This window comes from Anolis sagrei, chromosome X (assembly GCF_037176765.1).
Source record: "Anolis sagrei isolate rAnoSag1 chromosome X, rAnoSag1.mat, whole genome shotgun sequence".
Taxonomy (NCBI): Eukaryota; Metazoa; Chordata; class Lepidosauria; order Squamata; family Dactyloidae; genus Anolis; species Anolis sagrei.
In genome coordinates this window covers 99,491,545-99,563,633 of record NC_090034.1, presented here as the reverse complement: position 1 = coordinate 99,563,633, position 72,089 = coordinate 99,491,545, and the positions used below count along the sequence as shown (strand labels likewise).

Here is a 72,089-nt window from a genome sequence, read left to right as displayed (position 1 = left end):
CCATTTACCATTACCACTGGGGTAATGTATTCAGCAGACCACACAGTTGGAGTCAATGACAAAGCTCTTCTGTCATTGACTCTTCTTTGTGTTTGTTATCCTATTTGGAGCCAGATATTGCCAGTGTGGGAAGGAGCCATATTGTGGATTTCTGTTTCCATGATCTCTTATACCCATAACACCATGGAAAGGAAACAGCAACTGCCTCCAAATCTCAGAACAGGGTTGAGGATTGAGAACATAGACAGGAAAAAAAATTCTAATGCTGCTTCCTCTTAGCATGCTAATGTCTAGGCCTTGAATGGCATTTGGTGGCAAAATGCTATTGAAATACTTAATTAGTAGTTCTCAGAATTTGGTCCAGAGCCATTAATGACATTAATGGGAGGCCTGACAATGATACAGTGTACGGGTGGGTCTCCATTGCGGCCTTAGTGTCTTCTCCATTTTTGCTCCCCTTTATGATGGTCACATTCAGTTTTGTAAAAAAATGCTGTTTGGTGAAAGTGAGATGGGACAGTGGGGAAAATAGCATTTGAATGGGCAATGATAACCCTAAGAGGTCTTTGTAGATATGAGTCTTAATTTTTGATCATTTTGATTCCAGTTGATGAGGACAGGGACTTCTGAGCTGACAGTTTGACATCAGATTTTCCATACATGTTCCGTATATTCCGGGGTATTACACGACTGGGGTTATAAGACGAGCCCCCAACTTTAAGACACAAAATAGAAGAACGGCCTGCCTCAGGGGAGCGTGCTTGCTCCATCCATGTTCAACATCTACACAAATGACCAGCCACTGCCAGAGGGACAGAGAGTTTCATTTATGCTGACGATTGTGCCATTACCGCTCAAGCAGGGAGCTTTGAGATGGTAGAACGGAAGCTTTCCGAAGCTCTAGGTGCTCTTACTGCCTCTTACAGGGAAAACCAGCTGATCCCCAACCCATCTAAAACACAGACATGTGCCTTTCATCTCAAGAACAGACAAGCATCCCGAGCTCTGAGGATGACATGGGAAGGAACCCCACTGGAGCATTGCAGCACACCCAAATACCTGGGAGTCACTCTGGACCGTGATTTTACCTACAAGAAGCACTGCCTGAACATCAAGTAAAAAGTGAGTGCTAGAAACATCATCATACGAAAGCTGACTGGCACAACCTGGGGATCACAGCCAGACTCAGTGAAGACATCCGCTACTCTGCTGGAACATATCTCACCACACACACCACACATCTCACCACACTAAAACAGTGGATGTGGCTCTTAATGAGACATGCCGCATTATCACAAGGTGTCTGCGCCCTACACCACTGGAGAAATTACACTGCTTAACCAGTATTGCACCACCTGACATCCGCCAGGAAGTAGCAGCCAATAGTGAAAGGACCAAGGCAGAGACATCTCCAGCTCATCCCCTGTTTGGGTATCAGCCAGCACGCCAACGACTTAAATCTAGAAATAGTTTTCTAAGATCTACAGAGACACTCTCTTGAACACCTCAGCAAGCGGGAGTCCAAATCCCAGAACCTCAACCAATGGCTGATACCAAATGAGAGACTCTCCCCTGGACACACAGAGGACTGGGCGACTTGGACGGCACTGAACAGACTGCGCTCTGGCAACACAAGATGCAGAGCCAACCTCAAGAAATGGGGCCACAAAGTGGAATCCACGACATGCGAGTGTGGAGAGAAGCAAACCACAGAGCACCTGCTGCAATGCACCCTGAGCCCTGCCACATGCACAATGGAGGACCTTCTTGCAGCAACACCAGAGGCACTCCAAGTGACCAGCTACTGGTCAAAAGACATTTAATCAACTACCAAACTCGCAAATTTTTGTATTTTGTCTCTGTTTGTTTTGTTCTGTTGCCCTGACACGACAAATAAATAAATAAATTTCTAGATAGTTTATAACTGGCATATAATCCAACAGTGCCTGTCCCCACAACTAAAAGCCTTGTATGATTTTTACTTAGAAGAATATATTGTTCAGAAAATGTCTCCTATAAGCTCACTTTTTGTGTATACTTCCTGTTTAGTACAGTAGCATTGCTACAGAAGTGATCCCCCATTACTCCTTAGATAAATCTGCGTCCTAAAGGCTATGGTTTTCAATTGTTTGTTAACACTGAGGGAGACAGTAATTAATCCCCCCCCCCCCCCACATGGGAAAAGGAACTGAATGAAGAGAAGTTAAAAGGTGATTCATCAGTTATGCTGCTGCAGTTCTAAGCAAAAAGTAACTAAAGATGCAGGAGTAGCGACAAAGTCGCAAATTAATGGTAGAAAGAGGCCTTTTACCAGTCTATAACTGGAAGCAAATATCTAAAAGCCGGATCTGAAAAAAGAGAGACAGCAAAGGAAGTAGTACAATGTAATAGGCTGACATGTAGGTCATCTGTATTTGATGAAAAGTTTACAGCCTGCTAAAGCAAATGCATTCTTTAGCTGTATGGGTTGATTTTACATTGTTTTACTGTTTGAATTGGATTATTTGTATCGTGAGCACCTTTGGATATAGATAGACCATATTTTAAAATAAAATTTTGCAAAGCAGGTTTCAGGACGGACAGGGCAAGCTGAAGGTAACAAATAGGATAATTTATAAGACCATTCACTACTAGTAATTGCTGCTATTATAGAATAGTTGTTACAGCATATGAGTCGCCAATTGACTGAGAAAGGCAGTATACAAATACAGTAAATAAATAAATAGCTAAACAAACTTCTAGAACATTGCCATATAGCCCAAAAGAAAACAACCCACTGTTACAGCGTTTTTATGGCAAAGCTACAGAACAATGGTTTATACTCAGTTCAGCTGCATTAGATGGTAAAATACTATCTAAGCCAGGGGTCCTCAAACTAAGGCCCGGGGGCCGGATGCGACCCCCCAAGGTCATTTACCCGGCCCTCGCTCTGAAACTACTTAAAAGCACACAACAACAACAATCCTATCTCATCAACCAAAAACAGGCCCACATTTCCCATTGAAATTCTAATAAGTTTATATTTATTAACATTGTTCCTCATTTTAATTATTGTATTGTAGTGTTTTTTGCACTACAAATAAGATATGTGCAGCGTGCATAGGAATTCATTCATGTTTTTTTTTCAAATTATAATCCGGCCCTCCAACAGTTTGAGGGACTGTGACCTGGCCCTCTGTTTAAAAAGTTTGTGGACCCCTGATCTAAGCTCTAGTCATCTTGTTGGCCAGCCTAAATAAAGACTAAACTGTTGTCTAGTATGCATGTGGAAGCAGTTGTTTTGGACAAACCTGTGATTATTGATAAAATCAGTTGGCAACCACATTTCCAAGACCTTGATGATCTATAACTAAGGACTCTATTGTGAATGTAATAGCAATACACCAATAGCATCCTCATTCTATCACAAGCTTTTAAAAGTTGAATCAAAGTTCCCTGAATTTAACTTAGTGAAGTTTGGAAGTTCTCTGAATACTTGATGTTAGATCACTGTTTTGTAGCATTTTATACAATATGTGATTGCATGATTTTAATATTCGGCAATGAGAGCTTGCACCTGTTAGTTTACAGATAAACTATTTCATATTTGTTGTTTCCCAGAATCAATGAACGCCAACACATTTACACGTTTGAGATGTTGAAGTAACAAAATAATTGGAAGCTTATAGTCAACATTAGAAATATTTATTTAATTTCAAATAGTTCTGAATATTTATTTCCCTAGATAAACATACATTACAAATAGATGTCTTTTATTTGCCAAATAACACATGGCCTCAAATGTTTTTGTTTTTTGTAACTCCCCCCCCCCTTTTTTTCCTGTATGTTATCATAGTTCAGCCATGCAGGTCTTTAGCCGATGTTTCAACAGTGTTACAGATTTGACTAAGCTCAGCCTCAATCTCCTCAATCACCTCTATATTCTCACGAAATTCTTGGAGTTTGTCCTGAACGAGCTTCAGATTGTGATCATAACTGTCAAGCAGCTGTTCTTCCAAATACTCTGCCAAGCTTGTAACCTTTCAGAAGAAAGAGAAAAATTAATGAGAGCTAAATATTTTTTTTAAAAGTCCTTTATGAAGGGCTTGTCCTTTTAAAAATAATATTTTTATTATTTTATCATAATGATTACATTTATTATACATTTGTTTATAGCAGTTACATATTATTCAACACCCTCTTTAACATATATCTTATTCTTCTGCTTAAGCATTCCCCCCCCCCTTTTTCCCACCACTGTGCTCCCCTCCCCCCCATTTCAAGCCACAACTTGGCTCCAGTCCTTCCTGGAGGGACGAACTCAGATGCTGAAGCTGGGAGATGCCTGCTCGGATCCCTGGCCTTTGACCTGTGGGGTCCCGCAAGGCTCTATTCTTTCTCCCATGCTCTTTAACACCTACATGAAATCGCTGGGAGAGGTCATCCGGAGTTTTGGAGTTGGGTGCCATCTCTACGCAGATGACACACAACTCTACTACTCTTTTCCACCCAATTCCAAGGAGGCCTCTCGGGTGCTAGACGAGTGCCTGGCCGCTGTGTCTATCTGGATGAGGACGAACAAGCTGAAGATTAATCCCGACAAGACAGAGGTCCTCCTGGTCGATCGTAAACCAGATCGGGGTATAGGGTGGCAACCTGTGTTGGACGGGGTTACACTCCCCCTGAAGCCACAGGTCCGTAGCTTGGGAGTCCTCCTGGATTCATCGCTCACGCTTGAGGCTCAGGCTTCGGCGGTGACCGGGAGGGCTTTTGCACAACTGAGACTTGTGCGCCAGCTACGTCCGTACCTCGCTAAGGCTGATCTGGCCGGGGTGGTCCATGCCTTAGTCACCTCTAGACTGGATTACTGCAATGCGCTCTACGTGTGGCTGCCCTTGAAAATGGCTCGGAAATTCCAATTGGTCCAACGGGCAGCAGCCAGGATGTTAACTGGGGCCCATTACAGAGAGATGTCAACCCTCCTGTTCAAGGAGCTCCACTGGCTGCCGTTTATTTTCCGAGCCCAATTTAAGGTGCAGGTGCTTACCTACAAAGCCCTGAACGGTTTGGGACCACCCTACCTGCGTGACCGCATCGCTGTCTACGAACCCACACGCTCACTCCGGTCATACGGAGAGGCCCTACTTGTGATCCCACCCGTGTCACAAGCGCGATTAGTGGGGACGCGGGACAGGGCCTTCTCCGTGGTAGCCCCCCACCTCTGGAACGCCCTCCCGAAAGACCTCAGACAAGCCCCTACACTGGCAGTCTTCAGAAAGAATTTGAAAACCTGGCTGTTCCAATGTGCCTTTTCAGACTAGGAATCCCCCAGTACCAAATCCCAGAAGCACTTTAGTACCGAAATCACCGCACACTGCACTCCGCACTTATATTATAATCCCACACCCCTCCGATACACCAGCACTTTTAACCCTGTACCCTTACTCTGGCCGACTCAGTTTTTAATAATGTCTTGTCGTATTGCTACTGTTTTATTTTTCTGCTTAACTGTTTATTTGCTAGATATTGTATTGTTGTATTGTGTTAGGCTTCGGCCTGTTGTAAGCCGCATCGAATCCTTCGGGAGATGCTAATAATAATAACTTTTTCATATCATCTGTCCAAATCTCATTTCTTCTTGTGGCGGTAACCTTCCTTCTTTGTTTTTTAAACCATTTACCACAAATTTAACCCATACAACATCAAAATCACTTTGTTTCCATATACCTTTTTAAACTTTTAATATACATGTAAGCTTGTCATTTATTGCCAGTTTCCATGCTTCCTTGTACCACTCCTCTATTTGTATATTGATTTCTTTTTTCCAGTTCCTTGCTATGAGCAGTCTTGCTATTGTTAATAAGTTTGTTATCGCTTCTTTATCCTCCTTTTTCAATTGTTTATTGTTATATAGTGATAATAAGGCTATACTAGGACTTTTCTCAATTTTCATATTCATTATATCTTCTATTTCTCTAAATACTTTCTCCCAAAAATTATTTACATTTTTACATTGCCACCACATATGTATATATGTTCCTGGTTCTTGACACCCTCTCCAACAATTTCTTTGAATTATTTTTATTTAGATATGCTATTCTTACTGGTGTCAGATACCACTTCCATATTAGCTTATAATAATTTTCTTTAACCCATATTGATAAGTTTTTTTAAATGTCTTTGTTCCCATAATTGTTTCATTTATTTTTATCCCTAAATCTTCTTCCCAAACCTCTTTAAGGATGTTATTTTTTGTATTTCCTTCCTTTATTTCAATTATTATCTTATATATTTTACTAGTTATTCCTCTCAAATTTTCATTCTCTTCTACAACCCTTCCCTTCTGTATTATTTGTTCAAATTGGTTAAGTTTGCTTCCATTTTTATTATTTTCCCCCCAATTTTTGAGCCATTGTTCTAATTGTATACAATGGAACCGTGTCAATTTTATTTCTTTAAACTCTTCCATAATCATTTCCTTTTTCATTCCCACCTTTATCCAATCCCATATGTTATCTAGATTTTTTTTCCCTTAACATTTTATCCATTACTTTTTTTAGATTTTTTGGAAACTTCTTTTCCATTACAATTGGGGTTATAATTGACCGCTCCGTTATTAACTTTCTCCTATATTTGTTCCATACTTCTAATGTATTGCTCAGCATTGGGTTTCTGATTTCCCTAATTTCTTTTCTCGTGAACTGTTTAAAAAATATATTCCAAATTTCCTCTTCCACTTCTTCTGAGTCATTACTAAGCCAATCTGTTACCTCTTTTTTAACCATTCCTTCTATAGCCAGTCTTAATCTACTTGCTTCATAATATTTTTTAATATTAGGTAGTGCTAGTCCACCCTCTTTTTGAGATCTATACCATGTTTATTTAATCTATTTCTTTTACTACCATTGCAGTACTTGTTTATCATCTCTTGCCATCTATTTAGTTCTTCTTCTGTGATTTGAAGTGGCAGCATCCTAAATATAAAATTTATCTTTGGAAGTATTTTCATTTTTACTAATGCTATTCTTCCAAACCAAGATAAGCGTATATCTTCATATTCTATTAACTTTTTCTGAACCACTTTCCTCAGTGTTACTACATTTACCTCTTCCATTTCTTTTAAATACTTTGTTATTATTACTCCCAGGTATTTTAATTTATTTATTTACTTTGCTTATATACCGCTGTTTTCAGCCCGGGGGCGACTTTTAATTAATTATTATTAATTATTCTTAATTCTTATTCCCATTTTACTCTGTTCTATAAAATCATCTTCTTCTTCCTTTGTATAGTTGAGTAGCATCATTTCTGAATTATCCCAATTAACTTGTAAGCCTGTTGTTTTCCCAAATATCTCCAAATGATCTTTTATTTTATCCATTTTCTTTACTATATTTTCTATAAATAGCAGTGTGTTGTCAGCAAATAAACTCATCTTATGTTTCTCCTTTTTTCCTAACCCTTTATGAAGGGCTTGTCCTAAGTTAAAAGACTTTGACAAATTTTACTTCTCAACACTTGCAAACATATCCACGTATAAGCATATGAGAATTTAGTAATGGCTACATTGAGTAAATATCATAAAATGACATGAGACAGTGTGAGTTGTTCGAAAAGATGATGGTGCAATATTAGGAAATGAGGGAGACCGCATTACAGGGTGTTTGACACAATCAAGTAATTTACAGCCATGATTTTTCATCGTCATGCACTATGGTTCTTGGAGATGTCACATACATAACTTGAGGTCCACTTTTGGACAAATAACAACAATGAATAGTTACGACCATACATCAGTGGAATGACTGGAAATTTAAGGAGCAGCTGTGCAGTTAGAATCCAACCACCAATCATGTCCTTTGAAACAGTGCAAAGGTTGATATTTATAGACTTAGCAGCTCCTGTGGTGTAACTTTCAAGTCACCAGAAGGGAAAAAAGGAAATTGAGCAGAGAGCAAGGGGAGCAGTAATACTATGAAAATAAATTTGAAAAATTCCATTCCTGGTTTGAAAATATTCTTTCCTTTTTAATTGTATGGTGCTTACTTTGAAATAAGTTGTTATACTCCAGAAACTTCATTTTTGTGGCTGCCACAAACTATGTTGAATTGGTTGGGACTCTGCAAGATAGTCACTGGAAAACTATAGCAAAATGTGCAGCAGGATGTCCCGCAAAAACAAAGTTTGTGCAGTTTAATAAACTTTTCCATATTTTTATGTTAGAACCAATTAGGAAATTACATTTATAACCCAGGAACAAAAATTGTGTTACATAGTGTAATACAAATGCCAGAAAGAACATTTGAACATTTCTTTACATGAAAAAAGTCAAATTATATTAAAGAACATACTGAAAAGAGGAAATAGGATGGATGCTGAAAAGATTTTCAGTGTGGAAAATGGGAAAGATGCAACCATATCTGAATTTTTGGGAAAAAGATTTTATGAGCAAGTAAAACATTCTGGTGACTAATTTCTTCTACAATACTTGGCGTTATTGAATTTTCAGTATTGCTTAAGTACAAGAAGCCAACTCAGAACACTAGGAAATAGGAAGAAAATACAATAATTTAGGGGACTTGTAGTTATTCTTCCCAATTAATAAGAATGCAACTTGTGCATTATAACTATATCACTTTACCTTTATCCAAAGATCTTCTCTGAACTTAATCATGAACTCATGATCTTTCTTCCGATCCTCAATTATTTTGTCTATTAATTGTTGAGCTTCTTGCTCCAGTTGTTCAACCTCTTCACGCAGATTCGATGACATCTCAGCCTCTAAAAGGAGAGAGAAAACTTTTAGGGCATGGCAATACAATCCAGTTCTTTTTTTTAATCTTTGTTAGTTTTTGTTTGAGTAACTGGTTTATGCAAAATCCAGGAATAATCCCAGTGAAACATGCACCAGTTGTGGACAAATTAAAACAGGTTATATAGCTTGGTCTTAAGCACAATGGCCCCTGTTTAAAAGCTTCTACAGAAGGTGCCTCCACCACACGCTAGGGCAGAGTTGCACTGATGAATGGCTCTCACAGTCAGGAAGTTTTTTCTAATGTTTGGATGTAATCTCTTGATGTTGTTGTTTTTAATTATTATTATTATTTTGTAGGAGGCTTGTCCCATGTCTCTGCATGAGGAGCTAACGCTGATAGAGGGAGCTCATCAGCGCTTTCTTTAAATTTGTACCTTCAAACTGTCGGTCTTTAATCCTGCCGGCACAGGGGTTTAAACTGCTGTGCCACCGGGGGCTTTAATCCAAACGTTAAAGTGTAATAATTGGATTTGAGCTTGCATCTCTTAAGATCCAAAAACCCCCGTCGATTTCACCCACCGTTTTGTCTTTTCGCCCATCTATGGATGTATCCATATATTAGGCAACCGGGGGGGGGGGGGGGGGGTCAGTTATGAGGCAAGAAAATTGGAGTTTTGGTATCCATATTGATCAAACTCTCCCGTATTTGTTTATATTATTGTTATTATAATAATATTATTGTAATTATAATATCGCATTGGCCGATTGGTTATGGGTTGTGAAACATGGTGAAGCTTTATTTTGACAAATATATCTTAAAATTTAAACTCCAGGCCTAGGCCTCAGCCTTTATGACTTATTTGTATCAGTTGTTGTTTAACATTATATATCTATATCAACAAAATTGTAATGATTGTTTGAGTATATAAAGTTTATATACTTTACAAAACTCTGGGCCAATTGACACTACATTCAGAACAGAAAACTCAACTATCAGAGATAATAAGAAATGGGGGGGGGGGGGGGGAGGCGGCTATCCGGTCTATATAACACATTGGCAGCTGGTCCCGAGACAAAATGGCTGCCGACCATGTCGTCAAAATGGCTGCTGACCATGTCGTCAAAATGGCTGCCGACCATGCCATCAAAATGGCTGCTGACCATGTCGTCAAAATGGCTGCCGACCATGCTGTCAAAATGGCTGCCAACCATGCCGTCAAAATAGCAGCCAACCATGTGGCTAAGATGGCCGCCAGCCAGGTAGCAGAGGTGGCCACCAAACAGGCAGGCAAACCGGTCATGGCTCAACGCAGCCATCTGGCTGCGGGCACACACCGGTCGCGCTCCCAGGCCTCCATTTTGTCGCAACACCCCAAGTGGGACAGCCTGGCCTGCAGGCCACAAAAGCATTCCTCTGTGGAGGAAAGGCCGAGGCCCAGCAAGCCCTCACTAGAAAGGAATGAGGAGGGATAATGGAGAAAGGCCACCTTGAGGAGGAGAAAGCGACGGGGACCGGGAGCCAAGCCACCTCCCACCCAGGCAGCGGATCCAAGCTGGGCCAGAGAGGGCAACCGGGGGGAGCCACCAAGCCCCCTCCCACGAGCCCCGGGACAGACCTCTGCGCGCCCTCCTCCCTCGAAGTTGTGTTTCAGAATGAGGAATGGGGCAGGCCAGTGCCTGGAGCCGGGCACCGCCCCCTTCCAAGTCAGACTTAGGTTGACCCTGAGTGAGGGCCGGGTAAATGACCTTGGAGAGTCGCATCTGGCCCCCGGGCCTTAGTTTGAGGACCCCTGATATAGATGTTTGGAGGTCACCACAACATGAGGAACTGTATTAAGGGGTCGCGGCATTTGGAAGGATGAGGACCACTGGTGTAGATTCAAAATCACAGTTATGAAGTAGGAATGAAAATAATGTGATGGTTGGGGGTCACTGTATTAAGGGCTCGTGGAATGAGGAAGGATGAGGACCACTGGTGTAGATGCAAAATCACAGTTATGAAGTTATGGTTATAATAATAACAACAACAACAATAACAACACTTTATTTATACCCCGCTACCATCTCCCCAAGGGACTCGGTGCGGCTTACATGAGGCCGAGTCCACAGTACAACAATACAAGCAATAACAACAACACAAGCAATTTTAAACAAAATTTTAAACAAAATTTTAAATTAAATTTGGGTAGGCCAAATGTAATTAAAATGTAATTACATCAATTTAATGTAATTAATATTAAAAATAAAAATGATGCTGGCCACCACAGAGAAGGCCCTGTCCCTCGTCCCCACCAACCTGGCTTTCATCTTTATTCAGCCAGCTTCCCGACATCACACCAACATGCCACCCACGGCATGGAATTATAGTTGACCGGAACATCGGATGGGGATTCGCCCCTGGCTGCAACAATAAAGGGATACAACCGTCCTAACATCAGCCTCTTGCATCTCTTCATTCACTTGTGACCATTAATAGGCCCTAAATGGTCATCTAGGGGACTCCAGTGAGCTTGATACTTGTCCCTGTGGGCATAGCAAAAGCACTATACCAAAAGGTGAGGTGACCTCCATACGTGACCAAAGCCCCTGTTCATGAAACCAGTTGGTTGTTAGAAGAAAATGATATGAATGGGTTTCACTTGTGACTCTCTCGGGGTTGAATCGTATTCCCGCCTGATCGTTTAACATTTGGGCGGCCCCGATGGATATAAATATATCTCAAGTTGTGTATCTCAAGCCCATAAAGAAGGGCCTTAATGACCATTGTCAAACATTATTTTTGTCAGCCAGCAAATATCATGGTAAGAAAAGCAGCTGTCACAAAATAAAAACCATTTGAATAGATAGCGAGTAGGTGCTCGTGTCGCATCCGTCACTGGATGGTGGAGCCCTTTGTCTTTTGCATGTTTTATGGGTTCTGACCAAGATCTGTAATGTTTAGAGCTTTCAACTTAATAGTGACCGTGACCAAGCTCATAGTAAGCAATCGGTCTTTGGTAGAGCCACCCAATTGAATATTTAAAGTATAACACAAAGGGGGATACCATCCCCAGCTATTTCCCAGCCTATTGGCCAGGCATATAAGGCATCAAGGTTCGAGGCTCTTTTCTCCTATATTATCTGTTTTAGAAGCTGACCGATGCCCAACAACTCCTAGGGAGGATGAGCCCAGGCACCTGCAGCCACTTAATCATCACACACTCAACCAGCAGGTGCACTCAGCCCAGCTGAGCTGATCCCAGCTCCCAGAGCTCACGGTCTGTCGACAAGACATTGTCGTCCAGTGAGACAACCACATCCACAGGTACCTCATTCTTAGACATACAGCTTTGGGACCAAAGCCCGATCCAGCAAGGCATGGCCAGACAACCTCTAGTGGCTAGGTTAATGACAACTGATAGCCGCCCTTCATAGGCACACTGAAACATAACACTGCCAGTTTTAACAGATAACATTCCAGAGACTATCAGAGAGGCCACTCCCCTAGGGAACATGGCCAGTGTGTTTTGGTTCAAATCATAATGTATTGTGCCTTGATAACTTATCAAAATACAGGGTTCTCTCTAAACAAATGTTATTCCGTTCAGCGGGCGGCCCCACTCATGTTCAGAGCTTGTTTAAACAGCTTGGGTGCTTTAACAACTATTGCTTGATTAACAAAATGCAAAAAAGACATATGATAGGCACTATATACAAATTATTACTGCGATGACACTCCTTGCCTTGCGATAATTGCTTTCCCACTACAGCCCTAGTGCCAAAAGCAACAGGTTGCAAATACTCAGATTAGTGAGACTTCGCAACTAGAAATCGTGATTTCTCAGTCATTAGCCCTTGTTCTGGGGCTTACTCCTCAACCCAGGAGACACTATATAACTGAGAGAGAGCCCTGATCCTTCTTCCCTTTGTGAAGGCCCCCAGCCATGGGACCGATACAATTGAAAAATGATTTAAGGCTACATAATATGGCCACAGCTCGCTAATTGTTAATGGTTTTTCGTTTGGTTTCCATTTCAGATAAAGGCTGATCTGCAAAATTTAAAATTAATTAACGTTTTCCCTTTTCCAGGACGTACGGGATACTTATTATATATATATATATACACACACATATTTATAAGCTCTGAAGTAGACACTTCAAAACATGTCAGCCATAAAGCCCTATAATACTATCTGGTGATTTCCATGCTATAGTTAACTGAGATCAGACCTATATATGTCTAGTTGAATTCTGTTAACAACTTTCAGTTGCCTAAGACTACCATGGGCTAATGACAATAATTAATGAGAATGGGGGGCCTCAAACATTTTCGGATATAAAGAATGGCCCATTGCATCGTCATCTCACGTTGCCTCCTTCACTTTGACAAACCCGTCGGCAGGGTTTATATATTTAGTTTGTTTAACCACACCCTCAGTGACTTTTATAGATTAATTAATCAGAAAGGAAAATTGTTCTAAAGTTGTAGTGTCAGGCCAAGCCTTTTTTATTTTGTGATGTCATCTCACACACACACACACGGTTGCCCCATTTGGTCAGAGTGATATATTTGACCAGAGCTGACCTTTGGCTGGTTAAAATAAATTTAAAACTCAACAGCGTCTCATCCTGGAGACAGGGCTAGAGACAACATGCTAGTGATGGCCTTTGAGGCTCCAGGGTCACCAGTGGTGATTTATTTCAATGGACGTAGGTGGACTGAATGTTTTCCAAAATAAAATGTACTTTTACTTTGCTGTTTGGGTTATCCTGGAGCTCGGTGCAATGGCTGCTGCCAATCAATACAGCATATGGAATGGCTTCAGTGACCAGGAGTAACTTTATTTATTTTATAATATTGTGTATGCTTATTATTTATTTATTTACAGTATTTACATCCCGCCCTTCTCACTCCGCAGGGGACTAAGGGCAGATTATAATGTACACATATATGGCAAACATTCAATGCCAATTTGACATACAATGTATACAGACATACACAGAGGCTATTTAATTTTTCTTGGCTGCCAGGGGAGCTGTCGCTTTCATCGTCCATCTGCGACACTGATGAAGTACTTCCGCATTCCCCTCATGGTTTTGCTGAAGTGCTTGGCTGGAGTCTTTTTTATGGCCTCATTAATTTAGCCTCCCCACACAAGGTGGTACCTAATTTTCCTACTTGACAGATGCAACTGTCTTTTGGGTTGCAAAGGTCAACAACAGGCTACACAATTGGTTGGAAGCCCACTCCAACCCGGGCTGGCTTCGAACTCATGACCTTTTGGTCAGAGTGATCTGAATGCAGCTGACACTCAGCCAGCTGCGCCACAATCCAATATAATGACAACAGTCATTATTGTTGACATTGTGTTGTAAAAATGGTTAAAAATAAACAAATAAATAAATAAAATTAGAAATAAACCCTTAGTTAGCCACAGAAGGAATTGGCCGTCTGCAAGGACGTTGACCAGGGGAGGCACAGATGGTTTGATGTTTGTTATCCTTGTGGGAGGCTTTTTCCATGTCCCCGCATGAGGAGCTGGAGCTGATAGAGGGAGCTCATCAGCCTCTCCCCAGATCCGACCCTGCGACCTGTCGGTCTTCAGTCCTCACAGCACAAGGGTTTATAAATGTGTTTTTAAATAAAACCAACATGCATTTGTGACGAATGATAGTAACATGCGTTGTGGCTAATTTATTCATAACTTAAAACAGTAAAAACCTGGTGAGTAATTGGTGTGATTCACCTTCATCTATGTGCTGTCCAAAACAGCCTAGGTCGTGCAGCCACTGTGTAATTCACAGTGTAATTACACAGCCACTGTGTAATTCACAATCCACCATAAAATGGCTGCCAGCCATCGGGCTATAGATGGCTTCAGTATATAAAATGGCTGCTGGGGCCAAGATGGCCGACTGCCACGTGTACAGTGATGTCCTGTCCACAAGCAACCGGCATCGTCAGGCAACCAGGAGGCCAGCCAAGAAGCTCCTAAGGGTGGGTGGAGGGTGTGCTGCCAGCGCTTGGCCTAACAGGCAGGCCAGATCCATAAGCGCTGAGCCAGGGCAGAAAGGCCCCACAGCCAACATGCCTAGCGGTGAAAGAAAAGGGGCGGGGCAGGGGCCAAACAAGCCCGATCATCACTTGGAAGTCCTATCAAGGAAGCAACTGAACTGAAAATAAAGCGAATCACACTGGCCTTAACCCAGTTTATTATAACTTTGTGTCTTGCCTTTTATTGAAATGTTAATGACCATTCCTACAAGGGAATTGGGTTCCTTCTTTGCTTTTTTGGCTTTGCCCTGTAACAGTTAAAAGAAGTTTAAGAGGATGTCCTTTCACAGCTTCAAAAAGTCAAAACCAGGCAAAGCCAGGGGAGGAGACAAGGGAGGAAGGCAGGCTGGCAGAGCCCTGCTAAACCACCAACCCCCAGCCCAGGGGAACAACCTGGGGGAGGGGATCCTGACTCAGGGCCAAAGAGGCGGTGGGGGCGCCAAGGCAAGGGAGCTGCCACCCCCCAAGGGCACAGAGACAGGCCTTGAGTGTCCTCCCTGGTCCACATTCAGCTTCAGAATGAAGAAGGGGGCGGGCCAGTGCGGAGAGCAAAATAGTAGAGAGCTTAAGGAGCTGGGCATGTTTAGCCTGAAGAAGAGAAGGCTGAGAGGAGATGTGATAGCCATGGATAAATATGTGAGAGGAAGCCACAGGGAGGAGGAGGGAGCAAGCTTGTTTTCTGCTTCCCTGGAGACTAGGACGCAATGGAACAAGGGCTTCAAACTACGAGAGAGAAGATTCCATCTGAACAAGAGGAAGAACTTCCTGGCTGTGAGAGCTGTTCAGCAGTGGAACTCTCTGCCCCGGAGTGTGGTGGAGGCTCCTTCTTTGGAAGCTTTTAAACAGAGGCTGGATGGCCATCTGTCAGGGGTGCTTTGAATGCAATATTCCTGCTTCTTGGCAGAATGGGGTTGGACTGGATGGCCCATGAGGTCTCTTCCAACCAGGATTTGAAGCTGCAAGGCTATTCAATGCCAATCAAGGGGGCTAATTGCAACCTTCACACTTGCAACCTCAAGCAGACAGGAGTCCTTTCTCCTTCCCTGGACCTCATTCCACAGGAATATAAACCTCACTTACCAGTTTCCAACAGACCTCACAACCTCTGAGGATGCTGCCATAGATGCAGGCGAAACGTCAGGAGAAAATGCTTCTGGAAAACGGCCAGGCAGTTCAGAAAACTCACAGCAACAAATGTGGTGTAGTTGGCCAGTAGCTCAATGTCAGGTAGACTGACTCAGATCCATGTCTCACACCTTGGATAAGGCCACAGCCTTGGATAAGGCCTCAGTTGACACCTTGTCAATCAACCATCAAGTCCTTCGATGCCACCAATGCAAGGCCTATGTTCCTCCATAGGAGCAGACCTGTGAGGAATGATGGGAGCTGCAATCCGCAACACTCTCTGGTGCTTCCCTGGCCCCATTCTCCTCTCTCAAGGAACTCAGCACAGAACCAGCTGCCAAGCCCCAGAGAATGAGCTGGGTCGTGGCAGGGGGGTGGGCCTGGATCGCCTTGGGGGCCCCTTCCCACAACCTGGTTCTATGCATTCACTAGTATTACTATTATTAACATAAAGTTTATCATCATCATCTACAGAAATAAAAATGAAAGGTTTGTTTGTGGGATTAACAAACTCAAAAACCACTGGACGCATTGTCGCCAAATTTGGACACAAGACACCTACTGACCCAAGGAGTGGCCATCACTAAAAAAATCCCTGATTTTGTCATTTGGGAGTTGTAGTTGATGGGATGTATAGTTCACCTACAATCAAAGAGCATTCTGAACTCCACCAATGATGGAACTGAACCAAACCTGGACCACACAGGACTCCCTTGACCCAACAGAAAACATGAGACAGGGTTGGTGGGCATTGGGTTTGAGAGTTCTGGTTCACTTCCCTCCAGAGAGCACTGTGGGCTCACACAATGATGGGTCACACACTCTCAGCCGCAGAAGCAAATCAAGGAATGACTTGAGGGCAAACAACCACTACTACTACTACTACAGAGTTAGAATCCCCGCTCAACGATAGAAAGCCATTGGATCGTTCACACACTCTCAGCCTCTGAGTCAAACCAAGGTATGACAACAACAACAGAGTTAAAATCCCTGCTCAACCATAGAAAGCCATTGGATGGGTCACACACTCTCAGCCTCAGAGGCAAACCAAGGAATGACTTGAAGGCAAACAACAACGAGTTAGGATCCCCACTCAAGCACAGAAAGCTATTGGATGGGTCACACACTCTCAGCCTCAGAGGCAAACCAAGGAATGACTTGAAGGCAAACAACAACAACTACAACAGAGTTAGAATCCCCGCTCAAACATAAAAAGACATTGGATGGGTCACACACTCTCAGCCTCACCTACAATCAAATAGCATTCTGAACTCCACCCATGAGGGAACTGAACCAAATGTGGCACACAGAACTCCCATGACCAATAGAAAATAATAAAGGGTGTGATGGGCATTGACCTTGAGTTCGGGAGTTGTAGTTCACCTACGTCCAGTGCGCACTGTGGACTCAAACAATGATAGATCTGGACCGAACTTGGCATGAAAACTCAATATGCCCAAATGTGAACACTGGTGGAGTTTGGGGGAAATAGACCTTGACATTTGGGAGTTGTAGTTGCAGGGATTTATAGTTCACCTACATTGAAAGAGCATTCTGAACTCCACCGGTGCCTCCGGTGTGGCTGTGAGAAGGTCCTCCCTGGCGTCTCCTGTGACTGGGCTCAGGCGGCATGGCCGGAGGGGGTCAGTGGTGGACTCTCCTCCGCTCTCCTCGCATGTCGTGGGCTCCCTGTGGTGGCCCCGTTCTTGAAGGTTGGCTCTGCGCCTTCTTGTGGTTGGAAACCCACTCCAACCCGGGCTGGCTTCGAACCCATGAAGTGTTGGTCAGAGTGATCTTAATGCAGCTGACACTCAGCCAGCTGCACCACAATCCCGGTGGTGTCAGTGGGTCTCTCCCCAGGTGTGTTTTGGCCTACCACGCCCAGAAATCCCAGCCAGTTTCCCAGCTGGAGGAAGTTGGGAGTTGGGAGTTGGAGGCCAAAACACACCTGGGGAGAGGCCCACAGGTGGAGAACCACTGGTTGAGGAGGAAAGGCCAACTCCCGAAGATGGAATCCTAGAGTTGGAGGAGACCTGGTGGGCCATCCCGCCCAACCCCATTCAAAGCACCCCCGACAGATGGCCATATTGGTCCATGCCCACCAAAGCCTTCCAGCATTTTCTGTTGGTCATGGGAGTTCTAGGAGCCCCCGGTTGCGCAGTGGGTTAAATCCTTGTGCTGGCAGGACTGAAGAACGACAGGGCGCAGGTTCGAATCCGGGGAGAGGCGGATGAGCTCCCTCTGTCAGCTCCAGCTCCTCATGCGGGCACATGAGCGAAGCCTCCCACAAGGATGGTAAAAGATCAAAGCATCCGGGCAATGTCCCCTGGGCAACGTCCTTGCAGGCGGCCAATTCTCTCACACCAGAAGCGATTTGCAGTTGAAGGCCGCGTCCCGACCTTCCGCCTCCCCCCCCCCCCGCCCGAGGCGCCACGACCTGAGGAGGGGAAAAGGACCCGGAAAAAAAGAGGGGGGAAGCGGGGGGAGGGGCGTCACCGGGCCTCCCGCCACAAAAGTTAAGCTTTAAGTAAAGGTGCCTTGGAGGGAGGGAGGGAGGGAGGGAGGTGGGGAAAGAACCGAACCCCTCCCCAAGGGCTCATGGCAGAAGGCCTGTGGCTGGCAACAGGCCTGTCTCCCTCGACGACGACGTCCAGGTCCTGAATGAGTGAGGAGCCCACGGGGAGCAGCAGCAGGAGGATGAAGAGCAGCGCGAGCACGGCGAGGGAAAAAGAGAAGCCCTTGCAGCGTGCGGCGGAGCGGGGCCCTTAAATGCCTGGCCCGGCCCCCACCAGCCAGCCTCCTTCCAGGTGCAGCCCGCCGCTTCGCCCCCAGCCTCCCCACTTCTCCAGCCTTTGGGCTAAAGCCAGGCCTTATCCCGGAGGCAGGAGAAGCGAAGCCTGAGGCGGGGGGGGGGGGGGCGGCGAAGCAGCTTTGACGCTGCTTCGCACCCCGCCTCTCAACCTTCTCCACACCCCACGGGCCGGATAAATGCCCTCGGGGGGCCGTGGGCCATAGTTTGGGGACCCCTGCTCTAGACGGAGGCTGAGAAGCGGCTCGCGAAACGGCACTAGGTGGAGTTCCCGCCTTTTTGATCAGGCTCTGGTTAGGCTGAGGGCCTTGGCGGCCATCTTGGCGGCCATCTTGTCCCTCCGTTTTTTCGCCTCCTTTTTCAGGGGAGCACCCTGAAAGGTAAGTGCAAGGAATCGGCAGACATTGGCTGCTTGGGAGTCGAAGGGGCTTCACATAGAAGGCCACCTTAAGCCTGGACTCACTATGATGATGAGGAGGTGTGAAGGCCCTGCAAATGGGGCAAGCCTACGAGAGGTGTCCCTCCTCTCCTAGGCAAGCCAAGCTGAGGAAATACCCCTTCGTGTGAGGCAAAACATTGGGGCGGTCGGCGCACTTTCAAAGGAATGGAGGAAGCCCTGCCTATGAGGAACCAGTTAAGGATCGATGAAGAACCAAAGAAAGAGTAGCAAGACAAACCAGAATAGGAGCAATCCGGATTAACACAGAAGCTCGCACTCAGGCTCTCTAGGTGAGGACTGGGGGCTGGCCCCGCTCAGGGGCCTTATATACGCGAGGATGGGCGGGGCCAAGCGGGGAGAAAAAAAATGCCTTTTTTTATATTCCAGAAGGTTCCGAAGCTGGCCTGCGCAGGCGCAGGACTGCCATATGTGCGAATTCATAGTTGAGTACGACAGGGAATCTCTTTTTATCCTCTTGAAAAGGTTAGAATGTTTTTTTGAGGGGTTTGGGGGTTGTTTTGTCGTGTCAGGAGTGACTTAAGAAACTGCAAATCGCTTCTGGGGTGAGAGAATTGGCCATCTGCAAGGACTTTGCCCAGGGGACGCCCGGATGATTTTGATGTTTTATCATCCTTGTGGGAGGCTTCTCTCATGTCCCCGCATGAGGAGCTGGAGCTGACAGAGGGAGCTCATCCGCCTTCAGAGTTTGTTGATTGCCTTCAAGTCATTCCTTGGTTTGCCTCTGAGGCTGAGAGTATGTGACCCATCCAATGGCTTTCTATGGTTGAGCAGGGATTCTAACTCATTGTTGTTGTTGATCGCCTTCAAGTCATTCCTTGGTTTGCCTCTGAGGCTGAGAGTGTGTGACCCATCCAATAGCTTTCTATGCTTGAGTGGGGATTCTAACTCATTGTTGTTGTTTGCCTTCAAGTCATTCCTTGGTTTGCCTCTGAGGCTGAGAGTGTGTGACCCATCCAATAGCTTTCTATGCTTGAGTGGGGATTCTAACTCATTGTTGTTGTTTGCCTTCAAGTCATTCCTTGGTTTGCCTCTGAGGCTGAGAGTGTGTGACCCATCCAATAGCTTTCTATGCTTGAGTGGGGATTCTAACTCATTGTTGTTGTTTGCCTTCAAGTCATTCCTTGGTTTGCCTCTGAGGCTGAGAGTGTGTGACCCATCCAATAGCTTTCTATGCTTGAGTGGGGATTCTAACTCATTGTTGTTGTTTGCCTTCAAGTCATTCCTTGGTTTGCCTCTGAGGCTGAGAGTGTGTGACCCATCCAATGGCTTTCTATGCTTGAGTGGGGATTCTAACTCGTTGTTGTTTGCCTTCAAGTCATTCCTTGGTTTGCCTCTGAGGCTGAGGGTATGTGACCCATCCAATGGCTTTCTATGGTTGAGCAGGGATTCTAACTCTGTTGTTGTTGTCATACCTTGGTTTGACTCTGAGGCTGAGAGTGTGTGAACCGTCCAATGGCTTTCTATAGTTGAGCGGGGATTCTAACTCTGTAGTAGTTGTTGTTGTTTGCCTTCCTTGGTTTGCTTCTGAGGCTGAGAGTGTGTGACCCATCATTGTGTGAGCCCACAGTGCTCTCTGGAGGGAAGTGAACCAGAACTCTCAAACCCAATGCCCACCAACCCTGTCTTATGTTTTCTGTTGGGTCAAGGGAGTCCTGTGTGCCACGTTTCGTTCAATTCCATCATTGGTGGAGTTCAGAATGCTCTTTGATTGTAGGTGAACTATACATCCCAGCAACTACAACTCCCAAATGACAAAATCAGTCCCCCCACCCCACTCCACCAGTATTCAAATGTGGGCATATCGGGTATTTGTGCCAAATTTGATCCACTGAATTAAAATACATCTTACATATCAGTTATTTACATGATGATTCCTAACAGTAACAAAATTGCAGTTATGAAGTAGCAACGACAATACTTTCATGGTTGGGGGTCAGCACAACATATAGAACTGGATTAAGGGGTCGCGGCATCAGAAAGGTTGAGAACCACGGATCTACCTGACATTGAGCAACTCAGACGGGCTTGTCAACTACAGAGCATGTGTTGCTGTGAGTTTTCTGAACTGCCTGGCCGTGTTCCAGAAGCATTCTCTCCTGACGTTTCGCCTGCATCTATGGCAGCATCCTCAGAGGTTGTGAGGTCTGTTGGAAACTAGGCAAGTGAGCTTTATGTATCTGTGGAATGAGGTCCAGGGAGGGAGACAGGACTCCTCTCTGCTTGAGGTTGCAAGGGTGAAGGTTGCAATTAGCCCCCTTGATGAACCTTGAGTAGCCTTGCAGCTTCAAAGCCTGGCTGGTTGGTGCCTGAGAGAATCCATTTTTTGGAGGTGTTCCCTGGCCCTGATTGATTCCTGTCTGGAATTCCCCTGTTTTTTGAGTTTTACTCTTTATTTACTATCCTGATTTTAGAGGGTTTTTTTATACTGGTAGCCAGATTTTGTTTGTGGTCATGATTTCCTCCTTTCTATTTGAATTGTCCAGTCCACATGTTTGGGGATTTCAGTGGCTTCTCTGTGTCATCCGACATGGTGGTTGTTAAGAGTTTTAAAAAACGATTGAATTTGTCATTTGGGACTTGTAGTTGCTGGGATGTATAGTTCACCTACAATCAAAGAGCATTCTGAACACCACCAATGATGGAATTGAACCAAACATGGCACACTATTGTCTTTTATTTTCATTGGACTACATATTATTATTACCACCTCAGGTCAGTATGTCGTCGTCTTCTTCCCCTGTTTGTAAAGTCCCGCGTCAGGACTATAGTTTGATCCGGGGGGGGGGGGGGGGGCTGAGTTTGGTTCGGGGGGGGGGCTGAGCCTGAGTGAGAGAGGGTCTGCCCTAGCAACCCCCCCCCCCCCCCTCCATGCATATAGGATATATTAAGCAGGGTGATCAGATCATGAGAGGAATCAACATCACAGTCTCAAGAATGTACCAGGAAGGCCAGTTCTCTCATGCCACGACCTGAGGGGAAAAGGACCCGAAAATAAAAAGAGGGGGGGGAGCGGGGGGGGGGGAACCTTGGAGGGAGGGGGGTGGGGAAAGAACAGAACCCCTCCCCAAGGGCTCACTTGGTCAGGGAGAGAAAGCCTCTTAGATCAGTGTTTGTCAACCTGGGGGTCGCCAAAGACCATCAGGAAACACAGTATCCTCTATTGGTCATGGGGGTTCTGTGTGGGAAGTTTGGCCCAATTCGATCGTTGGTGGGGTTCAGAATGCTCTTTGATTGTAGGTGAACTATAAATCCCAGCAACTACAACTCCCAAAGGTCAAGGTCTATTTCCCCCAAACTCCACCAGGGTTCACATTTGGGCATGTTGACAATTCCTACCAACTTTGGTCCAGATCCATCATTGTTTGAGTCCACAGTGCTCTCTGGGTGGAGGTGAACTACAACTCCAAAACTCAAGGTCCATGCCCACCAAACCCTTCCAGCATTTTCTGTGGTCATGGGAGTTCTAGGAGCCCCCGGTTGTGCAGTGGGTTAAACCCTTGTGCCGGCAGGACTGAAGACTCACGGGTCGCAGGTTCGAATCCGGCGAGAGGCGGATGAGCTCCCTCTGTCAGCTCCAGCTCCTCATGCGGGGACATGAGAGAAGCCTCCCACAAGGATGATAAAACATCAAAATCATCCAGGCGTCCCCTGGGCAACGTCCTTGCAGATGGCCAATTCTCTCACCCCAGAAGCGATTTGCAGTTTCTTAAGTCGCTCCTGACACGACAAAACAACCCCCAAACCCCTCAAAAAAACATTCTAACATTTTCAAGAGGATAAAAAGAGAAAGGAAAGGGCCTGGCGGATTTGCAGTACCTTCACTCACTCTACATCCTACTGCAGTTTGGAGGAGGATGGACCATGGATGATGGGACTTGCAGTACCATCACTCATTTTCTGAGACCACTGTGACCCTCATCCAATGACTGATCTAGACCAAACTTGGCACATAGACCTCTCATGACCCACTTTACGCCCTGGTGTGTTTTGGCGGGGGGTGGACCATGGATGATTGGACTTGCAGTACCTTCGCTCAATTCCTGAGACCACTGCAACCCTCATCCAATTACCTACAAAGACCAGACTTGGCACACAGAGCCCCCATGAGCCACTCTACATCCCGGTGTTGTTTGGAGGAGGAGGACTACGACGATGGATGATGGGACTTGCAGTACCTTCACTCACTTCCTGAAACCACAGGGACACTCACCCAAAATACCAATAAAGACCAAACTTGGCACACAGAGTCCCCATGGCCAACTCAACATTCTGGTGAGGTTTGGGGGAGAACAGGCTATGGATGATGGGACTTCAAGTACCTCCACTCACTTCCCACAACAGCTGCAACCCTCAGCTAATGACTGATCAAGACCAAACTTGGGACACAGAGCTCCATGAGCCACTCTACATCCCGGTGCTGTTTGGAGGAGGACGGACGATGGATGACGGGACTTGCAGTACATTCACTCACTTCCTGAAACCACAGGGACACTTATCCAAATACCAATAAAGACCAAACTTGGCACAGAGAACCCCCATGACCCACTCTACATCCTGGTGCACTTTCAAGGAGGACGGACCATGGATGATGGGATTTCAAGTACCTCCACTCCCTTCCCAAGACTGCTGCAAACCTCATCTAATGACCGATCAAGACCAAACTTGGCACACAGATCCCCCTGAGCCACTCTACATCTCAGTGCTGTTTGGAGGAGGAGGATGGATGATGGATGATGGGACTTGCAGTGCCTTCACTCACTTCCTGAAACCACAGGAACACTCATCCCAAATACCAATAAAGACCAAACTTGGCACACAGAGCCCCCATGACCCACTCTCCATCCTGGAGCACTGTGGAGGAGGATGGACCACAGATGATGGGACTCGCAGTACCTTCACTAACTTCCTATATAGTAGCTTCCTATATAGTAGCTGTGCTGTGCCACGCGTTGCTGTGGCCCAATCTGTATATATGTGTTTTGTGCATGTGTATGTGTTTATACATTTGTGTATCTATGTATATGCGTGTGTGTTTGCGTGTATATATTTGTGTTGTGTGTGTGTATATATGTGTGTGTGCATATGTGTGTATGAAGATGTGTATATGTGCGTATATATTTGTGTGTTTATATGTGTTTATGTATATTGTGTATATGTGTGATTCAAGGTGAGACATGCAGCAGCTGCCATGAACCAGCAATCACCTGTAGCAGGTGGAAGGGGGAGAAGTCACCTTTGTGTCAATATTTTGAATAGAAAGTATTATCCAACGTATCAGTGCCAACATGAAGAATAATTCATAATTTAAGCAGCAACCTGTTGCATCAGGAGCTAGGGATCCTTCAGGGGCTCGGCTTATTTCTAACTACTATCAGATGTAGTAAACATGTACCGGTAATTCATTCACAATCTTCCCCCCTCCCTCCCCTCTTTTAAAAATGAATGCTTTCAGCTGGATACAAGTGCAAATCAATCTCAGAGTGAGGCCCCTTCCACACAGCTGTATAAAATCCACATTGAACTGGATTATATGGCAGCGTGGACTCGGATAATTCAGTTCAAAACAGATAATGCAGGATTTTTTGCCTTGATATTCTGGGTTATATGGTTGTGTGGAAGGGTCCTTCCACACAGACATTTATCCCAAAATATCAAGGCAGAAAATCCCACATTACCTGGGTGTGGACTCAAGATAACCCAGTTCAAAACAGATATTGTCATCGAACACAAGGATCGACTTCAGTATTGTGGGATTTTCTGCCTTGATATTCTGGGATATAGGGTTGTGTAGAAGGGCCCTTGGTTATCTGAGTCCACACTGCCATATATTTCAGTTCAAAGGAGATATTGTGGGATTTTCTGCCTTGATATTCTGGGATATACGGTTGTGTGGAAGGGCCATAATATTATGCGCACTTGTTTGGGTTTAGATACCATCGAAAATGATGAAGTTAAGTCCCTTCCACGCAGCTCTATATTCCAGAATATCAAGGCAGGAAATCCCACATTATCGGAGTGTGGACTCAGGGCCATTCCACACAGCCCAATATCCCAGAATATCAAGGCAGAAAATCCCACAATATTTGCTTTGAGATGGAATATATGGCTGTGTGGACTTGGATATCTCAGTTCAAAGCAGATATTCTGGGATATAGGGCTGTGTGGACGAGCCCTTCGTCTCACTGCACTTATATAGCTTGAGCCTGAACAAAACTGCAACAGTATCCAAAAGTTCTAGGCTCAGCCATCAACCCATGCATTGCCCAACTAATCAGCTTCAAGCATAACATTTTACAGTTGACACACACACTGATTTCTTGCATGCTCCAACAAACAGGGGGAAATGGTTTTCCTCCTTCAGCTCACCCTCCACCCCCATAAAATGGACTATCCTTCTCCGTCTGGTACTCCCTAGTGACAGTCTGGATAACGGAACACTGCCCAAGGGGAAAAAAACTGCTAAACTGAAGAGTGAAAAATGAAGTCACAGCAGGGAACAGGTTGGATTTCTTCTGCCTTACCTAGACCAAACTGCCTTACATCTTGCAGAGTCATTCCTTCATTGATGAAGTGGGGCCTCCCAATAGTGACAATATCCTGTGTAAAGAAAGTTTTAAAAATATTTTTCTTCTGAAGCAACAGAAAGCTTCACACGATAGTGACATGAGGTAAGCCCCCTGGGCAACGTCTCTGTAGACAGTCTTACCTGCCATACTGATCGGCTCCTCCACTAACACGTCGCTCGTAGTAAACTCTTTTTCCTGGGATCCGTTTCTGATACCTACTAATCTATTTGTAATTCCCCGTTGGGACAAGAGAGAAATCCCCTGGGCAACGTCTCTGTAGACGGCTTTACCTGCCATACTGATCGGCTCCTCCACTAACACTTCACTAGTAGTAAACTGTTTCTCCTGGAATCTGTTTCTGACACCTACTAATTTATTTGTAACTCACCATTGGGACATGAGAGAAGCCCCCTGGGCAACGTCTCTGTGGACGGCCAATTCTCTCACATCAGAAATGACTTGCAGTATAGTCTCAAGTTGCTTCTGACACAATAAAAAAATTAAAAAACTCACCCCTGGTCTCTACCAAGATAGCTTTGAGTATCTCCAAGTATCAGGGTTCCGGATATCGTATCCAAGTGATTGTAGAGAGGCTTCGAATTCGGGGTCTTCAAAGAGGCTTTTCTTTTGAAGGCATTCTTGCTTCAGCTCCCTGTAGTTTTGCGCTTTGAAGGGTTGAACTTGTCCATCTTCCTTGATGGTATCAGGGCAGGAATGGAGTTGAATGGTAATGCCGCGGGTAGCCATGACTGAGTCAATCTTTGGGCTCTCTTCTTTTCTGAGACCGTTTTATAGTGTGCCAGAACGGTGTTTATTCTGGGTGTGTACCGATGTACTTCCTTTTGGGGGACATTTGGTCTAAGATGTTGATCTTCCCAATAAAAAACCTTGGCAACATTGCCACAGATGACATAACATTCCAATCACAAAGAGCTAACTTTCACCACATTGAAGTTAGGCTAAAGCGGCAAAATTGGATGACAACCTCTATCGGCAGTCCAAATAATGTGGACCCGTTGAATTAAATGCTGACTCCATGCTATACAAATGCCTACTTGGAATTGACAGTTAAGATTCAGGCTGTAAGCAGACAGCATTTTGCCTGACTTCTATTAGAGGGAAGGATATTAGAGGCAAAGATGAAGTACTTTGACCACATCATGAGAAGACAGGAAACCTTAGAGAAGAGAATGATGCTGGGAGAAATGGAAAAAGGAAGAGGGGCCAACCAAGGGCAAGATGGATGGATGGTATCCTTGAAGTGACTGGATTGACCTTGAAGGAGCTGGGGGTGGTGATGGCCAAGCGGGAGCTCTGGCCTGGACTGGTGCATGAGGTCACAAAGAGTCGGAAGTGACTGAATGAATAAACAACAAAACACCTCACTTGTATACGTTGACAGGTTGCTCCAAAAGCCATGTTGTGACCTCGGAAATCAGAGTCTCATCCTGTGATAACAGTAATACCAATGGAGATGGAGTTGTCTACATGCCGCAAAAAAGATTAGCAAATGGGGAAAATTGTAGCCTTATTTATAGATTATGGCATTAAAAATCTAGATAGGCCCGATCACCCTTGGCCCTGGACTCCAAGGAAGTCAGAAGGGGTTTCATGCCAGATTGTCCCCTCTTAATTTTTCACCCTTCAAGGAAGAAGGAAAGAAAAAGTATGGGTTGTACTCAGTTACAGTCCAGTTGTGGGAAGAGGGGTTGCTTGATCTGGATGGTCCACGATGTATCCAGTATTTGTCTCAGTGGTCGACGGCCTCTTAAAGGTTGGGAGCCACTGCTCTAAGGGATACAGTTTGGCTCTATGCCCCATTCAGCTCTGATTCAGAAAGTAAGCAGATTCGCCTTTCCTGAAATATTTTGGGAGTCAACCCTAAAATTGCTGTGTATATTAGGCCTTGTGAAACTGCTTGTGTGTAGTTGCTAGCCCTTACATTTTTACTAGTTGTGCTACTCAACCCCAGCTATTTCCTTGTACTTCCAATCTCGGTTTAGATGACTTCTGGGCACAAAGTCACGGTGACATTTGTTCCAGTTCTACTACCCAACCCTAGTTATTTCCTTTTACTTCCAATGTCGGTTTATATGATTGATGGGAACAAAGTCACGGTGACTAGTTGAACTGGCCTCCAAGTTGTCTTCTTGTTTGCATCGTTGTCATTGCAATATAGACTATTGTAAAAAGATGTAAAGACTTTTTGTCAGTTTATATGATTGATAGGCACAAAGTCACCGTGACCAGTTGAATTGACTACCAGGTTATGTTCTTATTTGCACGCATGGCCCATTTTTGCCAAAGGATTTTTCCTTATTTGCGTTCTAGATGTATATCTCAGTATCTCGATAGAGTTACAAGCTGGGTAGATGCAGGGAATCCCTTGGATGTAGCGTACCTGGATTTCAGTAAGGCCTACGACAAAGTCCCCCATGACCTGGCAAACAAACTAGTCAAATGTGCCGTCAAGCCAACCCTGACCGGGACCACCTTCCACCTGGAAACCGATGCCCTCACTGTGGGAGAAGATGATCCTCTAGGTGCACCTATGGACCTACCACTAGAATACTGCACTTGGAGGACCATCATCCTCAGACTATGAGAGATTGCCTAAGTATTTAAGTAGGTGGATCTGTAATTGGTTAAGCGAACAAACGGTGATTTTCCCCCTGGCTTCCTCTTCATCCTGGAAAGAAATGATGAGCGGAGTGCCATCAGCAGGGCTCCATCCTGGGCCTGGTCCTGTTCAGGATCTTCATTAATGACTTAGATGAAGGCATGATCATCAAGTTTGCAGATGACACCAAATTGGGAGGAAGAGCCAATACCCCAGAAGACAGGAGCAGAATTCAAAACGATCAGAACAGATTAGAGAGATGAATGGCCAAAACTAACACAATGAAGTTCAATGGGGGGAAATGCGAGATTCTTCACTTAGGCAGAAAAAAAAATGAAATGTAAAGATAGAGAATGGGGGACGATGCCTGGCTCGACAGCAGGACGTATGGAAAAGTCCTTGTAGACAACAAGTTAATCATGAGCCAACAATGTGATGCTGCAGCTTAAAAAGCCAATGGGATTTTGGCCTGCATCAATAGGAGCCTAGTGTCTAAATCCAGGGAAGTCATGCTACCCTTCTATTCTACCTTGGTTAGACCACACCTGGAATACTGTGTCCAATTCAGGGCACCACAATTAAAGAGAGATAATGACAAGCTGGAATGTGTGCAGAGGAGGGTGACTAAAACGATCAAGGGTCTGGAGAACAAGCCCTATGAGGAGCGGCTTAAAGAGCTGGACATGTTTAGCCTCAAGAAGAGAAGGCTAAGTGGAGATATGATGAGGGCCATGTATCAATACATGAGGGGAAGTCACAGGGAGGAGGGAGCAAGCTTGTTTTTTGGTGCCCTGGAGACTAGGATGTGGAGCAATGGCTTCAAACTATAGAAAAGGAGATTCCACCTGAGCATTAGGAAGAACTTCCTGACAGTGAGACCTGTTCAGCTGTGGAACTCTCTGTCTCAGAGTGTGGTGGAGGCTCCTTCTATGGAGGCTTTTAAACAAAGAATCGATGGCCATCTGTCGGGGGTGATTTGAATGCGATTTTCCTGCTTCTTGGCAGAATGGGGTTGGACTGAATGGCCCACGAGGTCTCTTCCAACGCTATGATTCTATAATTCTAGAGCAGATGCCACCGAACCTAGAGGATCACATTTCCCTATCTGGAAGTCCTTATAGCGTTATAGCAAATATATCATTTTTGCCTCTATATGACTTTCTGGTGGGACACATAAAATAACCTTGGGGACTGCATGCATCCCACAAGCCACACTTTGCTCACCTCTGGCTTAAGGAGAGAGATATCTTTGATACTGATTTTGTGTTTTGTCAGTAAAGCCTGGGTTAGCTGCGATCAAGATCTTAATTTTTCTCATGCTTTCCCATAGAGACTAGCAAGCAGCTGCTGCATAGCATTGGTGCATCCAGTGCCATCACTCTTTGGACAGCTGTTCAGGGAACTTCAAAGCATGTGGACTAGTTGCCATTCCATATGATATGTGTACACTGTAGATTGAATGTGGTTTGACACCACTTTAAGTGCCATGGCTCAATGTTTTGGAATCCTGGGCTTTAGTTTGGTACCAGCATTCTTTGACAGAAAAGGATAAAGATCTTGGAAAGCTACAACTGCCATGATCAGAGGCAGCCCTAGGTAATTTTCAACAGTAAGCAAACAGTATTTTGATGCCCCCCCCCCAACCAATCATTGATCTATATTTTCATATATATCATGAGTTCTTTGTACCATATTTGGTTCAATTCCATCATTGGTGGAGTTCAGAATGTTCTTTGATTGTAGGTGAACTATACATCCCAGTAACTACACTTGCCGCACTTGTTCCCTTGCCTGGCCCGCTTTGGGTCCGGAGGCGTGCCTGAAGACCCCAGCGTGTGCACCAAAAATCACCTCTTCTCCTGACTTTCTCCTCAGCCATTGGGACCAAGAGAGAGAGAGACAGAGGTGGAGATGCCCACCTTTCCTGAAGGTAGGCGCAAAAACAAAGGAGGGAGTGGAGGTGGCCGGGTGGAGCAGGAACAAGAGGGGCTAGGCGAGGCTCAATGGCCTGGCCCCTTTGGGAAGAGGATCGCCTGGCAGCGAGGCAAGAAAGCCGAGGCTCTGCCCAGACTGCTAGGACTGTTGTGAGTTGAGGGGGCGCTCCTCAAGTGGCAGTTGAGGGGCATTTACAGAGGCGCCTCTGCGCCCCTGGCAAAAAAAAAAGTGTTCTGCGACCGCTTACTTCGCGTAATGGACGAGCCGCCCCTGGCTATGATTCCATAGCATTGACCCAAGGTAGGTAAAGGGGCATCAAATTGCATGAACTCTTCAGTGTAGATGAAAAATGCTCATGTGATTTTTGCCTTCTCTGCTATGTAGTACTGCATTCAATAGACAAAGAAGCTATCTAGATTAGCATCCTGTAAATCAGCATTCTCAATCTGGGGGTTGGGACCCCTTGGAGGTCACTGTAAAGGTCACTTGATAGATTTTTTAAAATATAAAAATACACAAGAGTGTGGAAATACTAAAGTTGATAAAGATATATCATTGGAGACCATAGGGTTGTCCATATGATCATATATCGATTTCGATGTATGGTTGTGAAAACGGGACAATATATAGGTGAACTCGAAGGAGATCAACTCATTTGAGATCTGGAGTCCCTGGTGGTGCTGAGCTGCTGAACTTGCTGATCGAAAGGTTGCAGGTTCAAATCTGGGGAGTGGCATGAGTTCCCGCTGTTAGCCCCAGCTTCTGCCAACCTAGCAGTTCAAAAACATGCAAATGTGAGTAGATCAATAGGTACTGCTCCGGTGGGAAGGTAAGGGCGCTCCATGCAGTCATGCCGGCCACATGACCTAGGAGGTGTCTACGGACAATGCCGGCTCTTCAGTTTAGAAATGGAGATGACCACCAACCCCCAGAGTCGGACACGATTGGACTTAATGTCAGAGGAAAACCTTTACCTTTACCTATACATTTTTTATTTTGTGATATAAAGACCGTAATAGAAAGCGCCTGAGGTTGTTAGGAATTGTGGGAGTTATAATCCAAAACACCTAGAGGACCAAAGTATGCCCATGCCTGTTTTAGATGGATGGACTCAATTCAAGAAGCCATGGCTGCTCTGAGTCTGGAAGACTTGAGCAGGGTTTGTTGACGACAAGGTGACTAGGAAGTCCCTCATTCTTCGTAGGGTCCCCTTAACTCAAAATCCTATCCATTGCCATACGAGGTATATGGTGTGGGTTTCTAGGGCAAATGGGCTTGCCTTGCAACTTGTGAGGCGCATCACAGGAGCTAATCCTTATGTATATGTGGATACATAGAAAAGTATTGCATCAATCATTTTATTTACTGGAACGATACCTTGATTTTTCTCCCCGAAATAAGACTCAGGATTCAATATTTGGAATACAATTTTAGAACAGAACTCAATTAAAGGCACAATTTAGAATGTCAGTGTCGCTATCCTCAATAGAAGAATTATATGTAGTGATTTTCTAATCAATATATATGCTTCACAGTTCTCTTTGTATTGCTTTTCTTTTCCGCTGTAATCATCCATTGCATGACACGATCCAAAGAAATTGTCTTCTGTGATGTGTTTATTCTGGTTGTCGAATTTGAGAAGTGTCATTTTTTTTCATATCAGGAGTGACTTGAGAAACTGCAAGTCGCTTCTGGTGTGAGAGAATTGGCCGTCTGCAAGGACGTTGCCCAGGGGACGCCCGGATGTTTTGATGTTTTGCCATCCTTGTGGGAGGCTTCTCTCATGACCCTGCATGAGGAGCTGGAGCTGACAGAGGGAGCTCATCCGTGCTCTCCCCGGATTCAAACCTCTGACCTGTCAGTCTTCAGTCCTGCTGGCACAAGGGTTTAACCCACTGCGCCACTGAGGGCTCCTGTAATTAAGTGTAATTAATGCTCTGTGAATATAATGAAGTGCAATGGTCATCAGCAGGGGATGAAGAAAGCAGGCGTTGGCAAGGAGATCTCTTCCAAATCAAGGGAAACTGGCCAGTGCCATCCACTGAAAGAAAGAAAGAAAACCAACAAGTGAGCTTTTGTTGACCTTGTGGATTCGGCTTTAATGGGCAGGCAGACCCTTGGCTACCCCAGGCCCACATTTTTGGGTCTCCCTCTCTCCTTTACTGATGGTGCCAAGGCAAGAGGTAGAGAAGGAAAGAAAAAAAAGCGAATGAAGGAAAGAGGGAGGGAAGAAAGGGGAGAAAGAAAGAGGAAGGGAAAGAAAGAAGGAAAGAGGTCGAGAAGAAAGAAGGGAGAGAAGGAAAGAGGGAGGGAAAGAAAGAAGGAGAGAAGGAAGGAAGGAAGGAAGGAAGGAAGGAAGGAAGGAAGGAAGGAAGGAAGGAAGGAGGCAAACAGCGAAGGGAAGAAGGAAAGAAAGAGGTAGAGAAGGAAGAAAGGAGAGAAAAAGGAATGGAAAGATAAAGAGGAGAGGGAAGGAAAGAGATAGAAAAGGAAAGAAGGGGAGAAGGAAAGAATAAAAAGGGAAGGAACGGAGGAAAGAGGGAGATAAAGAAAGAAGGAAAGAGAGAAGGAAGGATGGAAGCAAAGAGTGAAGGGAGGAAGGAAAGAAAGAGGTAGAGAAGGAAGAAAGGAGAGAAAAGGGAATGGAAAGATAAAGAGGGAAGGAAGGAAAGAGGTAGAGAAAGAAAGAAGGAGAGAAGGAAAGAAAAAAGGGAAGGAACTAAGGAAAGAGGCAGGGAAGAAAGGAGAGAAAGAAAGAGGGAGGGAAAGAAAGAAGGAAAGAGAAGGAAGGATGGAAGCAAAGAGCGAAGGGAGGAAGAAAAGAAAGAGGTAGAGAAGGAAGAAAGGAGAGAAAAGGGAATGGAAAAATAAAGGGGGAAGGAAGGAAAGAGGTAGAGAAGGAAAGAAAAAAGGGAACGAAGGAAAGAGGGAGGGAAGAAAGGAGAGTAAGAAAGAAGGAAAGAAAGAAGGAAGGATGGAAGCAAAGAGTGAAAGAAAGAAGGAAAGAAAGAGGTAGAGAAGGAAGAAAGGAGATAAAGAAAGAGGGAGGGAAAGAAAGAAGGAGAGAGAAAAGGAAGGATGGATGGAGGCAAAGAGCGAAGGGAAGAAGGAAAGAAAGAGGTAGAGAAGGAAGAAAGTAGAGGAAGAGAAGGAAGAAAGGAGAGAAAAGGGAATGGAAAGATAAAGGGGAAAGGAAGGAAAGAGGTAGAGAAGGAAGGAAGAAGGAAAGAAAAAAAGGGGAAGGAACAAAGTAAAGAGGGGGAAGGAAGGAGAGAAAGAGAGAGAGAGAGAGAGAGAAAGAAAGAAAGAAAGAAAGAAAGAAAAAGAAAGAAGGTTGACCACAGCAATGTGTGGCGGGTACAGCTAGTGATCTATAAAAAAGGCTACAATTTATCCCCATTTGCTTACCTCTTTTTCTGGCATGTAGACAACTCCATTTCCGTTGGTATCATGTTTTTTGCACCACACTAGTGAAAGAAACAGATACTTCATATCAGGATAACAATTCCTTAAGGGCACTGCTTTAGCCGTGAGTCCCAACCCTAAAAGGGGTCCCCTTGGCTCAATCTCAGGGTCACAAAAATTGGCAAAGGTCAAAGGCTTTTGAATCTGGCTGGTTAGGAAGCCATGCCTCCTGAATCTGGAACTGACCATTGCAACTCGTTGGGTCCCAGTTTTGTGCTTCTTGGACTATGGATAAGATAACTTGTGGAGTTTAAGTATACTGAAGGAAGAATGAGAACAAGGACACTTGAGTGATCTTTCTGGCCTTACTGAAAACACTTTCCAGGTGCACCATCAGGGAAACAAAGCTGTCGAAGTCTATCTGGAGCCAGGGGTTGCCGTATTTTTTCACAAGGGCCTCCGTTGTCCGATTATTTAAGTGGAATCCTGCATCAAAGCAGAAGCAGCAATATTTTAATACAACTTCATGTTCCCTGATTATGTAGAATTGGCATGGGCAAACTTTGGCCCTCCAGGTGTTTTGGACTTCAACTCCCACAATTCCTGGCCTCAGGTTCCTTCCTTTTCCCCAGGAATTGTGGGAGTTGAAGGCCAGGAATTGTGGGAGTTGAAGTCCAAAACACCTGGAGGGCCAAAGTTTGCCCACGCCTACTCGAGGAAATATACTATTCTATCCTATTCACCTGCAGCGTCCAACGCCAGCCGGATTTCATGGGTGTTCATGCTGCCGGACTTGTCTGCATCGTAAACCAGGAATATATGCTGGGAAGAACATAAAACACAGATTAACGCCTTCCTACCTGCAATATATGTACAAGAGTCAATGCAATGTTGTTTTTAATCTCTTTCAATGTCTGTGTGTACTTTCGAGTGGCAATTAGAATTCTCTGTGTGTTGTCTCTGGCACCGTGCCTTAGGACAACGGACCTACAATTCCCAAGATAACATTGGATACACCAATGCTTCTCAACCTTCCCAATGCCATAACCCCTTAGTACAGTTCCTCATGTTATGGTGACCCCCCAACCATAACATTATTTTCATTGCTACTTCACAAGTGTCATTTTGCTACTGTTATGAATCATAATGTAAATATTTGATATGCAGGATGTATTTTCATTGGACTGGACCAAATTTCCAAATTTCATTCACTGGACCAAACTTGGCCCAAATACCTAAAATTTCCAAATTTCATTCACTGGACCAAACTTGGCACAAATACCTAATACACCCAAATTTGAATATTGATGGGTTTGGGGGGGGGGATTGATTTTGTGATTTGGGAGTTGTAGTTCCTAGGATTTATAGTTCACCTTCAATCAGAGAGCATTCTGAACCCCACCAACGATGGAATTGAACTAAACTTGGCACACAGAAATCCCATGACCAGTAGAAAATACTGAAAGGGTTTGGTGGATATTGACCTTGAGTTTTGGAGTTATCGTTCATCTACATCCAGGGAGCACTGTGGATTCAAACAATGATGGATCTGGAAACAAACTTGGCACCAACACCCCATATGCCCAAATGTGAACACTGGTGGGGTTTGGGGAAAATAGATCTTGACATTTGGGAGTTGTAGTTGCTGGGATTTATAGTTCACTTACAATCAAAGAGCATTCTGAACTCCACCAACAATGTAATTGAACCAAACTAGGCACACAGAACTCCCACGACCAACAGAAAATACTGGAAAGGTTTGGTGGGCATTGACCTTGAGATTTGGAGTTGTAGTTCGCCTACATCCAGAGATTACTGTGGGCTCAAGCAATGATGGATCTGGACCAAATTTGGCACAAGTACTCAATATGTCCAAATGTGAACACTGGCGGAGTTTGGTTAAAATAGACCTTGATATTTGGGTGTTGTCGCTGGGATTTATAGTTCACCTACAATCAAAGAGCATTCTGAACCCCACCTCTTGATATTTGGGTGTTGTCGTTGCTGGGATTTATAGTTCACCTACAATCAAAGAGCATTCTGAACCCCACCAAAATTGGGCCAAACTTCCCACACAGAACCCCCAAGACCAAGAGAAAATACTGTGTTTTCTGATGGTCTTTGGCAACCCCTCTGACATGTCTCTTGTGACCTTCTTCCCAGAGGTCCTGACCCCCGGTTGATAACCACTGGGATAGACTTAAAGTGGTATCAAAATGTTGTGATTCTGTAGTATAGATGCATTCAGAGAAACTGTTTTCTGAATATACACTCACCTGCCATTCTTGCATCCTACAGGAAAACTGCTGAAAATCATGCAAAGTCAACTTGTTTGTTTTCCTGCTCTGTGGTATAGTTAAGGAGAAGCAAATGGTGCATCGTATGATCCAAATTACAGTCCTTCAGATATGATAGACATTTCCCAATATTTGAAGTGCTATTGTGTGAAAGATGGAGTGTATTTATTTTATGGTTTAGTTGTGGATTCCAGTACAAGCAGGAAATCGGCCTAGATGAATTTATTTATTTATTTAGAGTATTTATATTCCACCCTTTTCACCCCGAAGGGGACTCAGAGCGGATCACAGAATGCATATACAGCAAACATTCAATGCCGTTATACACTGACAAGACAGACACTGTACACAGATAGAGATATATATAGGCATTCCCATCTTCAGCATCTTGGAGGCTGTGCTTAGTTCCGGCCACAGGGGGTGCTGTTGCTCCCCTTTCCCTGCCAAAGGGCTTTGTTGTAAACTTCCTCCTCAATCAAATTGCTGGCATTTTTTCTGGAATTTCTTTATGGGTGCCTTAAATACCTCCCCGCTTAAAGCAGTGCCTATTTATCTACTCACTTTGCTGTTTTCGAAACTGCTAGGTAGGCAGAAGCTGGGCTAAAGTCACCTCCAGATTGGACTACTGTAATGCGCTCTACGTGGGGCTGCCCTTGAAAACGGCCTGGAAATTCCGACTGGTCCAACGGGCGGCGGCCAGGTTGTGAACTGGTGCTCCTTACAGGGAGAAGTCAACCCTCCTGTTTAAGGAGCTCCAATGGCTGCTGTTCATTTTCCGGTCCCAATTCAAGGTGCAGGTGCTTACCTAAAGGTAAAGGTAAAGGTAGTCCCCTGACATTAAGTCCAGTCATGTCTGACTCTGGGGTGTGGTGCTCATCTCTATTTCTAAGCCGAAGAGCCAGCGCTGTCCGTAGACACCTCCAAGGTCATGTGGCCAGCATGACTGCATGGAGCGCCGTTACCTTCCCGCCAGAGCGGTACCTATTGATCTACTCACATTTGCATGTTTTCGAACTGCTAGGTTGGCAGAAGCTAGGGCTGACAGCGGAAGCTCACGCCGCTCCCCGGAATTGAACCTGCGACCTTTCGATCAACAAGCTCAGCAGCTCAGTGCTTTAACCCACTGAGCCACCAGGGGCCCTGGTGCTTACCTACAAAGCCCTAAATGGTTTGGGACCCACCTACCTGCGTGACCGCATCTCCGTATATGAACCCACACGATCTCTCCGATCATCTGGAGAGGCCCTGCTCACGATTCCACCTGCGTCGCAAGCATGATTGGTGGGGACATGGGACAGGGCCTTCTCCGTGGTGGCCCCCCGACTCTGGAACTCTCTCCCCAAGGATATCAGACAAGCCCCAACATTGGCAGTCTTTAGGAAGAGCTTGTTCCAGTGTGCCTTCCCAGAATAGGAAACTCCTAGCATCATGTCCCAATTGCACTTTACTAGAGATTTAAGATTGTCTGCACACCGCACCTATCTCCAAAAACCTATCTATCTCACCTGTCAAGTTCAGCATTTTAATAAGCCGCACCAAGTCCTTCGGGAGATGTTAGCGGGGTATAAATAAAGGCTTATTATTATTATTATTATTATTATTATTATAAAGGCCAGGAGCTCACCTTGACCCGGGCTTCAAACTGTCAACCTTCCAGTTGGCAAGATTTACTGCAACTGGTTGTTAACCTGCTGTGCTAAAGCTCAGATCAGAATCATTGGGTTCCTTTCAACTCTTAGGCTTCCTTTGAGTGATGACTCCCTGCTTACTTTACACCAGAAGGATACACTGAAATGCCGGATGATTTTCTCGCACTGCTCCCTGGAAAAGCCATCCGTCTCCAAGAATGTCACTGGAAAAAAGGGTTATTTTGTTGACTGCTTTTTTTGTATTTTTATATTGTACATGAGAAAAGTGTTCTGTTTTTATCCCAGAAATACCTAGTTTTAAATTGTACTGAAGATCTTTTTGCACAAAATACATTTTTTAAAAACGTCCTTCAATTTTTCACCTAAAAATACTGAAAGGGAAAAAATGTGTAAAAACCCTTCTAATCTCATTCAGCAAGGAGCAAACTTTTGAAATCTTTCTCAAGTGCAAGAAGGAAGTAAATCAGTGTTTCCCTCCTTGCTGTGGGCCTATCACTACAATTGCTGCGTTTCCTCTTAACCCACAGTAAAGAATGGGAGAGGAAGTGAATCACATCAACGGTAGGGGATGAAGTGAATGTCAAGTTTCCTTGTGATTTCAAGTTCTAGGGTCCGAATTCAAAGAAAGGGGAGAGAGAGGTACTCACATGCAGTCATACTTTCGTTCAAGATGCGTTGGAATTGATTGGCATCCACTTCTTGGTCCTGTGAGAAACAAAAATGTAAGAATGGTCAGCCACACAGCCAGGCCAATGAACATCTCCATCTTCTTTGTGCCAGCCAGGATCAGGGCTAATCAATCGTCCAATGGTTCCCAACTTTTTTTTGACCAGGGATCACTTAACCAGGGACCACGTTGACCAGGGACCATGTTCACCATGGACCATGTTGACCAGGGACCACTTTGACAATGGACCATGTTGACCAGGGACCACTTGACCAGGGACTACTTTGATCTGGGATCACTTGACTAGGGACCACTTTGACGAGGGACCACTTGACCAGGGACCGCTTCACCAGGGATCACATTAATAAGGAACCACTTGACCATAGACCACGTTGACCAGGGACCACTTTGACCAGGGACTACTTGGCCAGTGACCATTTTGACCAGGAGTCACTTTGACCAGGAACCACTTGACCAGGGACTACTTTAAACAGGGACTTCTTGACCAGGGTCCATTTTGACCAGGGATCACTTTGACCAGGAACCACTTGACCAGGGACCAATTGATCAGGGACCACTTTTGACCAGCAACCACTTTGACCAGGGACCACTCTCTTCAACAACCAGGGACTACTTGACCAGGGACCACTTTGACCAGGGGTCACTTTGACCAGGAGTCACTTTGACCAGGGACCACTTTGACCAGGGGTCACTTTGACCAGGAGTCACTTTGACCAGGGACCACATTGACCAGGGATCTCTTTGACCAGGAACCACTTTGACCAGGAACCACTTTGACCAGGGACTACTTGCCCAGGGACCATTTTGACCAGGGGTCACTTCAACCAGGAACCACTTGACCAGGGAGTACTTTAAACAGGGACTACTTTGACCAGGGACTACTTGACCAGTGTCCACTTTGACCAGGGACCAATTGACCAGGGACTACTTTCACCAGGAACCACTTTGACCAAGGACTATTTGACCAGGGACCACTCTCCAACATTAGTACCAAAAGGGTTAAGAATCAGTTTTTGGTCAACTTTAGATTCAATTTGGTTATTTGGGGTGCTGTTTCAAAAATTGCATTGGATAGACTACATTAGCTCTAGTTTCTAATACAAAACATATGCCATATTTTGCGACAGGGGTGGCAGGTGGCGCGAAAAAGAGTGGAAATAAAATAAAATAAAGTGGACCAGATTTTCGTCCTCATGACCCACTGGTGGTCCGTGGCCCACAGGTTAAGAACCATTGCAATAGTCTTAAAGTCTGGCAGCTCATACAGCCTCCCCCAGCCTTTTAATGGGATCGGGCCTTGACCTTCCTTATTTTTTTTATGGCTTGGATGGTGCACCCAATGCGCTCGTTTACTCCAGGCTGTGTGTTTTTCTCATCTTTCTCCTCTTTTCTCAGGGAATTTACAAACTATTTACCTGTCCTGCATACTTCAGGAAGGTTTTCTCAAGTATTTTGTCTACTCCAGTCTTGGGAGGTGTCATTGTCTGGGGAGAAAGAAAGCATGAGAGGGAATGAGGCACAACTCTAGCACAGTGAATTCAGAGTCGCTCCTTTTAGGACAAATGTGAGAATCAGTCAAACTGTGGAGCAGAGTTTTTCCTATTTAAAAATAATCTAGATGTACTCAGTGCTGGTTGGTTGGATGTCATCACATTCATAAATGCACCTCCCTCCCATATACCTCTCAACCTGATGGTTGGATCTCATGACATTCATAGAGTAGAGAACCCTTCAAAACCTCACAACCTCTGAGGATGCCTATCATAGATGTGGGTGAAACATCAGGACAGAATGCTTCTGGAACATGGCCAGACAGCCCGGAAAAATCAGAAGAACCCAACCCTTCCACTTCCAACCTGGCTGTGATGACAGGATGGTTCTTACTAGGCTTGGTTGATAAAAAAAGGTTCAAAACTCATTTTGGATGTAGGGGGCGCTGGTGGTTTGATTCTAAAGTCACTTCTAAATTTTTTTTAAAAACATTCAAAACTTTCCGAAACTTCCGAATTGCTTCGTTAATGGCAGACACTCATGTGCTGTAGGAAAAAAAACAGCACTGGTACTGGAGAAACTTCAGGGGATTCTCCCTCCCTCATTTTTAGACCAATCCTAATGAAACTTGCTACAGTGGTAGAACACATGGACCACTGTTAGCTCAGCAAATTTCATAACCTTTGACATATCCGTGGATTTTTGATGAATTTTCAAAGTCCTTTATAAAAAACAATTTTTAATAATAAAGAAAATCTGTTCCTGGTTTGAAAGTGTTATTTCCTGTTTCATTGGGTGGTCTTTACTTTGAAAGGAGCTGTTCTACTCCAGAAACTTTGTTTGTGTGGCACAAGCTGTGTTAAATTGGTGGAGAACAAAAATAATAGTTGAGACCCCATCAAGGGACATCTAGACTGACCCCCCTTCTTCTGGGCAGAAAGACACCATCCAAACTCTCCTGACATCCTTTTGCTTCCTCTACTGAGTTGGAGGGGACCCTCAAAACACAGCCATCCATTTATTCCTATTTGCAGATGCAATCAATCATTTTATTTTATCATTACTTACTGATGTAAAGGGCTGGCTGCGCCAGTACCTTGTTCATGGCAATCAGGCCAAAGTGAAATGATTGGTTTTTTAAGCAGTTTAAGTTCTCTTGGCTTTGCAAAAGTTGCTTATTGCTTTGCTGCTTTCTTTAGACACCTTTGTAGATTCAATCAGTTTATTTTATATTTAGATGACGACTGCTACAGACAGCTATAGGGGTCCTTCAGCCATTTGACAGCTATAGGGGTCCTTCAGCCATTTTGGCTAATGAATGTGGGAAATGTAGTTTAACAGCAGGGCTTTTTGCATTCTCTACCCTTGGGGGCCTGGCCTTCACAAACTACAACAATGGCTGTGTGTAATGAATCCCACCGCTGCCACCAAAATATAATAATGCAGTGAATAATAGTAAATATTTTAATTTTAATTTCTTGACGGGGAAAATATATATAATAATCCCACTACTCGCTGCTTCCTGCTGCCACCAAAATATAATAGCGCAGTGAGTAATAGTAAAGATTTTTAATTTAAATTTATTGACAGGGAAAATATATATAATAATCCCACTACTCACTGCTTCTTTATATTTTGGTGGCAGTGGTGGGATTCATTACACTGTGCTTAGCCATGCCCGCCTCATCCCTCCCTTGCATCGCCAGGGGAGGGAAAGCATGAGATTTTAAAACTTTTTAGGTTTTACCAAAGTTGCTTAATGGTTCTGAAAATTAAAATAACCTTGGGAGACATCTGCACATTATGGACTATTTCTGGAAAAAAAAAGTTCAGTGGTTCAAATTTGGATTTGCCTCTCCCACCTTTCCTGCATGGTTCAAAACCGCTTCGAAAGTCAAAAGTTGCAAGTTTTTTTGTTTCAGGCTCTTCCGAACGAACCTATCCAACCCTAGTTTTTACGTGATTTCAAGCAGGTATTTAAAAAAAAATAAATTCCAACTTCAACATCTAAGCTAAGATTCTCAGGATGGTGGATGCATTCATTCAATCCAGCCCTTGAACTGTGTCGAAAAATATTGAAATACGCAAGCAAAAGAAACAATTACCTGCAATGCCGGGCCATCTGCACTGATTTCTCCATCAATTTCCCTAGAATGAAAAAATAACCAGATCCCTTGTGATAGGCTGTAGAGGTGATCTCAGTGTTGTTATACAAACCCAGGGAGGGGTGCATCTCCTCAACTATGGCCCCTTCTATACTGCTATATCATCCAGATTATCAAAGTAGAAAATCCACACTATCTGCTTTGAACTGGATTATGTAGGCCACAGTGGGGCATCGAGTTAAACCGCTGAACTGCTGAACTTGTTGCAGGTTTGCGGACAGAGTGAGCTCCTGTCGTTAGCCCCAGCTCCTGCCAACCTAGCAGTTTGACAACATGCAATAGTAAATAGATCAATAGGTACCGCTCTGGCAGGAAGGTAATGGCGTGCCATGCAGTCATGCTGGCCACATGACCTTCAAGGCGTCTACGGACAATGCAGGGCAGCAAGTTAAACCGCTGAGCTGCTGAACTTGTTGACTGGAAGGTCAGTGGTTTGCAGACAGGGTGAGCTCCTGTCATTAGCCCCAGCTCCTGCCAACCTAGCAGTTTGATAGCATGCAAATGTGAATAGGTACCGCTCTGCAGTCATGCTAGCCACAAGGCCTTAGGGGTGTCTATGGACAATGCGAGACAGCAAGTTAAACCGCTGAGCTGCTGAACTTGTTGACTGGAAGGTCAGTGGTTTGCAGACAGGTTGAGCTCCTGTCATTAGCCCCAGCTCCTGCCAACCTAGCAGTTTGATAGCATGCAAATGTGAATAGGTACCGCTCTGCAGTCATGCTGGCCACAAGGCCTTAGGGGTGTCTATGGACAATGCGAGACAGCAAGTTAAACCGCTGAGCTGCTGAACTTGTTGACTGGAAGGTCAGTGGTTTGCAGACAGGGTGAGCTCCTGTCATTAGCCCCAGCTCCTGCCAACCTAGCAGTTTGATAGCATGCAAATGTGAATAGGTACCGCTCTGCAGTAATGCTGGCCACAAGGCCTTAGGGGTGTCTATGGACAATGCGAGACAGCAAGTTAAACCACTGAGCTGCTTAACTTGTTGACTGGAAGGTTGGTGATTTGTGGACAGGGTGAGCTCCTGTCGTTAGCCCCAGCTCCTGCCAACCTAGCAGTTTGACAACATGCAAATGTGAATAGATCAATAGGTACCACTCTGGCAGGAAGGTAATGGCCCACCATGCAGTCATGCTGGCCACATGACCTTTGAGGTGTCTACGGACAACACTGGCTCTTTGGCTTGGAAATGGAGATGACTGCAATTTAAAAACTAAAATCACTGGGCTCCCGGCACTCACAAGAACTGGTGCTTCTTCTCTGTGAATACGCGGAGGGTGAAGTTTGCCTCTTCCAAAGGGGACTGGGTGTTAGGGATGACCAGATAATCTCCCGGGGGCAACTGGAGGTATCTTGTGACGTCTCGTGAATAACCACTGCAAGGAGGGCAGACGGGCTGGAGAGTGGGGAGCAATGCCTTTCTTTGAGCTGTGCTCTTCACCTGGAGGTACTGGAAGGAAAAAGGCAGCCAGTGAGGTCGATCACCTTGAGTCGCATTCGGGCTGAGAAAGGCAACTAAACACAGCTTAGCTTTCATTTCTTATACTGCTGTGGTGAAAGGAAAGCTGTGCTGTGATTGGTTGTTATTTCTTATACTGCTGAGGTAAAAATGAAAGCTGCTCAGTTAGAGGTTGTTATTTCTTTTACTGCTGAGGCAAAAGGAAAGCTGTGCAGCAATTGGTTGCTCGAGCTCAGTTTTCATTTCTTGTACTGCTGAGGTAAAATGAAAGCTAGGCTGTGATTGGTTGCTTTGGGCATCAGAGATTTCATTGAGCGTGTTCCTGGACTGCGGATTTTTATGCTAAATACATGTGTGTATTCGAATGCAATGTTGTGTCAAAATTTAATTTTACTATAAAAACACATGAATATTGGAATGCATGTTGAAATGTCAAATCAATTGACCAACTTCTTTTCAAATTCTGTGATCACAAACATACGCAGGCTTTATATATAAAGATGGAGAAATGAAAGCATGGATACAGGGGTCCTATGGTATTGATTCCTGCTCATTAGTACCGATGGGTGTTGTAATGCAACAGTACGTGGAAGGTTCAAATACTTCCTGTAATATCCAAGGTTGTTGTTGTTGTTGTTGTTGTTGTTGTTGTTATTATTATTATTATTATTATTATTTACAGTATTTGTATACCGCTTTTCTTACCCCGACGGGAACTCAAAGCGGTTTACACATAAGTAATGGCAAAATTCAATGCCAGTACAAACAATTACACTTATACACTACAATTACACATAAATCAAGTTAAAAACAATACGTCCACAAGCAATAAAACAATCATTAAAACAATAAAATAGTCTTGTCCGTCAAATCGCCATTCCAGTCATTGTCTTTCTGAAATGCTCCATAGCCCGAAGGCCTGGTCCCAAAACCATTATTTTAATTTTTTTTCTAAAAGCCAGGAGGGAGGGAGTGGATCTTACCTCATTTGGGAGCGTGTTCCATAGGTGGGAGGCCACAGCCGAGAAGGCCCTGTCTCTCATCCCTGCCAGATGCATCTGCGCTGTTGATAGGAGCGAGAGCAGGGCCTCCCCGGATGATCTTAGATTACGAGGTGGGACTTAGGGGTGGATGCGTTCGGACAAGTAAGCTGGGCCAGAACCGAGCTTTATAGGTCAAAACCGGCACTTTGAATTGGGCTCAGAGATGGACCAGCAGCCAGTGGAGCTGGCATAGCAGGGGGGTGGTATGCTCCCTGTATGCCGCTCCAGTTAGTAATCTGGCTGCCACCTGTTGAACTAGGATATGTTACATTATTTTATTTATTGATTTATTTATTTACATTATTTCTATCCCGCCCATATCAGCCCGAAGGCGACTTACGAAACTTCCCTTTGTTTTGAATTGAACGTTGTTTTCCTTTCCTTCCCATTCTCAGCTGAACGTTTCCATCTTGCTACTTCCAGCCATATCATGGGTGGGAGGGAGCCCATAAGAAAATAAAACCAACTTGAAAGATTACCTCTTTGGTCACCTGCAAGAGAAGAGTGAGCAAGGGGAGAAAAAGTTCAAAACAATTGGTAAGAAGGCAAGCAAATGATCAAAGGCTAAGATCCGGTGCATGTTTCACTGCCAATCAATCCCATTTGCCTTTGAATAGATTCACTTCTCTTTCTCTGGCATTTTTCCTGGGATACTAGAGAAGCGTTTCTCAACCTAGGGGCCGGGACCCCTTGGGGAGGGGCGCGAGGGGATTTCAGAGGGGGTTGCCACATACCATCAGAAAACATATCTTTCTAATGGTCTTAGGAACCTCTTTGGCAGAGAAGACTGAAAATCTCTGCCTGTCTTTCTCTATCTTTTTGGAAAGAGACGGCGAATCCTCCCACCAAAAGGCCTCCTCTGCTGTGATTGGCTGGTTTCTCAGCCGGTCTCTCAGCCAAGGGGAAGGCTATTTCTGGGACTTATAGAATCACAGAATCATAGAGTTGGAAGAGACCTCATGGGCCATCCAGTCCAACCCCATTCTGCCAAGAAGCAGGAATATTGTATTCAAGGCACCCCTTGCAGATGGCCATCCAGCCTCTGTTTAAAAGCTTCCAAAGAAAGAGCCTCCACCACACTCTGGGGCAGAGAGTTCCACTGCTGAACAGCTCTCACAGTCAGGAAGTTCTTCCTCATGTTCAGATGGAATCTTCTTTCTTGTAGTTTGAAGCCATTGTTCCTCGCCCTAGTCTCCAGGGCTGCAGAAAACAAGCCTGCATGTCTCCTCTCAGCTTTCTCTTCTTCAGGCTAAACATGCCCAGCTCTTTAAGCCGCTCCTCATAGGGCTTGTTCTCCAGACCCTTGATCATTTTAGTCGCCATCCTCTGGACACTTTCCAGCTTGTCAACTTCAAGCAGGGATGGGAGAGCAGACGTCCTCAGCGCATGGCAGTGTGATGCGCATGTGTGGGTGAGGGAAAGCATGCAAGGTGGGAGGGAGGTTCACATCAGTGAGTCCCTTCAAGGCATGGGAGTTCAGTGTGGGAGGTTTGGCCCAATTCTTTCGTTGGTGGGATTCAGAATGCTTTGTGATTTTAAGTGAACTATAAATCCCAGCAACTGCAACTCGCAAATGCCAAGATCTATTTTCCCCAAACTCCACCAGTGTTCATATGTGGACATATTGAGTATTCGTGTCAAGTTTTGGTTCAGATCCATCATTGTTTGAGGCTATAGTGCTCTCCAGATGCAGGTGGACTACAACTCCAAAACTCAAGTGAGGCTACAGTGTTCTCTGAATGTAGGTGAAGTACAACTCCATTGCCCAGCAAACCCTTACAGTATTTTCTGTTGGTCAGGAGAGTTCTGTATGCTAAGTTTGGTTCAATTCCATCATTGGTGGAGTTCAGAATGCTCTTTGATTGTAGGTAAACTATAAATCCCAGCAACTATAACTCCCAAATGACAAAATCAATCCTCCTGCAACACCACCAGTATTCAAATTTGGGCGTATCGAGTATTTGTGCCAAATTTGGTCCAGTGAATGAAAATGCATCCTGCGTATCAGATATTTACATTACAATTCACAACAGCTATGAAGTAGCATTGAAAATAATGTTATGATTGGGGATCACCACACGAACTGTATTAAGGGCTCATGATATTAGAGAGGTTGAGAAACACTGAAAGCTACATTATCCATCTTGCAAGCCACACCTGGCCACAGGACCATATTTTACCTTCCCATGTCCTAAATGGCCCTTATGAGATTGAGAGGGATGTGCACTTGTCCCACAGTCCCCATGTACCCACCCTGAAGATCTGGAAGCAGATGAGAAGGAATTTCTTTCTGCTCCTTCGCCGTTCTCTCTGCATCAAAGAAACAAGGAGGGTGCAGGTGGGGTTCTGGTATTCTTGCCCTCTCTTCTCCTGCTTCTTCAGTTCTTTCTCATCTGGCTCCAGCAGGGAAACATGGAATTGAGGGTTCATCCAAAAAGTGTCTAGAAAATGGAAAATAAAACTGCATTTCAGAATTCACAGCCAGTTGGATATCAAAGCACACTTCAGATTTGTATTGGGGAAGTTCAAGAATGAAGCCTGCTAGACCAGCATTTCTCAACTTGGGGGTCAAGCCCCTGGAGGGGTCATGAGGGGGGTGTCAGAGGGGTCACTAAAGTATATTCTGTTGGTCATGGGGGTTTGGCCAAATTCTATCATTGGTGGGGTTCAGAATGCTCTTTGACTGTAGGTAACTATAAATCCCAGCAACTACAACTCCCAAATGCCAAGGTCTATTTTCCCCAAACCCCACCAGTGATCACATTTGGCATATTGAGTATCCATGCCAAGTTTGGTCCAGATCCATCATTGTTTTAGTTCACAGTGTTCTGGATGTAGGTGAACTACAACTCCAAAATTCAAAATCAATGCCTACCAAACCATTCCAGTATTTTCTGTTAGTTGTTGAAGTTCTGTCTGCCAAGTTTGGTTCAATTCCATTGTTGGTGGTGTTCAGAATGCTCTTTGATTGTAGGTGAACTAGAAATCCCAGCAACTACAATTCCCAAATGTCAAGATCAATTTTCCCCAAACTCCACCAGTGTTCACGTTTGGCCATATTGAGTATCTGTGCCATGTTCGGTCCAGATCCATCATTGTTTGAGACCACAGTGCTCTCTGTATGTAGGTGAACTACAACTCCAAAACTCAAGGTCAATGCCCACCAAACCCCTCCAGTATTTTCTGTTAGTCGTTGAAATTCTGTGTTTGGTTTCAAGTTTGGTTCAATTCCATCGTTGGTGGCGTTTAGAATGCTTTTTGATTGAGGTGAACTATAAATCCCAGCAACTACAACTCCCAAGTGACAAAATCAACCCCTCAACCCCACCAGTATTCAGATTTGGACGTATTGGGTATTTGTGCCAAATTTCGTCCAGTGAATGAAAATACATCCTGCACATCAGATATTTGCATTATGATTCATAACAGTAGAAAAATGACAGTTATGAAGTAGCAATGAAAATAATGTTATGGTTGGGGGTCAACACAACTGTACTAAGGGGTCGCGGCATAAGGAAGGTTGAGAACCACTGTGCTAGACCTTTGCTTGATTAATCTGTATCCCAGTAGTAGTATCATTGGGAAGTTCCTTAGGGCGCAATGACCTCTCTCCAAGCTTTCCTACACAACTCTTACAACCGAGAGAGTCCAACCCCAAGCCCCAGAGAATTACCCCATGGTTGGAAGGTCTGGCATCCGCCAGCGGTGTGGCCTTTGACCCAGCAGCCTTGGAAGCAGTTGACGTTCCAGCAGCAGCGGGCTCCCTCTTGTGGGTCCTGAGCACTAATGTGGCAGATCTCCAAGACATCGAAATGACGTATAAAATCAACCAGTTGCATCCTGGAAAGTGGGGACAAACAGAAGTAGTTACATAGTGCCACCTATTGTCCTTTTCTCAGTCTGCAGTGTTCCCACAATCAAACATGATTGGGTTGCTGTGAGCTTTTGGGGCTGTATGGCCATGTTCCAGAAGCATTCTCTCTTGACATTTCGCCCATATCTATGGCAAGCATCCTCATTCTCTTTCCCCTGTTATGAAAAAAATCCTGATATGAAACAATCTGCAGATTACTGCAGATTGCTGCAGATGCAGACTGTGGCCAGGAAATCAGAAGACGCTTCCTTCTTGGGAGGAGAGCAATGTCCAATCTCGATAAAATAGTAAAGAGTAGAGACATCACACTGGCAACAAAGATCCGCCTAGTCAAAGCCATGGTATTCCCTGTAGTAACCTACAGATGTGAGAGCTGGACCTTAGGGAAGGCTGAGCGAAGGAAAAGAGATGCTTTTGAGCTGTGGTGCTGGAGGAAAGTGCTGAGAGTGCCTTGGACTGCGAGAAGATCCAACCAGTCCATCCTCCAGGAAATAAAGCCCGACTGCTCACTGGAGGGAAAGATACTAGAGACAAAGTTGAAGTACTTTGGCCACATCATGAGGAGACAGCAAAGCCTAGAGAAGACAATTATGCTGGGGAAAGTGGAAGGCAAAAGGAAGAGGGGCCGACCAAGGACAAGATGGACGGATGGCATCCTTGAAGTGACTGGACTGTCCTTGAAGGAGCTGGGGGTGGTGACGGCCGACAGGGAGCTCTGGCGTGGGCTGGTCCATGAGGTCACGAAGAGTTGGAGACGACTGAACGAATGAACAACAACATGAAACAATCACGGCCAGCTAACACCTCCCAACAAAGGATTCCCCCATGCAGGATGCAGTCAGGCTTTGAAGCTGCAAGGCCATTGAAGCTGCTAATCAAGGTGGTCAATTGCAACATTCACACTTGCTTCCAACAGAAAAGACTTCTTTCTGCCGCCCTGGACATTCCACAGATATAGAAACCTCACTTGCCTAGTTTCCAACAAACCTCACAATAATAATAATAATAATAATAATAATAATAATAATAATAATCTTTATTTATACCTCGCCACCATCTCTCCAATGGAGACTCGGAGAAGCTTACATGGGGCCAAACCCGGACAACATATTACAACAAGTTAAAGCCAAAGCATAAACAAGAAGCAACATCATCAAAATTACATAAAAGGAAAGAAAAAGAAATTTTAAAAATTATAAACACAGTCATAAACTAACATTCCAATAAGCACCATTACAATAACAATGGGCCAACCACATGTACAGGACAAAACGATTAAAAGACTCTAATGAGATAAAAATAGGAGCAAGTTATTTGCAGGGAACTCATAAAAACACACTTTGGAGGGCATGTATTCCTCTGAGGATGCTTGCCATAGATGCGGGCGAAATGTCAGGAGAGAATGCTTCTGAAACATTGCCACACAGTCTGGAAAACTCTTAGCAACCCGGTGATTCTGGCCATGAAAGCCTTCAACAACACATAAAACATGATTGTGTTTGTGTGCCTTCAAGTCACCTGTCAACTTGTACAGATCTTATGTATTTCACAGACTTTTCTTAAGTGAGGAATATTCAGAAGTGATCTTGCTAGTTCCTTCCTCTGAAAGATAGCTGACAGCACTTGGTATTTGCTGGCAGTCTCACATCAAAATACCAACTAGGGCTGACCTTGCTTAGTTCCCAAGATCAGATGGGATCTTTGGGGTATTTAGGTCCTCATATCTTACTTACCGTAAATACTCAAGTAGAAGCTGAGATTTTCAGCCCCTTTTTAGGCTGAACCTCCCCCCCCCCCTTCGCCTTATACTTGAGTCAAAGTTATTTATAATTTTACTCTATTTATTATTGATATTATTTCATTTATTATTTTACTCTATTTATTGTTATCATTACATTTATTATTTCACTCTATTATTACTGTTCTCCAGCAAAGGATCACCGCCTTGTCGGGGCGCTGGAGCTTGAGCACCTCAATGATGTCATGAGCGAAACCGTGAAGGGCCACCCAAGACGGGACGGTTGTGGCAGAGAGGTCAGACCAAGCGTGATCCCTGGGGAAGGCAATGGCAAACCACTCCAGTATCCTTGCCAAGAAAACTAAATGGACCAGTACAACCAGAGATATGTCGGTATGCCATTGGAAGATGGGACTCCCAGGTCGGAAGATGGCCAAAATGCTACTGGGGAGGAGCAGAGGATAAGTTCAACTAGCCCCAGATGTGATGACGCAGCTAGCTCAAAGCCGAAAGGAAGGCTAGCGGCCGACGGTACTGGAGGCGAACGACGAATCCGATGCTCTAAAGATCAACACACCATAGGAACCTGGAATGTAAGATCTATGAGCCAGGGCAAATTGGATGTTGTTATTGGTGAGATGTCAAGACTAAAGATAGACATTCTGGGGGTCAGCGAACTGAAATGGACTGGAATGGGCCACTTCACATCAGATGACCACCAGATCTACTACTGCGGACAAGAGGAACATCGAAGAAATGGAGTAGCCTTCATAATTAATAAGAAATTCGCTAAAGCGGTGCTTGGATACAACCCAAAAAATGACAGAATGATCTCAATTCGAGTGCAAGGAAAGCCTTTCAACATTACAGTGATCCAAATATACGCCCCAACCACAGCTGCTGAAGAAGCAGAAGTAGATCAGTTCTATGAGGATCTGCAGGAACTACTGGATAATACACCAAAAAGAGACATTATTTTCATTACAGGAGACTGGAATGCCAAGGTGGGAAGTCAAATGACAACAGGGATCACAGGCAAGCATGGTCTGGGAGAACAAAATGAAGCGGGACGCAGGCTGATAGAATTCTGCCAGGAAAACTCGCTGTGTATAACGAATACTCTCTTCCAACAACCTAAAAGACGGCTTTATACATGGACCTCACCAGATGGTCAACACCGAAATCAGATTGACTACATCCTTTGCAGCCAAAGGTGGCGGACATCCATCCAGTCGGTGAAAACAAGACCTGGGGCTGACTGTAGCTCAGATCACGAACTTCTTATTGCCCAATTTAGAATAAAACTAAAGACATCAGGGAAAATACACAGACCAGTTAGATATGATCTCACTAACATTCCTAGCGAATATACAGTGGAAGTGAAGAACAGATTTGAAGGACTAGATTTAGTAAACAGAGTCCCAGAAGAACTATGGACAGAAGTCCGCGACATTGTTCAGGAGGCGGCAACAAAGTACGTTCCAAAGAAAAAGAAAACCAAGAAGGCAAAATGGTTGTCTGCTGAGACACTGGAAGTAGCCCAAGAAAGGAGGAAAGCAAAAGGAAACAGGGATAAGGGGAGATATGCCCAGTTAAATGCGCAATTCCAGAGGTTAGCCAGAAGAGATAAGGAACTATTTTTAAATAAGCAATGCATGGAAGTGGAAGAAGACAACAGAATAGGAAGGACAAGAGACCTCTTCCAGAAAATTAGAAACATTGGAGGTAAATTTCAGGCAAAAATTGGTATGATAAGAAACAAAGATGGCAGGGACCTAACAGAAGCTGAAGAGATCAAGAGAAGGTGGCGAGACTATACAGAAGATCTGTATAGGAAGGATAATAATATTGAGGATAGTTATGATGGTGTGGTGAATGAATTAGAACCAGACATCCTGAGGAGTGAGGTTGAATGGGCCTTAAGAAGCATTGCTAACAACAAGGCAGCAGGAGACGACGGGATCCCAGCTGAACTGTTTAAAATCTTAAAAGATGATGCTGTCAAGGTGATGCATGCCATTTGCCAGCAAATATGGAAAACACAAGAATGGCCATCAGACTGGAAAAAATCAACTTACATCCCCATACCAAAAAAGGGAAATGCGAAAGACTGCTCAAACTTCTGTACAGTGGCCCTTATTTCTCATGCCAGTAAGGTAATGCTCAAGATCCTGCAAGGAAGACTCCAGCAATACATGGAGCGAGAGTTGCCAGATGTTCAAGCTGGGTTTAGAAAAGGCAGAGGAACGAGAGACCAGATTGCCAATATCCGCTGGATAATGGAGAAAGGCAGGGAGTTTCAGAAAAACATCTACTTCTGCTTCATTGACTATTCTAAAGCCTTTGACTGTGTGGATCATAATAAATTGTGGCAAGTTCTTGGTGGGATGGGCATACCAAGCCACCTTGTCTCTCTCCTGAGGAATCTGTACAAGGACCAAGTAGCAACAGTCAGAACTGACCACGGAACAACAGACTGGTTCAAGATTGGGAAAGGCGTACGGCAAGGCTGCATACTCTCACCCAACCTTTTTAACTTGTATGCAGAACACATCATGCGATGTGCGGGGCTTGATGAATGCAAAGCTGGGGTGAAAATTGCTGGAAGAAACATTAACAACCTCAGATATGCAGATGACACCACTCTGATGGCCGAAAGCGAGGAGGAGCTGAGGAGCCTTCTAATCAAGGTGAAAGAAGAAAGCGCAAAAGCCGGGTTGCAGCTAAACATCAAAAAAACCAAGATTATGGCAACAAGAATGATTGACAACTGGAAAATAGAGGGAGAAACCGTGGAGGCCGTGACAGACTTTGTATTTCTAGGTGCAAAGATTACTGCAGATGCAGACTGTAGCCAGGAAATCGGAAGACGCTTACTTCTTGGGAGGAGAGCAATGTCCAGTCTCGATAAAATAGTGAAGAGTAGAGACATCAGACTGGCAACAAAGATCCATTGCCTAGTCAAAGCCATGGTATTCCCTGTAGTAACCTACGGATGTGAGAACTGGACCTTAGGGAAGGCTGAGCGAAGGAAGATCGATGCTTTTGAGCTGTGGTGTTGGAGGAAAGTGCTAAGAGTGCCTTGGACTGCGAGAAGATCCAACCAGTCCATCCTCCAGGAAATAAAGCCCGACTGCTCACTGGAGGGAAAGATACTAGAGACAAAGTTGAAGTACTTTGGCCACATCATGAGGAGACAGGAGAGTCTAGAGAAGACAATTATGCTGGGGAAAGTGGAAGGCAAAAGGAAGAGGGGCCGACCAAGGGCAAGATGGATGGATGGCATCCTTGAAGTGACTGGACTGACCTTGAGGGAGCTGGGGGTGGTAACGGCCGACAGGGAGCTCTGCCGTGGGCTGGTCCATGAGGTCACGAAGAGTCGGAGACGACTGAACGAATGAACAACAACATTACTGTTATTATTACATGTATTATTTTACTCTCCTATTACTGGAAGTATATGTAAGCGCATTTATATCGAAGAAAGTTAGAATCATAGTTTAATCAGAGTTGGACAGTCTTATCTTAAATTACAGTTTTATGTAAATATTCAAAAGCATTTAATCAACTGATTCCTCATGTTCTGTCGCGCGCTGGGCCTGTAAAGAATTGTCTTTAGAATAGGATGTGCAACCTTTGCCCACCGGGAAGCCAAGGGGCCCAAGGAGAAGTTCTCAGAGGTTTTCCACCACAAATGACCTTTAGATGGCTTGTGAAGTATAACAAAGTCTTTTATTAATGAACAATCAAACAGAAACTTCTCTTGTCTTCAATAAAGCTAAACAAATGCTTCCAAGCTTTATGCAACTGGTGACTTTATAATTTTGCCCATGTAGGACAGGCAACTGTCTTCAATGACTTCTTCTTTACTTTAAATGGAAAATCCCCTTTTTAACTTCTCTCAGGCTGACTGTAATCTAACCCTTACTGATGTGGGCTCCACTACCGGGTCGAACTGCTTCTTGAATGCCGAGTGGACCTACCAGTAAAGGCTTAGATGTTCTCCAGCTGGAGTTCTTTGGTCTTTAGGGCTGTTTCCCTGGAAATCTTTGGAGACTCTTAAGACTGTTCTCCCCTGGAAGGTCTTGGATGCTCTTAAGACTGTTTCCCCCCGGAAAGTCTTAAGGGTTGAAGCTTTTATACAGGGGAAGCTTGCACATGTCCTGTACATTAGCTTTCCTTGCTGAGACTAACTAAAAATGGCTCCCTTCCCTTCCCAATTGCCCTGAGCAAGGGACGGGACCAAAACTTAACGATGACGGACAGGTGACTTGCCCTACGACTGCAACCAAAGGAAGCCACCTATCTGCAGAGTCCCTGAAACCTGGGACTGCAAGCAAACATATAATACAAAGCAAATAAAGTTGGAGCTCCTGGTACAGCCGTACCAGAACACCTCAAGTAATGTAATTTTTTGGTATCTATCTTTATTTTGAAATTTATCAGTAGCTGCTGCATTTCCCACCCTCGGCTTATTTTCAATATGTTTTCTCAGTTTTTTGTGATAAAATTGGGTGCCTTGGCTTATATTCAGGTTGGTTTATACTCGAGTATATACCGTAGGCTGTGTCTGAAAATTAGGTTCAAAGTTTGGGAAAGCTACTGGCAGGAATGGAGAGTTGAAGTCAACAAATTAACTTTTCCAAGTTGTATGCACAAGGGTATGCACAAGATAGTTGTAATCATTGGAGGGAAAGACACTTCCGTGCAGCGAAATTTTCTTTTAGTGCTGAGTCCAGTTTCCTTACCAAAATTCTCCATCTTTCCGATCACGCACGTGAAGCTTCTTCCGGAGTTCGGGGTCCAAAGAGGACCACAGTGGGGATCTGAAGCCAGGAAAAAACCAAGACGCGGACATGAGTTGCCATGCAATGAGAGCCTACATAGGCAAGGCTGGCACAATGAAGACATTATGAGACACTTAAGCGCTGAATGGTAGGTAAGTGGAGAGATTAAAATCTCATTTTTCAACCATGGAGATTTTCAAAACTATTTAATAAGTATACTTTTTCAGGTGCTCTTCAAAATGCCGGTGGTGCAGTGGGTTAAAGCACTGAGCTGCTGAACTTCCTGATTGAAAGGTTGCAGTTTTGAATCCAGGGAGCAGGGTGAGCTCCCGCTGTTAGCCCCAGTTCCTGCCAACCTAGCAGCTCAAAAACATGCAAATATGACTAGATCAATAGGTACCGCTCTGGTGGGAAGGTAACGGCACTCCATACAGTCATGCCAGCCACATGACCTTGGAGGTGTCTTCTCATACTGAGGCTTACCTCACACACAGGCTTCTCTCAGAGACTAAGGCCTACCTCACACTCTGAGGCCTTCTCACAGACTGAGACCTTTCTCCCACTGAGGCTTTACACACGACAGCCTTCTCATACTGAGGCTTACCTTACACACAGGCTTCTCTCAGACACTAAGGCCTACCTCACACTCTGAGGCCTTCTCACAGACTGAGACCTTTCTCCCACTGAGGCTTTACACACGACAGCCTTCTCATACTGAGGCTTACCTTACACACAGGCTTCTCTCAGACACTAAGGCCTACCTCACACTCTGAGGCCTTCTCACAGACTGAGACCTTTCTTCCAATGAGGCTTTACACACAACAGCCTTTTCATACTGAGGCTTACCTCACACATAGGCTTCTCTCAGAGACTAAGGCCTACCTCACACTCTGAGGCCTTCTCACAGACTGAGACCTTTCTCCCAATGAGGCTTTACACACGACAGCCTTCTCATACTGAGGCTTACCTCACACACAGGCTTCTCTCACAGACTAAGGCCTACCTCACACTGTGAGGCCTTCTCAAAGACTGAGACCTTTCTCCCACTGCGGCTTTACACATGACAGACCTCTCATGCCGAAGCTTAGCTCACACACAGGCTTCTCTCACAGACTCAGGACTACCCCACACTCTGAGGCCATCTCACAGACTGAGACCTTCCTCCCACTGAGGCTTTACACATGACAGCCTTCTTATACTGAGGCTTACCTCGCACACAGGCTTCTCTCACAGACTAAGGCCTACCTCACACTCTGAGGCCTTCTCACAGACTGAGACCTTTCTCCCAATGAGGCTTTACACACGACAGCCTTCTCATACTGAGGTTTACCTCACATATAGGTTTCTCTCACAGACTAAGGCCTACCTCACACTGTGAAGCCTTCTCACAAACTGAGACCTTTCTCCCACTGAGGCAAACTAACACAGATGCCTTACCGTGTTTGACTCACATTTTTGTAATTAAACATAGCCTAGTTAATTTTTAACATTTCTGACAGGTACCAGGTTGGGGAAAATTCCCATTCTCCCCAACGTGTGACACATACGAGAGACACTCACTTGTCACTCCAGCGGCCGGTCCATTCCTGGTAGCCCCAGGGGTTTCGCAGCCTCAGAAGCCTCACCACCTTCTCCCCGAAATCCATCTGAGAAGGAAGATAAAATGATTATCTGTGCATGAAGGAGTGCTGCTTCATTTCACAGCAGAAGGCCCATACATGCGTTGAAGTGATCAGCTTCTCTGGCCCTGGAATTCAACAAAGGGAGCATGCTTGCTCCATCAATGTTTAACATTTGCATAAATCAGTGGTTCTCAATCTGTGGGTCCCCAGGTTTTTTGGCCTACAATTCCAGAAATCACAGCCAGTTTACCAGCTGTTAAGCCAAAATATCTGGAGACTCACAGAACCACAGACATAAATGATCAGTCACTGCCAGAAAGGACAATGAGTTTTATCAATGCTGACGATCGTGCTTTCTGAAGCTTTAGGTGCTCTTACTGCCTATTACAAGGAAAACCAGATGATTCCCAATTCATCTAAAACAAAGACGTATGCTTTTCAACTTCAGAACAGACAAGCATCTTTTGCTCTGAGGATGACCTGGGAAGGAATCCCCCTGGAGCATTGCAACACATCAAATTACCTGGGAGTCACTCTGGACCATTCTCTGACCTACAAGAAGCACTGCTTGAATATCAAGCAAAAAGTGGGCGCTAGAAACAACATCATACAAAAATTGACTGACACAACCTGGGGATCACAACCAGACACAGTGAAGACATCTGCCCTTGTGCTTTTCTACTCTGCTGCTGAGGATACATGCCCAGTGTGGAATACATCTCACTATGTTAAAGCAGTGGATGTGGCTCTTGATGAGACATGCCGCATTATCACAGGATGTCTACGCCCTACACCACTGGAGAAATTATACGGTTTAGCAGGTATTGCACCACCTGACATCTGTCGAGAGTCCAAACCTCAGCAAGCGAGAGTCCAAAAGTGGCAGGCTAAAACCCGGAACCTCAATCAGTGGCTGAGACCGAATGAGAGACTCCTTTCTGGGCACACAGAAGACTGGGCGACTCGAAAGGCATTGAACAGACTGTGCTCTGACGTAGAGGTGGCCCTAGGTAATTTTCAACGGTAAGCAAACAGTACTTTGGCATGCCCCCCCCCCCCAAACCAATCATTGATATATATTTTCTGTTCGTCATGGGAGTTCTGTGAGCCATATTTGGTTCAATTCCATCATTGGTGGAGTTCAGAATGCTCTTTGATTGTAGGTGAACTATACATCCCAGTAACTACAACTTGCATATGTCAAGGTCTGTTTTCCCCCAAGAGCACCTCAAGAGTGCCCCTGGGCAAAATCAACTATACTGCAAATGCTTACTTTGCGTAATGGGTTGCCGAGGCTTCCCCCAGACTGCTAGGGCTGTTGTGAGCCGAGGGGGTGCTCCTCAAGTGGCAATCGAGGGGCATTTACAGAGGCGCCTCTGCGCCCCTGGCAAAAAAAAAAGTGTACTGCGACCGCTTACTTTGAGTAATGGACACGCTGCCCCTGCTCTGGCGCCACAAGATGCAGAGCCAACTTTAAGAAATGGGGCCACGAAGTGGAATCCACGACATGCGAGTGTGGAGAAGAGCAAACCACAGACCACTTATTACAATGCAGTTTGATCCCTGCCCCATACACAATGGATGACCTTCTTATAGCAACACCAGAGGCACTCCACGTGGCCAGCTACTGGTCAAAGGACATTTAATATAATGCCAAGTTTTTAAACTTTGTGTCTTTTTAATAAACTACAACTGTACCCTTGGTTTGCTTCTGATATGATAAATAAAATAACTTTGGGTTGTTGTAGGTTTTTCGGGCTGTATGGCTATATTCTAGAAGCATTCTCTCCTGACATTTCACCTGCATTTATGGCAGGCATACTCAGAGGCTGGGGGTGGTGACGGCCGACAGGGAGCTCTGGCGTGGGCTGGTCCATGAGGTCACGAAGAGTCGGAGATGACTGAACGAGTGAACAACAAAACTCAGAGGTTGTGAGGTCTATTGGAAATTAGGAAAATTGGGTTTATATACTTATGGAAAGTCCAGTTTCCAAAAGTTTCCAACAGACTTCACAACCTCTGAGGAAGCCTGCCGTAGATGCAGGTGAAACGTCAGGAGAGAATGCTTCTAGAACATGGCCATACAGCCCGAAAAACCTACAACAACCCAGTGATTCCGGCCATGAAAGCCTTCGACAATACAAAATAACTTTGTGTTTTTTCCTGCTTTCTGAGGTCCCTTTTACACAGTCATATAACCCAGAATATCAAGGCAGAAAATCCCACAATATCTTCTTTGAACTAGGTTATCTGAGTCCACACTGCCATATATTCCAGTTCGAAGCAGAACTTGTGGGATTTTATTCAACTGTGTGGAAGAGGACATAGATTGGGTCCTCAAAGGGAGGAATAGGCTGATATACCTTGTGAATTCCGGTGATGGAGTAGGCATGTCCCTTCACCAGCCCTTCTGGGGTTGGTTTTTCCATGTCTTCAGACCGCTGAACCTGAAAATAGAGAGAATAGGCAGCACGGTTAGGCTGTAGTTGTTCAAAGTACAGAGAGTCAAAGTAACTATCAAAGGCAATGTATATTCCCTTGATTAACCAGTTTGTTCTATGACAGTGTTTCTCAACCTTCCTATTGCCACGACCCCTGAATACATTTCATCATATTGTGCTGACCCCCAACCATAAAATTATTTTCATTGCTACTTCATAACTGTCATTTAGCTACTGTTATGAATCATCATATAAATATCTGATATGCAGGATGTGTTTTCATTCACTGGAACAAATTTGGCACAAACACCCTGATACGCCCAAATTTGAATACTGGTGGAGTTGGGTATATTGATTTTGTCATTTGGGAGTTGTAGTTCCTGGGATTTATAGTTCACCTACAATAAAAGAGCATTCTGAACTCAACCCACAATGGAATTGAACCAAACTTAGCACTCAGAACTCCCATGACCAAAATACAGGAAGGGTTTGGTGGGCATTGACCTTGAGTTTTGGAGTTGTACTTCACCTACATCCAGAGAGCACTGTGAACTCAAACAAGGATGGATCTGGAGCAAACTTGGCACAACCACTCAATATGCCCAAATGTGAACACTGGTGGAGTTTGGGGAAAATAGACCTTAACATTTGGAAGTTGTAGTTGTTGGGATTTATAATTCACCTACAATCAAAGAGCATTCTGAACTCCACTAACAGTGGAATTGAACCGAACCTGGCACACAGGACTCCCATGATCAACAGAAAATACTGGAAGGGTTTGGTGGGCATTGACTTTGAGTTTTGGAGTTGTAGTTCACCTACATCCAGTGAGCACTGTGGACTCAAACAATGATGGATCTGGACTAAACTTGGGATAAATAAATATTCCCAAATGTTAACACTGGTGGAGTTTGGGGAAAATAGACCTTGACATTTGGAAGTTGTAGTTGCTGGGATTTATAGTTCACCTACAAAGAGCATTCTGAACTCCACCAATGATAGAATTGGGCCAAACTTCCCACACAGAAGCCCCATAACCAACGGAAAATACTAGAAGGGTTTGGTGGGCATTGACCTTGAGTTTTGGAGTTGTCGTTCACCTACATCCAGTGATCACTGTGGACTCAAACAATGATGGACCTGGACTAAACTTGGCACAAATACTCAATATTCCAAAATGTTAACACTGGTGGAGTTTGGGGAAAATAGACCTTGACATGCTGATGGTCTTTGGCCACCCCTTTGCAACCCCTCCAGGGGTCCTGACCCCCAGTTTGAGAAACGCTGCTCTATGGTAACAAATACTCTAAATCAAGAGAAAGTGAAATGAAATAGCACCTTTAAGACCAACTGATATTTATTTCCACATGCACTTTCATGGATCTAAACCAGGTATGGGCAAACTTGGGCCCTCCAGGTGTTTTGGACTTCAACTCCCACAATTCCTAACAGCCTACCGGCTGTTAGGAATTGTGGGAGTTGAAGTCCAAAACACTTGGAGGGCCCAAGTTGGCCCATGCCTGATCCAAACCCACTTCTTTGGACACAGTACAGAGTGGTTTGCCTGCACTCACCTGAATGTGTGCGCCCATCAAAGAGTTCCTGCTCAGGGCTGCTTGAACGGTCTTGAAGAGCTTGGTGTTCGGTACTTTCAGGGACAGGGTCTCCCCAATTCCACCAGTGAAGTCCACAAAGGCCTCATTCATGTATCCACCATTCATAGCTTCATAGGAGCCATTAAGCCTTTTTTGCAGGAGGGAGAAAGGAAGAACAAAGGAGGGGCAATGGAATAACAGATGGTAGCATAAAATATGGGTTGGTATAGTTTCCCTCTCCTGGAATGGGACCTATGTACGAGGGTTGAATGAAAAGTAATGCCTCCACCTTCCTAACTCCTCAACAGATGGCAGTACTGGTATGTGGCAGGTACTGGCTTGTTCAGTAGACTCTCCTCCACAGTTCAATTTTGGCGGGAAGCCTTAGCATTGAATTGTTGTGTTGTTAAAGTGTGAAGTATGGAACTCTGCGCAGACGGTCGGTCAATGCGACTTAAGCAACGTGCAGTCACTGAATTCTTGACAACAGAAGGTGTCACCCCAAAGGAGATTCATCAGAGAATGCAAGCTGTTTGTGGTGATTGTGTTGATGTGAGTACTGTGTGTTGTTGGGTAAGTAAGTTTAAAGATGTTGAGGTGAGAACATCTGACTTGCGTGACAAACAAAGAGTTGGACGTCCTGTGTCAGCAACCACCGAGTTTCACAAGCAAAAGGTTGACAGATTGATTCAGGACGATCGTCATATCACAAGAGAAATTTCAAGCATAATCGGCATTTCACAAGAACATGAGGGTCACATTACTGCTTTGCTTGGCTATCAGAAGATCTGTGCACGATGGGTTGCGGAAACAGAATGTCGACTGCTTCCATGATGGCGTCAGAAAACTTGTTCATCGTTGGTAGAAATGTATCCAATTGTCTGGTGATTATGTGGAAAGTGAATAGTGGTAAGATAAAGAGCACATTCTAAGGATTATTTCTGTGTTTGATTTATTAAAATATTCCCATCCAAACCAAGTAACAAAGGTGGAGGCATTACTTTTCATTCAACCCTCGTATCAAATAGAACCTGCTTTCAACCTAGTAGCGATTAGGAAGATTCCTTGGTTGAACCATAACTGGTCTTTTAAAATTAATGTTTAATTGGTCAAATGTGGAATAGTTACTCAGATTTAGACCAAAAATGGAACTTTTCTAAAACGTCTTCCTATATAGCAGAAAAGACACATATACTATGATGATTTCTCTGTTTCACACTCCACCCAAGACCTTTTGCTACCTGAGATGGAGCAGGAAACGGCACTTTACCCCACTATGTCAAGAGGCATCATTCCTAAAGTTAGGTGCATTATTTTGATATGTAAGGCAGCCATAGAAAACTCACTGGGTGACCCCTGGGAAAATCACATACTCTCAGCTCCCTCTCCTTGTACTCTCTCTGCTGCTGAATTGTGAAATTAATCTCAACAAGAACAACTCAGAAAACAGGGGAATCCCAGAAAGAAACAATTAGGACCAGCTAACACCTCCCAACAAAGGATTCCTCTAGGTAGCAATCAGCCAGGCTTTGAAGCTACAAGGCCATTTAATGCTAATCAAGGTGGCCAATTACAATATTCAATCTTTCATCCAACAGACAAGAGTTCTTTCTTCCATCCTGGATATTCTACAGATATATAACCTCAATTGCCTAATTTCTAACAGATCCCTCAACCTCTGAGGATGCCTGCCATAGATGTGGGCCAAACCTCAGGAGAGAATGCTTCTGGAACATGGCCATACAGCCTGGAAAACTCACAGCAACCCAGACTTGAAGGCACTTAGAGACTAGAACATAGGTAGCAAATCCAATATACATCCATCTGCATCTTTGGCATTAAGATACAACAAACTTCTGCTTTTTATGACACCCAAAATCTGTACCTGATGATGCTATTGTCTCTCTCTCTCTCTCTTTGGGTGAATCTACACTATAGAATACACTTTGAAGCCACTTTAACTACAATGGCTTAATGCTGTGGAATTATGGGAGCTATAGTTTGGTAAATCGCCAGCACTATTTACCAGAGAAGGCTAAAGACGTTATAAACCTATAATGCTTTAGTCAGGGAAATAGGAAGCAAGGGATTTGGGCATGAAGGCATGATATCCCACTTACTTGGCATAGGCTTTTTCCAACAATGGCATCCAGAACTCATCATATTCAGGGGAGCGCACAAAAAGCAGCTTGTCATTCATGGTGGGCAGGAGGTCATCCACCACCACATCCACCCATCGCCCATACTGCCAGAACTGGGGGGATTCAGAAATGATTGAAAGTCAGTATCAGAAAGTGTGTATATGTGTGTGCCATATTCACTGAACAGATAAATAGCATGGCCCGACTTACCGGGCCAAAGAAGTTGCGGTGCAGGGTGTCCCCCACCGCCATTCTTGCCTAGGGGGGGCTTCTTCCTCCCAGAAGCCCCCTCTGATGGCGGGAAGGATTCCCGCTGGCGGGTCAAGGGGGCCAATGGCCTATTGACCATGCCCACCACAGGTGAGGCCTGAGCTGCCCGGGCTCCCCAGCAGGCACTTGGCCTGCAGAAAGGTCGGCGGGCGGCAGGAGGAGGGAGTTCCGCCCGCACTACATGCAGCTCCTCAAGCGTTCAAGAACAGACGTGGAGGCAGAACAGGACTTTGAGGTGGCCAGTGTCGCATTTGGGCTTCCTTTGTTGGGAGCAGGCTCCAGGGTTGGCGGCAAGGGGGGTGCGGTTCCCACCCCCCCTTTTGTGGTGTGGGGCATGGGCCCTGGATCTGGTTTGGTATCCCCCCCTAGCGGTTAGGGGTGGACGCCCGTTGGTCCCAGGGGTGCCGGGTTGCGTTTGCCCGGTATTGTGCCGGCGGCACTCCGGTGTGTGCGGGATCGGCCAGTATTGGCCTGTCTGATCATGATCCAGGACCCATGCTTGGCTGCCAACCCTTGTTCCTGTTTGCAATAAATGAGTTGTGGCCATTGTTCATCCCACATTGTGTGTGAGTGTACTTCTTGGGCTGGCTGTGGGAGGTGTATCGCACTTGCACACGCAACTGTTGTGCTCCAAGGCTGGGATTCACCTCTGTACCTGATACACAAACAGTACAAGGCAAAATAGCAAAGCAGTTTGTTGAAGCATATATATAAAAAGCAAAATAGTGTAAACATCAGTGTGCAAAAACAGGAATAATCCTCAGAGTTCGGAGTACATGAAATGCATCAAAAACCATGAATGAATGCCTATGCACAGTGCACATATCTTATTTGTAATGCAAAAAAACCCACATAAAACAATACAATAATTAAAATGAAGAACAATTTTAATAAATATAAACTAATTAGTATTTCAATGGGAAGTGTGGGCCTGCTTTTGGCTGATGAGATAGGATTGTTGTTATTGTGTGCTTTCAAGTCATTTCCGACTTAGGTTGACCCTGAGCGAGGGCTGGGTAAATGACCTTGGAAGGCCGTATCCGGCTCCCGGGCCATAGTTTGAGGATCCCTGCCCTACAGGATCACACCACAAGCTCTTCAGAGAACGTTGTATATAACGTTGGATGCTACTAATAGTCCTTCAAAATACTTATAAGTGACTTTTCAAATCATCAGACAGTTTGGGCTATTGTGTTTATCTACATGAATATGGATATCTATCCATGATAAAGATAAGTTGTGCCTCTATATTGTGTATATAAGTAATAAACCTGTTGAACTATAACATATTTGAAGTTTCAACAACAATAACATAATACTTTGTGTATCTGAGTAATACATATCTGTGTTCTATATAGGACCCTATACCCCCACCCACTATGCAAGCTCATCTCACTTGGAAATGGAAGATGCCAGCATATTCAGTGCCTTCAAAATGTTGATCTTGTGGAACTACCCGGTACAGGAGTTCTGGGTACAAGGTAAGAGAGGCAGCCGCTGCCAAGAACCAGCAGTCACCTTTAAGAAAGAAAAAAAAGCAGAAAATGTCATCAAAATACAGGCTAGTGCTATCAGTGAAGCAAGAGAATGACAGCAAATGAACTGTTACCCAGTTGCCCTTGGCAGACATCTGTCCGATTCATTCCTTTGCAAATGAAATGTGGAGTTCCATAATTGCAGATGTCCTGTAAAAAAAATTGCACAAAGAACAATTATTTTATTTTGAGATGGTGGGGCAGCAGGTTAAACCACTGAGCTGCTGAACTTGCTGGCCAAAAGGTCGGCAGTTCGAATCCAGGGAGAGGGGTGAGCTCCCACTGCTAGGCCCAGCTTCTGCCTAGTTTGAAAACTTGCAAATATGAGTAGATAAATAGGTACCACTTCTGCAGGAAGGTAATGGCACTCCATGCAGTCGTGCCAGCCATGTGACCTTGGAGGCATCTGCTGACAACGCCACTCTTCAGCTTAGAAATGGAGATGAGCACCAACCCCCAGACTTAATGTCAGGAGAAACCTTTACCTTTAGTCCCATAAAGGAGCTTTTCCAGACTTTGGTGCAAAGGAGTGCCTTTCTCTACTTTTTTTTTTGCTACAATATCTTATCTTCTCACCATGTTTGTCCTCAGCTAGAAATTCTAGATGATGTGGTTTACAGCCACCCTTTGTCCTACATTTCCTTGTTGATCTCCATTGTATCCTGCTGGTAATAGTTCTTAACTGAATATGTACTTCTTACAACGGCCACCTGGTGAGTTTAGAGACATATTCCCCACATTTAATCTCTCAAGACCTACCCACCACAAAAAGATGGCTCAAGATGTTTGGTGACCTGAGGCAGAATAGCAAATATTGCACTCCTACCCACCTCTCAAACTTGAAATGCCCTTAAGTAAAGGTAAAGGTTTCCCCTGACATTGAGTCTAGTTGTGTCTGACTCTGAGCATTGTACTCATCTCAATTTATGATCCAAAGAGCCGGCGTTGTCAGTAGACTCCTCCAAGGTCATGTGGCCAGCATGTTACCTTCTCGCTGGAGCAGTACCAATTGAATAACTCATGTGGAGCGGTTACCTTCTCGCTGGAGCAGTACCAATTTAATTTAATAACTCATATTTGCATGTTTTAGAACTGCTAGGTTGGCAGAAGCTGGGGCTAAGAGCAGCAGCTTACCCTTCTCCCTGGATTCAAACTGCCAACCTTTCAGGCAGCAAGTTCAGCAGTTCAGCAGTTTCACCTGCTGCACCACTGCATAAATTAACCCCATGGGGAGAAAGGTGGGATATAAATAAAGATTAATAATAATAATAATAATAACAACAACCCCTACTCCAATCCCTGGCAGTACAGTTGTGAATATCGCAAGTTGCTATCTTTTTTTTTTTTTTTTGCAACATTGCAAATCTTCTACTTGAAGTGAGGGGATTAAATGTATCTAGCACTATATGGGGGCCTCATGTCCATTTTCTTTAGTCTATCCAGAGAAGCCCCCAGTGGCACAATGAGTTAAATCCTTGTGCCGGCAGGACTGGAGACCGATAGGTCACAGGTTTGAATCTGGGAAGAGCACAGATGAGCTCCCTCTGTCAGTTGTACTACTCAACCCTGAAGGAGTGATGACATTATTATGTCCCATTAAAGTGACAATGCGCCTCTGGACTTTTATTGGCACACCATTCTGGTCTAGACGCCCATTGACAAATTCCATACCCCTGTCACTTATGGTTCACACCATTTTGGCCAAGTATACAGGACATCATGACCTAGGACTAAAGACAGGCCATACTCCCCAGATACATACACTGTTCCTACCCCACTGACCATGTATGGACATTACCCTTGAAGACAGGAAGGATGACATCGCCTGTAGCTGACCTCACCTGTAGATTACCTCACCCTCAAGAGTCTAACCAATCGCTTGACAGTTATGTAATCCCCCACTGTTGCTATGCAGACTTTGCTGAAGAGCACCAAAACCTATATAAGCTGTGCTTAGACAACAATAAAGGGTCATCATCTTTCACCTCTACACCCTGCCTCCCGCCTGGTCATTATCTCGTTTCAACACAACCCCAGCTGTTTCCTTGTACTTCCAATCTTGGTTTAGATGACTTCTGGGCACAAAGTCACGGTGACATTTGTACCAGTTCTACTACCCAACCCTAGTAACTTCCAATGTCAGTTTATATGATTGATGGGCACAAAGTCACGGTGACTAGTTGAACTGGCCTACAAGTTGTCTTCTTGTTTGCATCGTTGTCACTGCAATATATGGACCCCCCCAGTGGCGCAGTGGGTTAAAGCCCTGTGCTGGCAGGACTGAAGACCGACAGGTCGCAGGTTCAAATTCGGGGAGAGGCGGTTGAGCTCCCTCTATCGGCTCCAGCTCCTCATGTGGGGACATGAGAGAAGCCTGCCCCAAGGATGGAAAACCATCAAAACATCAGGACATCCCCTGGGCAACGTCCTTGCAGATGGTCAATTCTCTCACACCAGAAGTGACTTGCAGTTTCTCAAGTCACTCCTGACACGAAAATAAAAATAAATAAATCTATCCAGACTCTAGACTGCCCTTTTTCTGGCCAAAAATGAGGAACCCTTCATCTTCTATTTAATGCTATTTTCCCCCTCAAAATTAGAAGTTGTGATGTTTTTCTTTGGATACTTTGTTATTCAGAAGAGTGTCCCTCAGACTTGCTGCTGTTGCCATTGCCTATCCCATTGGTACCAGAGCAATTCTGCACAAACTGATATTATTATAGTGTTTACTTTTCTTGGGAAGAGCTCTTGATAAGGAGTAAGGCATAAGCAATGCACACAGAAGACTGGGCAACTTGGAAGGCACTGAACAGACTGCGCTGTGGCACCACGAGATACAGAGCCAACGTAAGAAATGGGGCTACAAAGTGGAGTCCACGACATGCGAGTGTGGAGAAGAGCAAACCACAGACCACCTATTACGATGCAGTCTGACCCCCGCCACATGCACAACTGAGGACTTTCTTATGGCAACACCAGAGGCACTCCACATGGCCAGCTTCTGGTCAAAGGACATTTAGTATAATGCCAAGTTTTTCAACTTTATTTATTGTTTTAATTGTTTTTATATTGCTTGGATTATATGTAGTGGCATCAAATTGCTGCCAAATGTAAGCTGTCCTAAGTCCCGCTTCCGGGGTTGAGAAGGATGGGGTAGAAACAGAGGCGGCCCTAGGGAATTTTCAACGGTAAGCAAAAACAGTATTTTGGTGCCCTCCCCCCAGCCAATCATTGATATATATTTTCTGTTCATCATGGGAGTTCTGTGTGCCCTATTTGGTTCGATTCCATCATTGGTGGAGTTCAGAATGCTCTTTGATTTTAGGTGGACTATACATCCCAGTAACTACAATTTGCATATGTCAAGGTCTATTTTCCTCCAAGAGCGCCTCAAGAGCGCCCCTGGGCAAAATCAACTATACTGCGAATGCTTACTTTGCGTAATGGCTGAGCCACCCCTGGGTAGAAATACTGGAAGTAATAAATAAACAAACTTTGGTTGTGTTCTTAAACATATTACAACTGTACCCTTGGTTCACTTCTGATACGATAGATAAATAAATAAATAAATAAGCAACACATATATATTTCTTATTTCTAACTCATGTTAGGGAGCCAGCTTGGTGATCAGATCATTGGATCTGAGTTTGAATCTCTGCTAAGCCATAAAACCCACTAAGTGACCTTGGGCAAGTCATACATTCTCAGCTCAAAGGACAGCAATGGCGAACCTCTCCTGAATAAATCTTTCCAAGAAAACCCTGTGATAGGTTGATCATAAGTCAGAAGCGACTTGGAGACACACAACTACAACTCACCTTTGGCCTCTTCCACACCACCCCCTGGATATTCACAGAGCCAGGTCCTAGCTCTTTGTACCCAAGCGACTCTGCACAGGGTTGGAACTCGGGGTCGAGGAAGAGGCATTGCTGTTGGAGGCATTGTCGCTTCAGTTCTTGATAGTTCTGTTCACGGTAGGGTATAGCTCTGGCCGCTCCTTTAGCATCAGAGTCCTTGGTGAGGCGAACGGTGATACGGGAACTTGACATGGCTAAGTCCAATGGTGGTTAGACTCAGATGGGCGAGGAGGAGAATATGCGAAGGTGATATGGTTCCACTTTGCTCCACCCATGTGTATCAGAACAAACGGGAAGAGTTTCGCTTTTGGACTTGGATACAAGGATGCTGAAGTTAACTCTTTGCTACACAGTTCCATGAAGGAGCCAAGACTCACACAATGGATATAAGCTGGTGTTTCCTAACTAGTGGTCCTCTAAAGCAAAGTTTCTCAACCTGGGGAGGGTCGTGAGGGGGTCACCAAACACCATCAGAAAACATATGATGGTCTTAGGAACCCCTTTGGCAGAGAAGGCTGAAGATCCCTTTTCCTGTCCTTCTCCTTGTTGGAAACAGACAGCAAATCCTTCCACCAAAAGTCCTCTTCCACTGTAATTGGCTGGCCTCTTAGCTAAGGGGAGGGTTGTTTCTGAGACTCCAAGCAAGGAGGGGAGAGCAGGTGTGCTCGGCGCATGGCAACGAGCACATGTGCAGGCGAGGGAGAGCGTGTGAGGTTGGAGCGAGTCTCTTCAAGGCATGGAGGTTCTGTGTGGGAAATTTGGCCCAATTCTATCATTGGTGGGGTTCGGAATGCCCTTTGTAGGTGAACAATAAATCCCAGCAACTACAACTCCCAAATGTCAAGGTCTATTTCCCCCAAACTCCACCAGTGTTCACATGTGGGCATATTGAGTATTCGTGCCAAGTTTGGTCCAGATTCATCATTGTTTGAGTCCACAGTGCTCTCTGGATGTAGTCCTTGTGCCGGCAGGACTGAAGACCAACAGGTTGTAGGTTTCAATCTGGGGAGAGCGTGGATGAGCTCCCTTTGTCAGCTCCAGTTCCCCATGCAGGGACATGAGGGAAGCCTCCCCCAAGGATGGAAAAACATGAAAACACCTGGGCATCCCATGAGCAACGTCCTTGCAGACAGCCAATTCTCTCACACCAGAAGCGACTTGCAGTTTCTCAAGTCACTCCTGACACAAAAATAAAAATAAATAAATCTTTCCAGACTCTAGACTGCCCTTTTTCTTGCCAAAAATGAGGAACCCTTCATCTTCTCTTTAAAACCATTTTTTTCTCTCAAAATTGGAAGTTGTGGGGTTTTTCTTTCTCCAGCACTCAAGGTCAATACCCACCAAACCCTTTCAGTATTTTCCGTTGGTCATGAGAATTCTGTGTGCCAAGTTTGGTTCAAATCTATCGTTGGTGGAGTTCACAATACTCTTTGATTGTGGGTGAACTATAAATCCCAGTAACCAAAACTCCCAAATGTCAAGGCCTATTTTCCCCAAACTCCACCAGTGTTCACATTTGGACATATTGAGTATTTGTGCCAAGTTTGGTCCAGATCCATCATTGTTTGCATCCATAGTGCTCTCTGGATGTAGATGAACTACAACTTCAAAACTCAAGGTCAATGCCCACCAGACCCTTCCAGTATTTTCTGTTGGTCGTGGGAGTTCTGTGTGCCATGTTTGGTTCAATTCTATCGGTTGGTGGAGTTCAGAATGCTCTTTGATTGTAGCTGAACTATAAATCCCAGCTACTACAACTCCCAATTGACAAAATCAATCCCCCACCGTAACCCCACCAGTATTCAAATTTGGGTATTTGTGCCAAATTTGGTCCAGTGAATGAAAATACATCCTGCTTATGAGATATTTACATTACGATTCATAACAGTAGCACAATAACATTTATGAAGTAGCAACAAAAATATTTTTATGGTTGGAGGTCACCACATGAGGAACTCTATTAAGGTGTCATGGCATTAGGAAGGTTGAGAACCACTGCTCTGAAATGAACACAACAGCCCCTGATTTTCATTGAGTCTCCCATCCAAGTACTAACCAGAGCAACAGAGTTTATCTTCCAAAATCAGATGGGATCTTGGGTCTTGATACAGCTTAAGAAGTGAAATTGACACAGATATGCACATAGCTAAAAGCATGCAGAAAAATGTTGGCAAACTTTAATTAATATAAGGGATTAAAACATTAAAATATACCCATTAAATAAAACTGGAGGCAAATAAGATATTGCACACTATTAAGATTCCTTTCCATAAATCTATTGGACTCTCTCTCGCCACGATCTGGCATAAATTCTATGCAACCTGAATTCTGCACATGAAGCATTTCCTACCATAGCAGGAATGTTTTGGACTTCAACTCCCACAATTCCTAACAGCCTCAGGTGCCTTCCTTTTCACCCTCAGTTGCTTAAGCGGCTGAGAGGGGAAAGGAAAGGGCCTGAGGCTATTAGGAATTGTGGGAGTTGAAGTCCAAAACACCTGGAGGGCAAAAGTTGGCCCATGCCTGTACTGTAGAGATGCTCATGAGACCAAACTGGAGGGCTAAAGTTGGCCCATGCTCATGAGGCAAAGCATACCCCTCAATCAGTTGATGACATGAAGGTTGCCCCATGTTATGGGCACCTCCATCAAGCAAGAATACAAATCAAGGTGAATAGTTTATTGGGCAACTTTACTCAGACACAGTTGGATTGCAACACCTATCAGGTTTGGCCAGCACAGCCAATTGAGGAGAATAATCTGATAATCTGTAATCTGATAATATCTGAAACAGATTCATTGTCATAAATGATGTTTTATGCACAAATGTATCATCTAAATAGCACCATCTTAGTCTCTAGAGATACTTTCATACTACCGTCCCATACTTATGTAACCTTTACCTTTACCTATGCTATCCAAAGCTTGTGCAGATAGACAGACAGATAGGAGTTCCCGGTGGCACAGCAGGTTAAACCTCGGAGCTGCTGAACTTGTCAACGAAAAGGTTGGCGGTTCAAATCCAGGGAGCGGGGTGAGCTCCTGCTGTGAGGCCCAGCTTCTGCCAATCTAGCACTTTGAAAACATGCAAGTGTGAGTAGATCAATACGTACCTCTCTGGCAGGAAGGTAATGGTGCTCCATGCAGCCCTGCTGGCCACATGACCTTGGAGGTGTCTACGGACAACGCCGGCTCTTCGGCTTAGAAATGAGCACTACCCCCTAGAGTTGGACATGAGTAGACTTAATGTCAGGGGAAAACTTTCCCAGTGGCGCAGCAGGTTAAACCTCTGAGCTGCTGAACTTGCTGATCAAAAGGTCGGTGGTTCAAATCTAGAGAGTGGGGTGAGCTCCTGCTGTGAAGCCCAGCTTCTGCCAATCTAGCACTTTGAAAACATGCAAGTGTGAGTAGATCAATACGTACCTCTCTGGCAGGAAGGTAATGGTGCTCCATGCAGCCCTGCTGGCCACATGATCTTGGAGGTGTCTACGGACAACGCCGGCTCTTCGGCTTAGAAATGAGCACTACCCCCTAGAGTTGGACATGAGTAGACTTAATGTCAGGGGAAAACTTTCCCAGTGGCGCAGCAGGTTAAACCTCTGAGCTGCTGAACTTGCCAATCAAAAGGTTGGCTGTTCAAATCCAGGGAGCGGGGTGAGCTCCCACTGTGAGACCCAGCTTCTGCCAACCTAGCAGTTTGAAAACATGCAAGCATGAGTAGATCAATACGTACCTTTCTGGCAGGAAGGTA

At 44.7% G+C, this 72,089-nt stretch overlaps 1 protein-coding gene across 1 annotated transcript; it reads right to left on the bottom strand.

The window, feature by feature from the left end:
- Positions 1-31,626: 31,626 nt before the first annotated feature.
- Positions 31,627-62,929, bottom strand: LOC137094868 (calpain-12-like). The gene is made up of 20 exons (XM_067460787.1): positions 62,888-62,929; positions 62,657-62,790; positions 60,516-60,684; positions 58,864-58,947; positions 56,439-56,524; positions 54,840-54,917; positions 48,153-48,319; positions 46,729-46,920; positions 45,103-45,110; positions 43,219-43,427; positions 41,920-41,962; positions 39,739-39,807; positions 38,283-38,340; positions 37,774-37,838; positions 37,164-37,171; positions 35,966-36,029; positions 34,433-34,511; positions 34,059-34,175; positions 33,693-33,751; positions 31,627-32,325 (listed from the first exon to the last, which is right to left on the bottom strand). Exons 1-20 carry the CDS (start codon positions 62,927-62,929, stop codon positions 32,299-32,301), a joined length of 1,758 nt encoding a protein of 585 aa, XP_067316888.1. The 3' UTR covers positions 31,627-32,298.
- Positions 62,930-72,089: the final 9,160 nt, after the last annotated feature.

Coding starts and splice junctions, on each gene's coding strand:
- LOC137094868 (XM_067460787.1), bottom strand. CDS start 62,929: ATGGCGGTGGGGGACACCCTGCACCGCAACTTCTTTGGCCCG. Junction 60,685..62,656: donor TTGGAAAAAGCCTATGCCAA/GTAAGTGGGATA, acceptor CCTGCAAAAAAG/GCTTAATGGCTCCTATGAAG. Junction 34,512..35,965: donor GTAGGATGCAAGAATGGCAG/GTGAGTGTATAT, acceptor TGTTCTTCCCAG/CATATATTCCTGGTTTACGA.